This window comes from Nuphar pumila, chromosome 3 (assembly GCF_984573655.1).
Source record: "Nuphar pumila chromosome 3, dmNupPumi1.hap1.1, whole genome shotgun sequence".
Lineage (NCBI taxonomy): Eukaryota > Viridiplantae > Streptophyta > Magnoliopsida > Nymphaeales > Nymphaeaceae > Nuphar > Nuphar pumila.
Window position 1 is genome coordinate 110,040,689 of NC_143251.1, and position 72,089 is coordinate 110,112,777.

Genomic DNA, 72,089 nt, shown 5'->3' on the forward strand with positions numbered 1-72,089 from the left:
TTGATATAAATCTAGAAAATCAACAAAGATTGACAAAACTTGTATTTACAAAAGAATCCTCATAGGTAGCGTTATTGCTCCTACGAGGGGTCTCAGAATTATCCCTTATCCTGAATGGGAAAAAGAATAGAATTTGAAGAGAAATTGATATAAATTTAGAAATCAATAAAGATCGATAAAACTTGTATTTGCAAAAATAATTCTCATAGGTAGCATTGTTGCCTCTACGAGAGGTCTCGGGATTATCCCTTATCCTGAATGGGAAAAAGAATAGAATTTTAAAAAAATTTAATGAAGGGAAATTGATATAAATCTAGAAAAATAATAAAGATTGGCAAAACTTGTATTTACAAAAGAATCCTCATAGGTAGCGTTATTGCTCCTACGAGGGGTCTCAAGATTTTCCCTTATCCTGAATGGGAACATCTCGGACAATGAGGGTCAGGTTTATCCCTTAATATGAGCGGGAACACCTCTGACAACGAGGGTCAGGTTTATCCCTTAACCTGAAAGGGCAATAGAAGATTTAGAAAATACCTCATGGGAAAGAGGCATCAGGTTTATCCCTTAACCTGAAAGGGAAATAGAAGATTTGATAAAATTTAATAGAATTGAGGAGAAAACTTGATAAAATTGATGTAAACTTGATAAAAATATGAATAAAATGAATGAAACTAATAAAGATATCCAAATTAACTGAAAGTTTATAAGATTTAAGAGAAAAAGGAGTTTTCTGATCCTGCCTGCATATGGGATTTTGAAAGGAAAAAAAATGTTTATTTAAAAGATAAGTGAGAAATCATTTTTGGGAAGAAAATCTACTACAAGAAGAATAATCAGCGCGAGATCTGATCCTTTAAAAAGGAGAATCATCATGAGAGATCATCATGAGGTTTGATTTCGAGGATAGTGGTTTAAAAACCAATTTTGAAAAAGAAAACAAACACGAGGTGATGATTTTGAAGACAAATGATTTTCAAAACCTAATTTGGAAAAGGAAAATCAACATGTTAGTTTATTTAAAAGGGATTTAGATCAAAATATTTGAACTTTTGAAGACTTTTGCAGAAATTTTCGAGTTTTTATGATTTTGAAAATCCTCATAGGCAATATCATTTCTCTCATGATGGAGGAAAACAAAGTTTTTAAAAAATAGATGACAAGGATTTAAAATTTTGAAAAATAGCAGGCATGATCAAAAGATTTGAATAAATCAAGAAAGGGAAAATACCCCTGGGTTTTTTAAATCAAAGAGAAAATTTTGAATAATATATACCCAGGGTTTTGAAAAATATATAAAATATCACACATAATCACAGATATACGAACAAGGATGCGCAAACAACACTCCCTAAAGCTGACTCTAAATGCAATATTTGAAATGGTTGATAGGACCTTAATCCTAACTCTAAGATTTATATCATCTGATTCCAATCATGGTATGCCGATATACTCAAGCCGAAGCTCGAAGTATGTGGCATAAATATATCTCTCTGGTTCTAAGGTAATGGCTTCCCAACATCCTTGAGCACCTACCGATATACCTTGGACTATGACTCTTAGGTACGTGGTAGGGGGGCGCGAACCCAAATAAGTGGTTCAGTTGTAAGGCTCTCTCACGAACTATGGTTCAGTGAGACAGCCCAGCAACGTGAAGACCGGGACAATATAGGTAGGGATATTTTCAAAACATGATCAACATGCAGATAAAACCAGAAAGCTCTAATGCAAGTCCTAAAGAGATAGATTTAAATGAAAAGAAGCATACACTTGCATACATTGTTTACATTCAATCCCTAAAATTGAGGAGAGTTGTATTTAAAACCTAAGTCTAATGTGAACATGGAATAATCTCCTCAATATGGTCCTACCAAACCATACTTAGATCCTATATGCAAAATAATGCCAGCTTAGGACAGAGTCTAGGTTCCTAAGGTTTGCATGAAAAATGAAGCTGGCATAGAAGAATAATGACTTAGATAATATCAAAGCAAAGCAAAGGCATAGATTCGACCGGACGAAGACGATGTCCCATCATGGTCGCCAAAATTGTGATCATCGCAAAATTTTTCGTCTCTTGTATCTTTCTCTCTCTTCCTTCTTTTTTCCTTTTCTAACATCTATTCTCCTCCTTTTTGAAGGGAGAAGAATAAAAGACAGAAAAAGAAGAGAGAAGAGAAAAGAGGAGAAAAGAAGAGAGAGAGGAACTCTTTTGCGGGGTCTCACTTGACCTTGATTTGAAAATATTTAGTAAATAACTCGCCTCCGTTTTGAAATATATTGCGGGAAAAATGGAGAGACGGGATTCGCTCGTCGGTACGAGGTTCGACCGTTCCTGGCGCCTTTACCAGAGGTAATCGAACCAAGGATCGAATGTATGCCTTTTGCTTTGCCTAAATATTATCTAGGAATTTATCCTAAGTCTAAAATGCACAAGGAATCATGCTTGTGCAATGCAAGGATGTATGCTCTTTTTGAAAATTGATTTGGAAATTTCCAAGTATTCTTAGATGAACTTGATAATGGAGTGAAGAAATGGGTTTTGAATGGTAAAATCTAACTTAGAACATGAGATAGATTAAAGAAATTCTAAGTTTTTGAAATAATCAGAGTTGGGAAAATAAATCATTTGAATTTGAAAAGAATATTTGGAAGATGAGATAAAAAGGGAAAAGGAAGTAAATTTTCAAAGTCAGAAGATGGACTTTGAACTTAGATTTAGGAGGAGAGAAAAAATTGGAAATGGAATTGAATTTAAGATTTGAAATCAGGATGGATTTGAGAAAATCAAATGGTATTTACAAATAGAAATGGATTTTGGGAAGTTCAGATGAGATCTGAAGATGAAATTGGTTTTGATATCTAGAATTGGGAATGGAATTGGATTCTGGATCTTAAAATGGATTTAGGATCTAAAATCTGAGATCCAAAATAGAATTGGACTCTGGACCCTAAGATGGATTTTGGATCCGAAGTCTGAGATCCAAAGTGGAACTGGGTTCTGGATCCTAAAAATGGATTTGGATCTGAAGTCTGAGATCCAAAGTAGAATTGGGTTCTAGATCCTAGAATGGAATTGGATCTGAAGTCTGAGATCCAAGGTGAAATTGGATTCTGGATCCTAAAGGGAATTTTGGATCTGAAGTCTGAGATCCAAGGTGAAATTGGATTCTAGATCCTAAAGGGAATTTTGGATCTGAAGTCTGAGATTCAAGGTGAAATTGGATTCTGGATCCTAGAATGGATTTTGGATTTTGAAAGTCCAAATGGGACTTTTGAAAACGGATCTGGGTTTTGAAAACCCAGATTGAATTTAAAATTTAGGAAGGTTCAAGCTTTGAGATTCGTAATCAATCTCAAACTTTGACTTTGAATTTGAAGATAAAAGATAAACTTGGTTTTGAATTTGAAGATGAATCAGAAATTTCAAAGTTAATTTGAACTTTGAATTTGATTGGAGTTTTGAATATAAAATGAATTTGGAATTTCAAAATTAATTTGAACTTTGAAATCTGATTTGAATTGGAATTTTTATAAAATGGATTTGAAATCTCAAAGTTAAATTGGACTTTGAGAATGAAAATGAAATAGAATTGAAAATGAAAAGATGAATTTGGATTTTACAAGAATTGAAGATAGATTGAAGAAGATATTAACATCACTTGGAGTTTTGAAAAAGGGAATTTTGAAAATATGATGCAGTTCTATCCTAAATGATGAATGAATTTAAAGAATTTAAAATTGGATTTTGAAAAGCACATCTCATTCTTTAAATGAATTTGAAATAAGATTGAAAATATAATACATCCTTGACTATGGTCATTGAATGTATTATATAATAATCTATATTTAAATTCAGGTGAAGAATAAAACATATTTTGGTGCTTTTATAGAGTTTAAAATGAAATTAACTCTCAATATACCCTGACTATGGCCATTGGTATATATTTTGAGCTAATTTTAAGTTAAACTCTAATAATAAAAGGAAATATTTGAAAATATGATGATTTTAAAAGAGGATCTAATGTGGATCCAATGTTATTTTATAAAAGATAAAAATCCTAAGTTTTGTTTACATCCTGACTATGGCCATTGATGTAAATCATCAACTTAGGATCAATTACCTCTTACGAAATGGTGCACGTGCCATTCGTGTTGCCATTTGTGAGAATTTGAGAAATAAAGGCAAAAATGCATGAAAACAAGGAATTCATGATGTTTACAATGCTCATTCATTCTATCTGAAACTGGAAGTATAAACATTCTCATTTAGCATCTATCTATTATAATCTTTGAACAGAACTTGAAATTGAAATTAACACTCCTAAGTTAAGAGAATACCATTTTCCACATGTTCCCTGCAAAACACTTGATTAGTATGATCATAGAGGAAATTTGTATATATTGTATGGATATCAATGGCAAAAAAGTCAGGATGTCAAGATATAAATAGTGAAAAAGATGGAGAAATAACATTGTATACCTATATATGTACATGCCTTATATTAATGCATACAATGAAAAACCTATATAGTATATACAATACTCTGAGGTAGATGCTGACCTACATGGATTTGCCTAAGTGTGATGAAGACATATTATGAAAAGAAGTCTTATTCTTCATTGAGCTGATATGAAGGTCGTGCAGTGAGAGGAGCAAGGTGATGTTGCAGTGAGGGGTTGGTAGTGGAAGTGGAACATGTAGTTGAGCAAGGGAAGGTGTATATATGGCAGGGGATGAATAGAACTATTGTTGTAGTTACAACAGTAAAGAGGATATGTTGGATTTGTATAAATATATGAAGTTCAGCAGTGTTGCTGAGTGAGGTGGAGTATGATAGGCTAGAGGGCAGTGTCATTTTCAGTGAGAAACATAAGTGTTGAAATAGAGCATACAGGGGCAGCAGAAAATAAACAAAGACAGGTAACAAGTATAACTTAGCTAGTTCGGACTTATTGCACAAAGACTAATTATAGGTGTAGCAAACAAGTTAAAATATGCCCAAAGCAAAAACCAAATGAATCATTTTTTTTTCAGAAGAATTATGAGCAGCATATACTAGATTTTTGTTTAGATTGAATTGGTATTCAAGGTCGAAAACGAAATTTATAAGAATACACTAAACTTTGAAAAACCTAACCTCATTGAATATCTTGACTGTAATCACATTATGTAAATTACTCAGAGAAGTATAGAAACATAAACTTTTGGTAACCCAGGTGCCAACAAAGGGTCAACAGAGCTTACTCAGTCAATAAACTTGACGCCAAATGCATGAATGGATATTTCAACTAGGTGCCTGTTCTTGTCCCAGGCCAGGCTTTATTATCTGATTGTCATGATACTTACCTCGCAGCGCAAGTTTTGAGGAGTGAAGTAAACCAAAAATGAACCCAAAGTGCAGCCCCTCTAATGTACTATAGGTCACTATTGTATAGGTAGGCAATGAAGACAGTAAATCAACTTGTGTTGGTCATCAACATTTATAGGCTGAAAGATTCAGAACTGAACATCTTGATTAAGATTGTATCAAAGGAAATGAAGAGATAAGGCTTAGATGCATGAATGTCGTAACAAAAAGCCATGGAATTATAACCTGAATTGGTTGAAAAAGAAAACTTGAATAGGCTAAAACTTATTGACCTTTGGGCTGTATGAATGAATTGCTTTCGTGGTGAGCTTATAGCCTTTAGAGATAAAAACAGGATCCGAAATTGATCATAGATGTTGCATCCTGCAGGTAGCTTTTATACCTTGCTTGGTGCCCACCAAAACAATGGGAATTCTGTAACTAAGTGGCCTGAGCCGATTATAGTCTTATTGGCTTGCAGTATCCTGTGGGCTCAAGCTTACAGTTAGTCCGTCCACCACCACATTTGCACTAAAATTGTCGAAAACTGTGGGAACATAATCCTTCTAGAGATGACGCAGTGTGAGCTCCATCTGGTGGCTGGATTTCGATTTTGCAGCAGCGTCCTCCTTTGTTGCTATCTGAACTAAAGGCTTCCTGCAGCCTTATTGATGTCAGATCTGCAATACTTCATCACCCTCTCTTGAACAAGTCAAGGTTTTGCCCTGGATCCAGCAGATTCACCACTGAAATGACAGCAAAGAGCAGTAGAACTCCTGGCTCAGCTAACGATTGGAATCAGACCTTAGGCTCTTGGTTCAGCACATCATGATCTGATATGATGAAATCCATTCCCCCAACTGCTTTGTGGGAATCCAGGATTGCGGGAATGATGGTGATCGGGCTGATTTAAGCTTATAGATGTTGAAGTCATGTGAGACTTATGACCTGTATAGAACAAGATAGAAAATTATCAGCGTCATTTCCAGGCCGAGCTATACAATGGAACTAAACTCACCATAGGACGAAAAATGGGCTTCGTCGACGAAAGGGAAGATACTGTACTCCAGCTCAGGCTTCCCCATCGGAGACTTTATTTGATGATGCAGCTTGCCTCAGCCATTAGCTGCCGATATCAAATTAGCTTGGTCTGAAATTTGCTGCTGCGAATCTGAGTGAAGTTGGATTGGACTTCAACATGATAAAGACAAGTTTAAAACCAGTGTCTAGATGTACTTTTCAACGATACCAGGAATCTGGTTTTAAAATACATCATGGATATGCGCAAAGAACCTCACTCCAGCAAGAGCTTAGTAGGTACTTGCAGCAAACATTTTATGAATGTTTTGCATCTTCAGTAATGAGAATTTGGATGACCCTACTTTGGTAATTAATTCAAAATCCTAAATAGCATAAACCATATCTCACAAATGATAAAAACAGGCAACAATCCACGTAAGAAATAGTTGTGGCAAGTAGTATACAGAGGAATAATACAATCCCGAAGGTAATATATGAGTGGCTAATAATAATGAATCTTGGTAAATATACACAGATGAAAGAAAAAAAATGCATTGAAAATGAAAAATATGTATGCAGGCATAAAAAAAACTTATGGAATTACCCAATGATCCAACACTTGGCAGAAGCTGCTGTTTTTGGATTTGTAATTTAACTAAGATCAGAGGCTATCGAACAACTCCCATGAATCACAAAAATTTTGGAACTTGATATACATGTATCCATTTCAGAAAACTCTTGAGCAATGTCCTTGCCATCTATTCCTTTAATTCCTTCAGCAGCTTCTTCTATTGTGGCATATGTAACAAATCCATATTCCTTAGAGACCCAGTCGGTGATAACTCTTGCATGGACTACTTGACCAAATCTGGAGAATGCATCCCTAAGCTTCTCAGCTGTGGTACGCTTGCTAAGCCCTGAAACTTATTGCATAAGTCAGATACTAAGATGACATGTTCAACAATGCTTTACCTGGCTTATGCTGAATGTAAATGAAGCAGAATTTACAAGAAGCAACCAAAGGTGAATGCTGTTGAATCAAGATTTTAATGATTCTGAAATTCTTTGAGCCACGGTTGGTAAAACTCTGAGTCATCAAGTAGTTCAGGGTTGCAATCCATATTTGCTGGATTACACTTTGATTGAAGGCACATAATTTGCTTTTGAAAGCAGCTGCACCTGCGATACTCAAATCGTCTGGTTGTTCCTAGTCTGGAATAATCTAACATAGTCTGTGTGAGACCTGTCATGACTGCAATCAATTCCTCTGAAAAGACTTGTTACCCATCATTGGTATGCAGATTTATCAATAGAATCCAGCAATTTTGCCCCACCATCTAAATGACACCAGTTAACTGATTAAAATGACCTACTTACCAAAGCCTGAAGGGCAAGCTCAAGATACATATCCAGGTTGCAAACTTCAACCTTTGGTTTTCAAACTCACGACATGTACATGAGAATACTATAATTGGGAAAAAGTCTGCCAGGAGCCTCCTCAGAATAACGATTCCTATTAGCTCCACCCATGTAGAAGTCTTATTGCAATGCATAGCTTTGGCTTTATTCATTCATCTGTATCTTGCCTTCCGCGATTGGCTTCCCAACTCGACAGTGATCTTAATCTACAGGAGTGATACAGATTCCAGTTATGTCCAACACACAACTAACTCCAGACATCATCAAGGATTTAGTAATAAGCTAAAAAGAGGCATTCTTTTTCCAGATTAAATCCATTACAGTGATCGGCTTTCAACAGCATCAGCAAATTGATAAAACTGGGTGTATTACAGAATATTTCTAGCATTGCTAGGCTAAAACAGTGGTTGGAGTTGCAGCACTCGGGACAAGTATGAAGTAAAACAAGAGCATAAAATGATTTATAATGTATAGGATATGTTTTATAATGAAATAGAGCAGATCAAGAGCTGGCGAGAATAAAAAATATCAGAAAAAGAAAAAAAAATACAAACGATGCACATGAATGCTCGAATATAGAGTCACGTAATGCTCTTATGCTAAGTAAAAGAAAAGGAAATAAAGGGTAGAACAAGCATGAAAAACAACGACCGTGGTAGCCAGAAATCTAATCCATACAGATGATCACGATTAGCCAAAAAAAGAATCAAAGAAAACGAAGATCATAATGCAGACCGATTTATCCCAAGGAGATCAGACTTCCCATGTAAATACGGCATTGGGAGCCACCAAATAAAATCAAAATCGGATACAGATAAGAAGGTAATATAAACAACAGAATAAACAAAAGAAAGTAAAATAAAAAAAAAATGTCGGAATATGTTAATTCCTTTTGATGTAGCTATAAGGCGGATTGATCCTGCTATATGCAGGTCGATCCCCTCTTTTTGCCTTCTGATTAGGAGAAGAAATGGAAAAATGGCGCAGGTTAAAAGGAAGAGGTAAAAAATACAAAGAATCGAAGAAGAGGGCAACAATTACTTACCTGGGATTGCCTTCGGTTTTTGCTTGAAAAAGGGGAAACGTCAATAGAAAAATGCAAAGGAGAGGAAATCGTTCCAGGAGAAGGAGAAGGGATGTTGAAGATGAAGGAAGGTGCGGGGGTGAGAGGCGGTCCCGAATCCTTCCCCTTCATGCTTCTCTTAAAGAGGAGAAAGGGGGATTCAGTTGCAGATTGAGGCTTTACAGAGGAGGAGATGAACGGGAGATGGTGAGGAGGTTGCACATGGGGGCGTGCGATGAGGGTTCGGGCGATGGAGGTTGAGAAGAAGCTTCTGGAGTTCTTCTGGAGGGGAAGCAGAGGGGAGTGAGAGAGGGTTTCTGAAAACAAAGCTTGTGCGTGAAGCTTTGGTTTATAAATATTTTTCCGATTTTCCAAAAAGAGGCTCCTTCAAAAGTTTTTCATAAAAAGTGTATTTAAAATGATTTTTTTTAGCAAAATTAACTTAAAAGGTTTAAACTCATTCATTTTTCTCATAATTTTCCCAAATTTTTGGTTTTTGCGTTATTTTCCAATTTTTGCATTTTCTAGAATAAAGTCCTAAAAGTTTTACGAGAAGGCAAAGATTTTAAAACTAATTTTTGTGTTTTTGCAAAGATATTTACAAAAGGGAATTTTTCTGAGAATAAAAAGTTATTTTGAGAAAATTTCTTCAGAAGATGGGTTTGGATCCGGATTTTGAGGAAATATGGATTTAAAGTACTCGATTCGGATCCGGAATTGATTTTGAATATATCAATATGGAATTTAATTCAGAAAATCCGAAGAATGACTGAAATTTAGCTTTGAAAATTGCTTTGATTTTCTCAGAAAATGGGGTCAGGGGCCAAAAGGGTCATTTTTACAGAACTTTGAAAATTTTGGGGTGTTCACATGGGGCAGCACAGTTTTTTGTGCTATCACATTGAACCTGATCATCATTCAACGATTGATCATTATGTTCTATAATAATCAGCACTTGGACACTTGTTTATGGAGACTTCGTAAAACAACTGCATTCTAGTGAAGTCATTGAAGGAAATGGGTCAGGTGAAATGTGATTGCACACATTTTTTATGCTGCTGCACTTAAACAACCATCATCTTTGGGATACAGACCCAACATCAAATAACGGGTGTTTAGGTGCAGCAACATACTTAAAAGCATGCACTCACATTACAACTATCTCAATTCCTTTCACATACAACTGAGCAATCTTGTTGGTTAGGTAGGTTAGTGTTTAGGCTAGGTTTGTGAACATATCAGATTTGAGTTTGGCTTGAACACAAGTGTTACCAGTTCCCCACAATCGCTATATTTGGGTTTGGGCTCTATAAGCAACACCCTTGCCACATATAGATCCAATTAGCTTCCTACGGTCCATTCTATTGAATCTAAATTTACTTGGATTTGAGAAACACTAAAAATAAGGTTCAATATTTAGGGTTGAGAAACAAGTTGAGTCACTTGTGGCTTGGCTTGTGTTCAACTCATAAGGAGTTTATTTGAACTCATAAAATAAGATCAACAAACTGAATACAAAAGCATGGACTATTCTAAACCAAAACATGAGATTCATGAGTAGCTTAAAAAAAATGATGCAAATTGGATCCTCGATTCGCAAAAAAAAAAAACTCTATGGTACACAACTACTACCGAAATTATGCTACGAAAGTAGAAACAATGTAAAATCGGGAAAAGTAATGCATAAACTTAAGAAAAAATAATAATTTCATTCATAAACTCGGAACTGCCCATCTACATGGCTCCCATCTATAAATAGATGAGAGTTCTTAATTCTAATTCAAGTAAACTTCTTTGTCTGATAACCTTTTAAAAGATAAATCTTATCTTAATCTAATAAAATTTGAATATTTGATCCAAATACATAATCCAATATTTATTACAAATAAACCAAATATTAAGATTCACATGATAAAAGATCTAAAATATAAATTAGATCCAAATAAATCATTATGAATCGGAGTCTTATGCTTTGCTCATGCATAAACAAAATATGCACCAAGTTTTCATATGAAAGAGGCATATTCAATTATAGGAACCAACATGAGCTCCACAGGTCTGGTAGGCAGTTGTATAATTGGTTGGGGTCTGTCTAACCCTTTCATTCATATCAAATTAGGGTAAGTCATCTTTACTTTACTTTTTTGATATTTTAAACTAGCTAAACTTGTATAAGCATGTAAAACCCAAGTTTTTATGGAAAAAAAATCAAACCTGGGTTGGATTCGGATCTAACCAAAATCCATACTCAAGTACCCCACTTAACCTCCCCTCCCCCCCTTGACACTATCTCTCGTCTCTCCCTCCCTCAATTCGTCGAAACCCCCGCCTGAGCCTCATCTCGTCGGCAAGCTCAGTCTGGCAAGCACCTCCCTTGCTCTTGTATCCAGCTCCTCCCTCTCGGGTTCTCTCCCTCTGCTAAACACCTTCACCCTATGTGCGTCGGAAGCCAACTACCACCTGCTGACACCCCTCCATTTTTGGTGACCCGTTGCAGGTAACCACGCCTCCTCCTCCTCCTCCTTCTTCTTCTCTTCTTACCGACAGAGGCGACGCCCCTGCCTCTTGTGTTTGACGGATCGACAGGGGCTTTTGCCCTTGCCTCTAGCTTTCTGGCAGGGGGCGACGACCTCCTGTTGCCTATTTTTTATCGGTCGGCAGAGGTTTCTAGCCTCTCTCTCTTTTTCCCGGCCGTCAGAGGCTTTGTCCCTGTCGCCTGGGTATCTCCAACAGGCAGAGGCTTTGCCCCTGCCCCCACCTCCTTTCTTTTTCCTCGTTCACAAGGAAGGGACTCGGTCCCTCCCTGCTACTTCTGTTTACAGGGGAGGGGCTCAGTCCCCTCCCTATTTCCCTTTTTCGCAAGGGAGGGGCCCTATCTCCCCCTTTTCTTTCTGCGCAATGGAGGGGTCGAGCCCCTCCCTGTCGCCTTGGTTCACAGGGGAGGGAATCCCCCCCTGCTATTTTTGTTTATAGGGGAGGGGCTTGGCCCCTCCCTTTTTCGCAAAGGGAGGGGTCAAGCCCCTCCCTGCTCTTGTTGGGGCTCGGGGTTGGGCTCAACATATCAACCGAACCCACCCCTCGCCCTTGGCCACTGCAGGCAGGGATGGGCTCGACCTTACCGTCGAGCCCCACCTGCCTCCCTTGTACTTGCAGGTAGGGTTGGGTTCGGTCAGGGTTGCCAACCCTTTGCCCCACCTTCAGTATATTTTTTCTTTGAGTTTTTGCGCATTTACTTACACTTCATCTTTCGCAGCTCGCATGATGGATCCCACTAGTGCCCCACAGCCTGAGCCCTTTGTTACTTACTATCGAAGGCAAGCGCAACCCCGAGACTCCCCAATGTAGGGAAAACTTACGCAAAGAACAATGAATGAATTAAAAATTAAAGCAATTAAAATTAAAGACTAAAAATAGAAAAAAATGGACCAAGGATAATATATACATATACGTATATGTATATACGTATATGTATATACGTATATGTATATACGTATATGTATATGTATATATGTATACACTTTTAACTCAAAGATGCGATTTTGCGATTCTTATCCTTTCCATTATGTCATTTACTTTGTTGTCACACTTTAGTGCACAGGCTATTGCTTTTTGCATTTACTGCTTTATGTCATTTACTTTGCCGTTGTGCTTTAATGCACAGGCTATTAATTTATATCATTTACTTTGTCGCCACGCTTTAGTGTACAAGCTATTGCGTTTGCATCTACTACTTTTTGTCATTCACTTTGTCATCGCACTTTAGTGCACAAGCTATTTGCATTATGCATTTACCTGCGTACGCATTTATTTAGCTGAGGTACAGTTTCATACTTCGTGCACTGCCTACACATTTTTGCACTCAATGCGCAATTTCGCACAATAAGGATTGCTTGCATCTTGTAGTCGCACTGTATTGTACTCAGTTTTGCATTTTTGCTAACTTGCACTTACATAAGTGCAGCCTTGAGCATATCCCATTTCGCTCGTTGTTCTAAAAGATGCGAGTCACACTTATGCACTTCAGTTCTCTAAAAAGGGGTTTCCTAGTGCAAACCTATTTTTCAAATGTGTAGTTTTGCAAAGCAGTATATTAAAAGTCTTTCTTGTTGCGAGATCACAACCAAGTCTCCCAAATCGATGTATTTGGGAGAAGTGTTTTTACTACTTCAGTTTGCATATCTGATACGACTCAGATAACCCTGATTAGGGGGTACAAGCATGTGTTTGGGTGTAGTTCTGTTGAGAAACCCTTATCCTGTTTATCGAAACCAGTATCGTGAGATATGCACATCATATGGATACTGCAATAGATAGATGAAAGATCCATGACGATCTCATTTTGTGCGAGTTACACAATGATGTACCCACGGTTTAAAGGATAAATCATATCAAAATAAGATATTTGATAACAGCGTATTCTATTTATGCTCTTTTTTGAAAGATGCGAGTTTGCGTGCGAGCACTAAAATTCTTAAGAAAAGGATTTTTTTTTTTTTATAAATCCAGCTTTTTAAATATACAATTTTGCAAAGTAAAGTTTGAAAGCGTATAGGTGAATGATACATCACACTTACAATAGTTTTGACTTATTACGTGAAGGATATATCGCACCTGCATAGTTTCATTGCAAATGATCGCGTTATGATTGTTGGAGTGAATATATCATATCTATATAGCATGATTGATGAGTATTATGAATATCTAACTAAATTACTTAGAATGTATGTGTGTGTATTTTATGTTGGATTGGTTGAATGTGATTTGACTAATTGTATATAAGAATTATGAATACACATGAAAATGATGCAATGATCTGAATGTCTTAGATGCATATATAACTTGAATCCTATGTGCATAACTTGAACTATATAGGAGTTACGTATGTTGAGGTTTAGTCGCTTCGTATTATATATTGTGTATGTTCACATATGTATGCATAGAACTCATGCTTTATTTACGCATGCTTCAAGATTCAATTTACGAAATATAATGTTCCTTGTGGCGATATGATGCATATGATAATATACTTATGTATGATGTGACTTAAATGCCACATGATTTGAAATTATGAATGCATGTAATAAATGTTTAAGTTCAATATTAAACTATGGTTCATGAAACCTTATTGGTGAAATGTGTGGTTTTATGATTTAAGTGTCATATAAAGTGATGTATGATGCAATGCATATTGATGGTATACATGTGTGTGCCTGTGTTGGTGGCTATAGACCCTGAAAGTGGTCAATTATGTTGATGCATGTATCACAATAGTTTTCACTGAATATGGTACCTATTGAGGATTTGTCCCCAAAGGATTCTCTATGAGGGTATGTATGATCAAGATCATGTAATCCAGCTAGAGCGGTAAATCTCTTTGAGGAAGTACGATGTTCAAGAGTGGATAGCCACAAAGATGGTATAATCCTGTAAGGAAGTGTATTGTGCAAGACCAGGTAGACTATCTAGGACGGTAACTCCTTGTGAGGTTGTACATTTCCCAGACCAGGTGATCCGATGTAGATCTTGTAAATTTTTATTAAATGGAGAGTTATGGTGAGTTGTAATGATCTACTGAGATTGATTGAGATAGCTAGTCATGAATCTATAAATTTGGCTTTTCTATTGTAGCATGATTATATACTTAGCTCATATTAGAGAATCAGATCTTTATTGATTTTAGATCTTGATATAAAGATATGTTTGTGTCTAATGTGGAAAGATGGGTCATTCTAAGAAAGAATGACACCTTAAGCAAAGTCACAACAAGAGACAATTGGCCGCACAAGGCCTTGAGAAATAGAAATAAGTTAAGATTATTTAGGACAAAGAGTCTGTTAGAAATAGTGAAGGCAAAAAATAATGACTTGAGAATGATAAAATACAGAGATCCACATTCAAAAAACTTGTATCATAAACAGTATCGCAAGACATGTGCAACATGTTGATAATGCGATAAATTGGATAAGAGATCTGTGGCGATCTCGTAATGTGCAATTTGCACGATGTTGTTTAAGGGGTTTAAAAGACTTGATCTTGTCAAAACTAAATTTTTGTTGCATCACTTCTTTTACGAAACAATGGAGTTGGGGTTTCTTTTGAAAAACCAATACCCTTCTCATTGTAGCCATACTTTTAGATAGGTACGACGTGTTAGTACTACGATGATTGGATGAAAGGTTGTGGTAACCTCGAAGCATGCAAATGACACAATATTGGAATCACATAAAGATGATGTTCGCCTCCATAGGCAAGATGCTCAAGTCGGTTTGGAAGATCAGAGTATGTCAAGTCAAACTAAATATTCGTTACATAGAGCTGGGGTTTTCTTTGAGAAACTCATACCCCTCTCATCGTGGTTATACTTTTAGATAGGTACGTTGCATACTACGATGAGTAGGATGAGAAGTTTGTGGTTACCTCGAATGTGCAATGACATGTTGTTGATGTTTTGCCTTCACCAACAGGGTGCTCATGTTAGTTTAAAAGACCAGAGCATGTTAAATATAAATTAAAATGATTACATCATTTATTTCACAACGCATTTAAGCTAGAGTTTTTTTTTAGAAACACATACCTCTCTCATCGTGGTTGTACTTTTAGACAGGTACATTGCATACTACGATGAGTAGGATAAGAGGTCTGTGGTTACTTCAAACGTGTAATGGTACATTATTGATGCTTCACCTTCATAGGCAAGATGCTCGAGTGAGTAAAAAAGACCAGAGCATACAGAATGAGTCTTCAGTTAAATAAAATTTGAAGCACTCATTAGACCTGTTGTTTTCCGCCAAGAGAGAGGATGGAATGATACAAAATTTTTGATGGACAGGTTGTTAACAACCACCCCTCGGACAAATGACTCGGTGTCCCCAGTCATCGGAGTTAGGGGACGAGACTACTGAAAATTATCCTAGGAGGTAGATCTCATAGACTTCTGTAAAAGTTGGATGCATCCTTTGCTATAAATGCCTTTAGAGAATTCTCTCTCGGTCACTGGTTGTCCCCTTAGGAGCAGACTCAGCTAGCTATCCGGGGTATCTAAAATATATAACATAATAAACCCTCAGATTAGTCTCAGTTGTTTCTACGTGACGTGTCTTGTGCGTACCCACATGCCAGCTAATATCGAAACAAAGTTATTATGTTCACATTACTTGTCGAATCTGGATTTGTTCACGCTAACTTGTTGAGTTGCGTATCATGAATACATTTGATGCATATGTTAGCTTTATTCACAATACTTCTGATTGAGCCTCTAGTGTTAATTAATTGTTTATCCGTGTTAATTAACTACTTATATCTTGTGATAGTTAACTGCTTATTTGCCTGTGTAATCAATTACTCATACTGGTTATATCTTATTACTTATTAAAATTGCTTAAATAACATGCATTGCTTAATTTTGTTCTTTATTGTCTTGTTTGTACACCTACCAATTTTTCATGAAACTGACCCATTTTATGAGTACAGGTGATGTTTAGGTTCACGAGACAGGCGATGACACGATGACGTGATGGTATCAAGATGACTCTTTTCCTAACATTTCGCTTCTGAGGATATTTCTGTAAGTTTACATAAAGGTTTCACAAGTAATGCGTTCAAAGTCCGTTGACTTGTTTCAAAAATATCATTTTCCGCTAAATTACTATTTAAAACTCTCGTAAACGAATGATTTCAAGGCTTTCAAAATTTTCATAAAAGTTACAAGTCCGAGATTTTTGGGGCGTTACAAAGCATGTTAAGTAGTAATCAATATACATAACCCTATGATTGAAGTATTTGGTTTGCAAGGGATAGGTTTAGAGATAAAATATTATCACTTGGAGATTTACTATTTTATAATCTTAATTATAAATCTAAAACAATATTCTTTTTTTTTAAATAAGTTAATTGGAGATTGACTCTTTTTGCTCGGGCTTTTTTTAAGCTTGAAATAGGCTCCGCTCAAACTTGTTACAAGAATGAAATAAGCTTGAATACTTCAATATTCAGCTTGTTTGGTACTATAGGTATTGTAGCCCGAGTTAGAAAATCTGGTTAAACGGGTATCAATTGGTCGGATATCTGTCATAGATTGGATCCATTGATATCCCTAGGTTGTAGGTAGGGGTGCGAACGGGTCGGGTTTGGACAGGATCATGTCATATTCGAACCTGAATCTGAATTGTAAGCATTAGATCCAAATCTGAATCTGAATCTGAATCTAAATCCAAACCAGATCCAAGGAGGTAAGGTTGAATCAGAATCTCAAATACACGTGGTAATATTGGATTCTAAAAATATAGAACAAAAACATGTAAAAAATGCAAATTGGGTCATATTTTGATTCAAACTCTAGATCTGATTTAAAATACTGGTCCGAATTGGAAAGTAATCTGATGAACAGATCCGAATCTGATTTGAATGCACATTTAGATTTTACTTAAAGGATCCATATCTAAAAGTAATATATCGGATTCGGATCAAATATCCGACCATGTCCGATCCATTTACTGCCCGGAGGAAATAAAAGCCCAAAAGGAGTCCTAAAGCACAAAACGGGAAACGCTTCGCTTGTAGGTCAGGTGGAGGTGGAGGAGCTGCACACCCTGAACGTTGGAAACTTCTCTCTCTCTCTCTCTCTCTCTCTCTCTCTCTCTCTCTGTTGCAGATCATGGCGAACAGTGAGTCTTTTTTCTCTTTTCTCCCACGTAGTTCCTCTCTCTCTCTCTCCGTGGTGGAGACATAGAGAATCGAGAGATATTCATTCCTTACTTGGTCATACTCTGATTTTGTGGGAAATCATGTTGTTGGGTGCTGTTGGTGTCAGCTATGGTGCGGTCTTTCGTCCAAGTAGCGGCTTCGGAGGAGGTCTCCTCGCCTCTGAGAATGGTGCAGATCGAGGGTTTGGTGATTTTCGACACCCATCTCGTGATTTTTGCCATAATCATCAGTTTCGTTTGTAAAAATACATTTTCTTTTCCTTTTGAGGTTTTGGGTATTTTTAAACTGTAGTGTTTGTGGTGTCAGTGTTTTCCCTAGGGGAAAATGCCCTTAGGGTTGTGGTTCTCATGGCTATTTTAGAACAAGAACACACACACACACACACACACACACACACATGGGCATGTTGTTGCTGAATTTTACGATATCATGGATTCTTATAGCAGATAAACAACTTCAATTCGATTTCTTGTGCACATTTTGAAGTTGGTTCTTTGTGCAGATGGAAATATGTGTAAGATTCGCCATGGTTATTGGGAAACGTTTTAAAACACCTTAAGAAGATCATCCTCTTGTTAGCAATGTGTGCTTGATGGATAGTTGTTACTTGTTAGAGGATGTTGCTTAATGATGCTTTTCGTCAACTTGGGGATGGTTATCGATTTTTTATGACCATTGAGCTGTATAATCCTGTGATACAACAGCTGCAAGTACCCTAGGGCAGAAACTCATTCCTTCAGTAAAGTGGGATAGGGTGGGATATTGCATTGTATTGCACGATACATTATATTAGTTCATTCAACTTGCAGGAAAGTTAAGACATCCAAACCAAGGTTGCCAGACTAGGAAGCGGAAGCCGCAAACAATAAGGGAAGCAGAAGCGAGAAAGGAGACATTTTAAAATTTATAAGAAGCGAGAAGCAATAAATCAATTTAAGAGCCAAACAGGAATACACAAGGAAGCAATATGGGAACTGAATGGAAACCAAACAGGAAGCAAATAAAAACTAAAATAAAAATGACTATTCTTATATTTCATGATTTTTTTAGTGTAAGAATTCAATTTTTTGGTAAAATCTAACAATGATGGTTAGCAATTTAGATAAAGCACATGAGAAGTGAGTGAAATCCTGAGAGGAAGCACATGAAAAACATGAAAATAAACACAAGTGAAGCATATAGGAAGCTTGTAGGGAAGCGTGAACCAAGCATGGAAAGAATTGAGATTCCTGTAAGTAAAGTTTTGGAAGTGACGATTATCGCGCTTTCAAAGCGATTTTCTAGGAAATGTTCTTCCCACCTACCTAAGAAGCTTCCGGTAACTCTGATCCAAACACCCCATAAATGAATCAATGATTTTGATTTTCATGTCATTGAGTTGATGCCACTGCTGTTGATTTTGGGGAACATCCTTTTGTGTGGCTTGCTGTTGGTTATCCATAAAACACAAATCGAGCTGTTTTCTGGAAAAGATGGCATATTTATGCGGTTTTTTGTTAATTGATAATATCATCAAATTCTTTAGATGTATAATACTTGGGTCAACAGAATGACCTCTCTTTGGAATTTCAATGTCCAAACCGCGGGGTACCTTTCTTTCAGAAGCATTTCCAGTGCTAGCACAATGATGTTTTGTGCTTGTCTTTTTCGTGCCTTTCTTTCTCAAGAAAAGATTCTGTTTAGTGTTTTGTTTAGATTTTTCTTCTTATTGGTATTAGTTGATATTCTTCAGACTGGATGGTGCATCTGTACCGTGTTGATGTTATCTTTCATGTGCTTTTCATTGCTTTGTTGCTTCAAGCTGACAATACACTGTAGTGATGTTGTAGCTTCTTGTAATTTAACTTTTATTTATTTCAATATTGCTGGGTCTTTTTTCTAGTAAGACAGTTGTGATAGATTGTTCTTTGGTGTTCTTTTGTGGACCTATTATTCTTTTGATGTGATGCAGGTCATTTTGAAGATAATTAAGCACTGTAAGGAGTTTATGCCAGCTCTGGTTACTGGGCAACTTCTTGGTTTGGATGTTGGTAGTGTTCTTGAAGTTACCAACTGTTTCCCCTTCCCGGTATGCGATTCTGTTTTACTTGGTCTTAAAATAGCAGTGGGAAATTTCATTTTAGTAAACAGAGTCACAGACTGATGTTTACATTTAAGGTACGTTTGGATTCAATGGATTTTGAGGGAATGAGAATTCAATTTGCCTACCAAATTGGATTCTTGTGTTTGGATCCACTATGAGTTATGGTAATTAGAATTCTCATACCTTCAAATTCTCTGTTTAGAATTCCCACCTGTAGAGGTGGGAATTCTAATTTCTGTAACTCATAATTCAGCAGATCGTAGGTCCGTGCTCCTCTCCTCTCCACTCCTATTCCTCCCCCTTCTCGTCTACCTCCTCTCTTCTCCTCTCCTCTCCTCGTCCTCTCTTTCTCCTCCTTTTCCACGTCCTTTGCCTCCTCTTCCTCCTTCTCTCTTCCCCCTCATCCTCCGCTCCTCCACCTCGTCTCCTCCATCACCTCCTCCTCTGCCTCCTCCACCTCCTCTCATCTTCTCCTCCTCTCCTCTCTTCCTCCTCTTCCACCTCTCTTCCCCAACCACATCTGTGTGTGTGTGTGTGTGTGTGGATTGAGAATAGTGCATGCAAGTTTTACAAACAGTGGAAATCTTAGAGATTAAAATTTCTCTTTCTTGATATTTCCTTGGATTGAGAATTCACTTTTTCATGAGTATTCTCCTCCAAAGTATCCAAACTCACCCTGATGCTCCTTATTTTGGATTATTTTGTTTCTTAGATTCGGAAAGAAGACGAGGAAATTGAAGCAGATGGGGCTAATTATCAGCTTGAGATGATGAGATGCTTGAGAGAGGTCAATGTTGACAACAATACTGTTGGATGGTATAAATCTCTTTTACATTTACTCTCTCTCTCTCTCAGTATTGTTAAGTGTTAGCAGCTTTGATTATTAAAAAAATTTAACAGCTTTAATGCAATGAATTTTTAGTCTTTTTTTCTTTATTGGCTGTGTGTGCGCATGTGCATGCACGTGCATGTATGTGTGCACATCCGTGTGTGCATTTTCTTGTGCCTGCATGTGTGTGTGTGTGGTGCATGACTTGGAGATATCATTATTACTTTTTCTGCATGTCAGTCAAAACTGTATTTTTGCTGTTGATTCTTGCAACTTTTTCTTCCACTGATCCTTTCATGACATCATTGTTCGACCATAAATTTCTTAATATATTTACTAGTTAAAAGTTGATGCTTTGTTGTAATGGCATTGATTTTCATATGTGGTGATTTCACCTTCTGAACATTCACCAGGTACCAGTCAACCTACATGGGTTCTTATCAAACTGTAGAATTGATTGAAACTTTCATGAATTACCAGGTAAATGTGATTCATCTGTTTCACTACATGTATAGATGATTTGATTTCTCTCTGGCATCAAGTCTTTTATCTGGTTTCCATTCTTTTATTCTGGTACAAATTTTCAATTGCTGTTTATCCTTGAGCATGTGTTTGTTTCTTGCAACCATAGGTTTGTTCTCAATTGCAAGGGTGAACTGGCAACGATCAAGAGTTATTTCCTGATCCAATCATACTTGTCTGTCTAACACATAGAAAACTTGTTGAAGTGCAAGAGTTTGTTTAAGGTGCACCATGGAGAGAAGTATTATAATGTGGAACTGTTCTCCTCTCAATATGAGTTACCATAGGTCATATTCTTGAGCATTAGAGCCTTTGATTTGGTGTCCCAATGACCCAAGTACACACATTTTTATGGGCTATTATTAGACTATGAATTTAGGTTCTAGAAAGCAGAGCAACTGTTTTATCTATTTTTATAAATACGGGGATTTGCATATCTGAATCCCCATGCTGATACAATATAGAGATTGCTCATTTCATGTGATTTAAAAAATCTTCACATTTACCCGTGAAGCAAGTATATTGCAATATATGTAGGTGGCATCATGGAATCATCTTAATCTTGTTCAAACTGTTGCCATTTCTCTGAATGGTGCATGGTTCCATTTTCCCCTTTACAGGAGAACATCAGAAGATGTGTCTGCATTATTTATGACCCTTCAAGATCTAGTCAAGGTGTGCTGGCCCTCAAGGCCTTGAAGCTTACAGATTCATTTATGGATCTACACCGCAATAACAATTTTACTGGCGAGAAGTACGTTCATTTTCTTTTCTTTTTTTAATCAAACATATATGTATATGTTTAGTGAGTAATATGTAAATATGCATTCATTTACGTATTGTTTTTTCGTTTGTTACTCATCTCATGGATGTTGTTTCCATTTTTGTAGGCTAAGGGAGAAAAACTTGTCATGGGTGGATATCTTTGAAGAAATACCTGTATGTGTGTCATCCCTCTTCATTATTTTTAATAGCCGTTTCAAGTGATTTTAATATATAAATATCCTTTGTGCCTATAATTATAAAACAATATTCTTTTGCTTCTCAGAGCATTAGAACATTATCAGAGCACATAAATTTTTTTACCTAATTAAGCTTGTATATTGATTCTGCATTTGTATACAGATCAAGGTTTCAAATTCTGCACTCATAAGTGCTTTTATGTCAGATCTAGAACCTGATACACCTGTCACTCAGGTCTTAAACTTGTACTGTATCTTGAATGTTTTCTTCCCAGTCCCTGCTCTTGCGTTGGTAAAGTTAATTGTTTTGGTTTTATGGCAGTGTGATTATGATCGTCTTTCTTTGTCTACACGCCCATTCATGGAAAGGAACTTGGAATTTTTGATTGAATGCATGGATGATCTCTCCATGGAACAGCAGAAAGTAAGAATTTTTGTTTTTATTTTTATTTTTTTGGCTTTTTCTGCAATTTCTTTTACATGCAGAGGCAAGCATGCCTGACTCCTTTTTCTTTTTTTCCACTTTAGTTCCAATTTTACTATCGCAACCTTTCACGTCAACAAGCCCAGCAGCAGACATGGCTACAGAAAAGAAGGTAAACACAGACACTGTTCAGTAATTTAGTAGGATCAGTTAATGTAAAGGTTACATGTGTTTTTTTCTTTTTGGTGTTCAAAATTCAATGGCTGTTTTCAAGAGACAATGTCTAACCATGAATGTACATTGGCTGCTTGTATGTGCATGTTGTTTCCCATTGAAAGTTTGTTCTTCCAATCTGGGACTCAGCTTTCTTTTCCCCTGTTTAAAACTAGATTCTGTCCTTAAAGTCAAGTTGGCATTCCTCATGTTTGGAAGAAGTTGAGTCTGGACTCTGTTTTTTTTCCTTAACCTGTTACTTCAATGCGCCATGTTCTGGCCAATTAAACAAATGCATTTGTGGCTTATGTTTTTCTGTTACAAGAATGTGTTTTGCCATCCTTTCTCAACTTGTCAATCCTATTGCCTCATTATCTATTCTTAGATATTTAGAAGGTCACAATTTTTGTTTTCTCCCAATTAAACTTGGATTATAGTTTGGTTTCTACCTTTCGTTGTTCATTTCATTTGATTCAAGAATATTTTGCATGCAATAGCATGATCTTGTTGTGCATTTGTCCTAGTTCATTTGCATTTTGTTTATATGGTTGTATCTTCTCTTGTTTTTACAGGGCTGAGAATATGGCACGCAAAGCTGCTGGAGAGGAGCCATTGCCAGAGGAAGACCCTTCAAATCCGATCTTCAAGCCTCTTCCTGAACCTTCACGTCTTGATAGTTTTCTCATAACAAATCAAATTTCTAGCTACTGTAATCAAATAAATGGGTATGTTGAAGACTAGCTATTCTTAATTTTCTTTCTCTTATTAATGTTTTTATTCCTTTATCATTGCTTGGGTTGCTTATTTATTTTATTTCTATTTTTCTTACTTTGAAGTACATATTTGAGAGAAGGAACACTTATTCTTAAGTTCATAATTTTTTTATTATATATGTGGATATCCATAGTGTTAAAGGAATAGTATTTTTTTTTTATAAATTTTGTCCAAAAGTAAAAGAATACTGCCTATATATTGAGCAATACAGGAATACTTATGCACGAAGTTCTTTTTTGAATTTGTCGCAGTATTATAGTTGACTAGTTGAAATTCCTTTTCTGCGGGCTGGGAAACTGTGATATACCCCTATAATGTTCAGTGTACTGATGATTGATTTGCAAGAAAAAAATTGAAGAATATTGGAAGGACAATCATTGGAAGCTTGTGATTCTTGTCAATAACTTGTTTGGGATATGTCTTTATACTGTCTTGCTCTTTATATAAAAACTATAACAAAGCATGAATAGGACTTGTTTACTTTGCTACCCCCTGGCAGTGGGGAGATGTTTACTTAGTTCATCTTAGGCGATCAGTTTTTATCTCTCGTTGATGCTAATTCTTCTTTTCTTTTTTATGAAATATGCACATCAACTAGATATAAGGAATGCTATTTTTGGATTCCTCTTTTTGAGATGAGCTATGTCACAAAGATATGGACACACACGGGGACTCTATATGAGTATGAGATGCAAATTAAATGTTTTTTTCAAAGGACCTCAAGGCATATTTTTCAATTATATAATTGATTAAAATTTTTTATATTTTAATATATAAAAATCTATTCATTAATGTTATTAAAGCTATTCAAAAATATGTTTGCTCAATGTGTTACGTGTCATCTATGTCACACGGACTCGGCTAGGGGGTCGACGCACCCACGTCGACACGCCCCGACACGGGTGCGGCTTCGGACACGGTCAACGAAGAGTCGGACTCGGTCAGCGCACTGGGGCTGAGTCCGTCCACGTTTTGGACTTGGTCAACGTTGACCGAGTCTATATTCATCCATTTTTAGGGCAAAAAACTAAAAAAAATGTTATATATATATATATATATATATATAACTGTGCTGTGCCACAGACTGTGCACACAGCACAGTCTGTGAATGTGCACTGTGACTGTGCACTTTTTAAAAATATATATAGCCGAGTCCCCGTGTTCAAAATTTTTGAAATTGCGCCGCACCCGTGTCACACCCGCACCCATGTGACATAGCGTGTCATGTTGTGCCCCTTAGAGATGGGATCCTAAATGGTGTATGCTCTTGTGACATGAGTGATAAGCTTGGGAAGTAGTGATATTGCAATCCTAGTACTTAAGAAATGGCAGTGTCAGTTCATACTTCATAAGGTCAATGACTGGTCAACTTTCATTATAGCATCTCTGGTACTGTAAGATGATATACTATGTTATGAGAGAGATATGAAACCTTCATTATATTTCCTAACCCTTGACCACTTTGCTGTTGCTACATGCAGTTCATACAGATTGCAATGTCGGTAAGGACTTCTTTTAAGCTCCTGTAGTGATTTGAAGTTCCTAGATCTACTTTCGATGTATAGTATCTGTTGGTACAAGACAGTAATTGGTGCAACAAATGTAAATCTGCCTTGGACGTTGCTGTTAACAAAAGTTAGTTTAAGCATGCATCAGATATCTATAGTTCAATAATATAATATATTTGTTACTCAGAAGTTGCATGATATAATGGGATACTCCTCATTCTGCACGATGGTGGCTAGCATGTAGTAATATATATATATATATATATATATATATATATATATATATATATATATATATATATATATATATATATATATGTGTGTGTGTGTGTGTGTGTGTGTGTGTGTGTGGACTTGCTTACATATTAATGGTTTCTCTAAACATTGGCAAACCACTCTCCATGGTTCTGGCAATGAGCACGAGGCCAAGTTTGCTAGGTGTCCAAAGATCCTGGTGTTCTGTAGCCCTTGGTACGTTAGAATCTGAGAATGATAGCTAATCATTAAAAGTGTGTGTTTGGTTCATGCATTAAAGTTTGTCTATAAATTTGTTGTTGCAAACAACCATGACTCACGAGGATCTATGTTAGTGGTTGTCTATTTTCGCCCAGGGTTCTGATTACAAAGAAAATCTGTGATTAATCTTTGCAGGGTTGCAGGACAAAGTTTCAACAGACTGTATTTGATGGATGCATTGCATGAAAAGTAATCCTTGATTCAGGTAAATCTTGGTCTATACCATTTTTAATTGTTAGTGCTGACAGTTCTTAAGGCTGAAGAGAACCCAGTAGATGCTGAGAGAACTATTGTCACAAATATCACTGATTTCGAAAATATCAGGATATTGTGAAATGTGAAAGGCTGATATAATAACAAAACTCAATCTTTTCAAAATATTGCCTATTTCGAAAATTTCACATATACCAACATGATAAAAACAGCTTTTATGGTATTTTTTATATTATGTATATTTTTCTTTACACTTTTTATATGTTTTATATGCCTATGTTTTACTGAGTTTTCCCCAAGAAAAACCAAAAATTTCAAAATATCATGAGATTTTCCCTCGCTGCAATTTTCTTCAGAATGATGTTTATGACATGGTGAGATAATGGTGTAATTTGCAATGCCGGTCACAGGTGTAATTGCATTAATTAGTAAAATTATAGTTTCTGAACTTTATCAGATAATATGGCAAATAACCAGAATCATATAAAAACATGATGTGATACAAATAACCAGCATGGCCAGGATTTTGCACACTTATATTGGTCGACCTTCGTATGAGATTGAAAGTGCAGCATCTTTTGGCTTTGGTTTGCAGATGAAACCATTTTTCCAGAGTATGCCTTCTTTCTGGTAGATTAAGATGAGTTTTCCTGCTCTTGGTCACGATTAAATCAGGATCCATTTGTGCCAGGGATTCCTCTGCTGAGATGCTCTTTAACTATGGTGTCATGATCTGGTTTACTGCAACTGCTTTAGATGCTCTTTAAATTGTTTGAACGTGGCGTTTTTGCCTGGAAAATTTGTTCTCGATGATGTTATGCTCCATGGGACTCTTTAAGCATGGATGATGATCGGACATGCTCTTGTTATTTAATAAAAAATTTGTATTTCGGAGGTGATTACAAGTTGCTACATATTTGTTAATGCTAATAATGAAATTTTGGATGATGTCTGACAAGGTAGATCCTGAATGGGTTAACTGCAAATTTTTCTTCTTTGTTATCTTGACCTCTCCCCAGTGGCAATGGAACTCTGTGTGGCTTGTTGAGCGGACCTTCTCACCTTAGATCACATTTTATCTCCTACTACTTGTTGCCTCTCTCTCTCTGGAAAACTGCCGAGTTTTTGGGATGTGCTAGGAAATTGCTGGCCTAAGAGATGCGTATTTACCGTGTCCTGTTCTTGTTCTCTCTTAGTCCCCATCACCCACCTGCGCACCAGGAAAGTCTCCCCATTGCTTCGGCCCTTAAAGCAATGAAGGTGCAGCCTTGAAAGTCCTTTAACTTGACGCCTTAAGCTGACCCACTTTGCCAGGTGTATGGAGCCTTTATGGGCTACTTGGTGAAAACAATGTCAAGACTTCTGCAAGCTCTCTCTCTCTCTCTCTCTCTCTCTCTCTCTCTCTCTCTCTCTCTCTTTTGCTGCCCGTGGGTGTATTTGATTGCTTGTCCATGATTAAACAGAGTACTAGAATAGATCAGATAGGACACATTCTGCTCTGTAAAAATTGTTTTTCTAGGAAATCATATTTTTATTTGAAAATAATTAAACTACAAAAAATAAAACATCAATAAACCCTAAACTGTAATATAATAAATTGCAAATAAACTATAAGTAAACTATAAATAAACAAAAAACACTTAAGCTACAAGAAAAATAAGCTATAAAATCAAAGAAATTATAAATAAATCATAAAAATAAATATAAAAACTCCTAATAAAAAAAAGACCTAATCAAATTAAATATAAAAAAGCTTTAATTAAAATATTTTGATTCAAAACCCTAATAAAAGAAATTTTTTATTTTTTATATTTAATTAAAACCATAATTTTAAAAAGTCCTTATTCAAAAAGTCTTAATTCGAAACCCTAAATTGAAAAACCCTAATTCTAAAGAGAGAGAAAGGACGAAGAAAATGAGGGTGATTTTTTTCTGCGCAACGCATAATCAAAAGCACCTTTAGGGTAAGTTTGATGTGTCGCTCCCAGCGTGATTCAGGCGAAAATCATGTTGGGAACAACGATTTTTAACAAACGATGGACGCGGTGGACAACATTCTGCCTGTCTGCCACGTCCATTTTGATGTGTAATTTTTGCTCCACCCCTCCCCTGTTACAAAAAGAACAAAATTGAAAGAACGTAAAAAAAGTGCATCGATAGCCGTGCCCGTCGATGCTTCTCTCCATCGATTGAGCAAGGCAGAGGGGCACTCTCTCTCTCAACACCACCACCCAACCAATCTCGCCGGTGCAAAGCCCCTCCCGCAACTCCCACGATGGCGAGAAGACATCGCTCGTCGATCCGTCTCTCTCTCTCTCTCTCTGTGTGTGTGTGTGTGTGCAAGGGCTCCACTGGAGCGGCGGGCGGCGGTACCACCACCTCCGTCCCCAAAAGGGAGGAGGTCAAACGAAAAAAATTGTGGCCTCCTTTCTTTCCCATTTCCACCTTCACCACCATCGGCCTCCTTGCTACCCTTTCCCCGACCTCCACCACCATGCTACCATGCTCTTGTAGTCGAACTCTCTCTCTCTCTCTCTCTCTCTCTCTCTACCCCATCCCACGCTGCCTCACCCTCCTCCACAACACTCATGTTCGTTTTTTCGACAAGCAACCACCTACAACCATCATTGCCCACCACCCGTCGCCTCCAAACCACCCACGACATGCCTGATGGACACAATCTCTCTCTCTTTCTGCCACCACCGAAAGAGCGGCAGAGATGTTCTGTTGCTGGAGAGCAGCAGTGACCTCGATTGTGATGAGGCTGAACCCTCCAGAGATCCAATGACCTCAATTGTCGATCGCCACAAGCTCTCATCGCCAGACAACCTCCTCGACACCCAGTTGCTCTTTGAGGCCTCCCCCCTCTCTATGCCTTCTATCTCACACCACCACCATCGTCAACCACCTCAATCACAAGCTCCCGATTTCCCCTCTCTCTCTCTCTCTCTCTCGAGCCATCTCTGTGCCCTCTATCTGTGGCCACCACCATCACCGACCACCACCTATCGCCGACCACCATCGACCCTTTTCTTTCTAAGCCCCTCCCAAAAAACAAACCACCATTGACCCATTATTCTTGACTGTCCAAGTTGTTTGCACATTGTCATCAAACAACGGACAATTGGAACATAGCATTTGAGTACGGTTCAAACAAATGTTGGACTTAAAACAATTGTTATAGAACGAATAGAACCAATGCTCTGTTCCGTTCTTTTTGTTCATTTCGTCCAACCCTGGACAAGCCATCAAACATACCCTTAGGGTGCACTGCATAAATAAATTTTAGGGAAATTCATTTATAGGCGAACCTTTTACCCTTAATTCCAAATATGAGCTAGACATTTCTGAAATTTCAAATATGGGCCAAACTTTTGGAGTTTGTATTTATTGTTGTCCTTTAACTCAAGTTAACATTGATAAGTCAAATTACAATAGTAGCCTTCACCATTAAGGTTTAAACTGTTTACTTCTTGTATTGAGGATAGGGATGGCAGTGGGGCGGGGCGGGGGACAAGGTCTCCACCCCCGCCCCGCCTCAAGATTTTATCCTCCACCCCCGCCTCCATCCCCGGCGGGGATGGATTTTATCCTCTACCCCCGCCTTCATCCCCGTTTCATGTCCTCCATCCCCGGTTCAAACGGGGATGAGGCGGGGCGGGGCGGGGCGGGGATATTGCGGGGAAAAGTGGTCGGGGTGGGGTTGGGGCGGGGCGGGGAAAAGTGCACGTCCATCCCCACCTCCACCCCTGGACGGGGATGGATTTTAACCTTCGTCCCCGCCTCCATCCATGTTTCATACCCTTCATCCCCAGTCCAAACGGGGCGAGGCGGGGCGGGGCCCCGCTTTCCCCCGGTCCACTGCCATCCCTAATTGAGGATGAGTGAACACTTTTCAATTTTCAAGAAACAAAAAAGGACTCACGTTTATTTGACATAAGGTCCTTGTTTGACGGTTTCAGCAAAAGTTTGGACCATATTTGAAACTTTAGAAACGTGTGGCCCATATTTGAAATTAGTAACAAAAGGTTGGCCCTTAAATAGTATTTTTTCAAAATTTTAGATTTAAAAAAGTCACTCGAGGAAAAGAGCAATTCCTAATAAACGAGTTTATTAACACTCTGTTTGGGAACTTTGAATCTGATGTGTGTTGTGGTTTCCACCAGTTCTCTCATGCTCTTTGCTGTTTGGGAGCAATGGTAGTGCCAAAATACTGCATTGGGAATGGAGTTGGCAGCCCTAGAACCAAGTTTCCAAACTATTAATCAGGGGATATTTTGGGCAACTCCATCCTCAACACCACATATTGTCAACACATGGAAATGGTATTTCCATCTCAATACAAGACTTCCAAACATAGCCTAAATGCATCAAGGGAGAACAGACCTATGAGTTTCTGTTCAGGGATCCCTTGTGTAGGGCTGATAAACGAGCCAAACGAACTCAACATGAGGTGTTCAAGCTCAACTTGTTTTTGCCATGAGCCGAGCTGAGCTCGGGCTAAACGGGCCGAACTCAAGTTGGATCATTTAAAAAACTATGTTCTTTAAAGCTGGAAGTAATGCTATTTGAACTCTAGACCTATTTGGCCATGCTCAAGTGGAATGTACAAGAAAATACATTGTTTGTTTCAAGCCATTTGAACTCTAGACAAGCCAAATTGTGCTGGAGACTTGGGGCGTGTTTGTTTCAACCCAAGTCATGAGAAAAAGCCCATTTTCGTATGAAAATGAACCTCTTTCCCACAGGCGCTGAAACAGATGCCCCTGTAGGAAAGACATGGTGGCGCCCACATTTTTTATATGAAACCCACATATTTGCAAAGTCTAGCCTAGTCCTATTGACTTTGACTCACCTATGGCGAGTCAGGTAGGAGTGGGCTGAGTCTCTGCAGTCAAACTTCGATGCGTGGAGAAGATTGGGTCAGATTTAGCCATTACTGGGTCTGACCTAATTAGATCTAGGCATCTAGCACAATTGGATTCAAATTTGGACACAATGTTGGATGGGATCAGCTAAAACCAAATCCAGATCTGGTTTACTTAAGATCTGATATTTATATGTATTCGGAATTCAGATTTTAGTCAGATTCAGAAAGTTTCCAAGATTCAGATTTAGATTCAAATGCAATACTTGATACCGAATCCAACTAAGTGGATTTGGATTCAGTCAATATCTGATCTGAATCCAAACTGTTTACAACCTTATTTGCAACCACACAACTCTATTTGGGATCTGGATAGGGATGTCAATGGGTCAGATTCGGATGGAAAAAGATAAAACAGAATTTGACATGACCTAATCGGATTAGGATGGAAAAAGTTAAAACTGAATCCAGATCCGAGTAGCTTAAAACCTGAAATTAATAGGTTTCAGGTTTTAGTCTGATTCAGATTTTAATCGGATTTGGGTCGGGTTTTAATATAAAACTCGATACCGAACCCCAGTCCAATTTTTAATCAGATCCAGATTTGGCTACCGAGAACGACTAATTGTATTTGGATTTGGGTCGGATGTCGGGTTACATTGGACCCATTGACATCCCTAGATCTGGAGATGGGGATTGATGAATCCCACCTACCCCACTTAGCACCTTTAAGCCCACTGTTTCATTCTCATGAGGTGATAATGAAAAAAAGGCACTCACAGTTTTTTTCATGTTGTGATAATTGAGGGTTGAAAACGGGTTGGATTCAGGATGTTTTTTTTTGCAAATTTTGGTTGTCTTGGATCCTATCAGATCGACTCTCCAATGTATTTTCTGATCTGAAATCCGAACAGTTTGCCTCCCTAGATGATTCTGTTGCCAGAATTGGGTTAGAATCGGATTGTTCTAGGTCCAGAGCCAATTATAGAGCTCTTTAACCTGAACAAGATTTAATAGGATTCTATATGTAGAAACTGGACCAGGTGTGGGTTTGAACAGCACATTATTTTGGAGAGGTTCTTTAGTCCCGGAACATGGTTACGAGGTCAAGCATGAACCTACCTCAGATCTAACCCTTATAAAAGGAGTGTTTTTATGCACCAACTAATTCAGATACATGGGATAAAGTGGGAAATTGCATTATACTCTGTGATAGAACATCCCAACTTATCTCAATAGGATATAGATCGGCACAGGCTGTTTTGCCAGCTTTTGCTAATTAAGATTTTTTTTTTTTTGAGAAGAATGACAAAAAAAAAAAGTGAAAGAAAAGAAAACTAAAGAAAGGAGTTCAATTAAAAAAAGAGTGCATAAGGTCACCCATCCCAGTATTATTCTCGTCCAAGCATGGTGAATTGAATTCTGATGGGTTCCTGTGCATTAGTGCTGGTATGATCACACCTGACTCCTAAAAACTTAAATCTTCTCGCTTCATGATTCGGCAATTGAAGCAAGTAATGAGCTACCTGACTCTAAAAACTTAAATCTTCTCACTTCATGATTCTACAATATTTTCCCAATTGAAGCAAGTAATGAGCTGGGAAAGTGGACTCAAGGAGAAATTGAATTGGAAGTGTTCCAAGCCAGAAAGACTAGGGGTCTCCCAATAATGAAGTTTGCAGGATGAAGCACCAAAAGAGTTTCATTAATAAACTAATATACACTTCCAACAGAGTACATCACCTTAAGCACATGAGATAGCAAAAAAAAAAAAAACACCCCCACAGAATATAAAACAGTGTAGCACTTCACTTGATGTAGTAGGGAAGGTCAAGGACATAGAGAAGAAAGTAGGCCCAGATGACACCAGAGATTCCCCCAAAGAAGAACCCACCAGAGAAGGCAGCCCAGCCATCTGCAGTCTGTAGTTTATCAGCTTCCTTCTTCCTTCCCGTCAGCGTAAGGGCCGGGGCAGTCGACGGCTCACCTTCTTTGAATGATGCTACGCCATAGATGGTCAAGCAGATGCTGAGAATTGCAACCAGCCCACCAGCAGCTAAGGACCCTGCAGCTCCATGATAGGGAGTGTTCCTCAATGGACCAGTCATGACAAAGGGTCCGACTAGTAGGTAGCCATGGGCTAAGCCCACCTCGATGCCCCGGAGAAGTGGGCTCACCGAGGTCCGGTACGCGGGCAGGTTGGAGAGGTACCAGGCTATCAGTGGGCTGGAAGTAATGGGGGTCTCTAGGCTTCCAATGAAGGGATCACCATTGAGTGGCTCTATCACTTGGTATGGCTGCAACCAATGGAACAGTATGAACCTGTTAAAGGGAAAGCCCCAACTGGGTCTACATGTTTTTGGTTAATTTCGAAGATTTTAAGGGGTTGTTTAGATGCAGTCACTTAGAAAATGAGATAATCCGGGATCTTCATGACAGAATATCCCAACTTATCACATTTACCCGGAGAACAAGGTGTGTCAACGGGTTGGATTTGCTTTTGGATCCAGATAAAACCAGACCCAAACCTAATTTGAGATGATGGTACCGGGTTTAGACTCAGGTCTAATAGGACTCACCATAAGAGAAACCATACCTGAATCCTATAAGGATTAAAAGAACCAGACCCGGACAATACCCAGTAAAATAATATTTCTTTTATCATTTTTACATTGAAAAATTATTTTAAGGGGTTTTAGCTTTTACATGTGTTCCATTAAATGGCTTTGTTATTTATCACCAAACCCAACGGGGGCTCGCAGGAGCAGTTAGTGACGTTGCAAGTTCGAATCCCAATGGTATGGTTGTATAACTGGTAGGGGTCGGACTAATCCCCAGCTTTCTCTCGGGCGTTCTATCCACAAATTTGTTGGATCTGGATATAGATTCGTATAGAGATGTAAAACTGTAAAACAGAATCAAATGGGTTTAGGTTAATAGGATCTAGAATGCTTTGCCAAATTGGTCGGTCAGTCGGTTAGTATCTGAACCAAACCCGATAAGTTGGCTTGAATCCACAAATGATTGAATTTGACTGGGCCAACTTTTTTGATAAACCTATTCTAGTCCTATTGACTTCGACCCACCTTGGTCAAGTCAGGTGGGACCAGGCCGTCTCATCTGCAGTCAATTTTGATACTTGGAGAAGGCTGGATCCGGGTCAAACGAGTAGCAACCTTTTGGAGGGACCATGTTTGACTCGGACCTAGCGAGCTGGAGACAACTCTCATTGCTTTGCTTAGCTCGAGTCAGCCCACATACAGTCTACTAATTCCCTTCACATATAACAAAAATTCTTACTGTATCGTTTTAAAATTTGCATTTGTTTTCCTAGTCAAGTTTTACTAGTTTAATTGCCTTTCGCTAGAAAAAAAAGATAGTTAACGTTTCAATATATCGCCAAAAACACGGGGATATTTTCGATATTTTCTGCGGAAAATTCACGGTTTGTAAAGAATTGCAGACTTGCGTTAACCACCACCACCACCACCACCACCAAAGCGGATCAGGGGAATTTCAGAAACCCAGGTGGCTTTTCGTCATTTTATGAAGAAAGAGTTAAAGGAGGAAGGCTTGTTTCCGCCTTACCTTGTCCGTCTGGATGGCTCTGATGGTGAAGGACGACGTCCTCTTGGAGGGCAAGACTCTGAGTGGAATTCCAGAAATGCCCCTGAGAGGAAGGATCCCCCTGGTGGTGATTGGGCTCCTCCTCCCCTTGAGTTGGCCGACGATGGCCGGAGCTGATGCTACCGACGACGCCATTATTCACTTCTCCCTCTCTCTCTCGATAATGTGGAGGAGAAGAGAAATGGGAAGAATAAAAGAAAATTTGGGATAAAATTTTTGAAGGAGAAAATGAATGACAATGGATGAGGTGTCAAGATGGCACCTTCCCATTGGATGGATGGCTAGCCAAAGAACTCTTATCTTATCTTTACTACTAAATTACAGAATTATCCTTTGACTTTGAGTCTAGGACCATAAGCTATCTCGGGTTTGCAACGTGGGGGTCTTAGGATTAACGATCTTGGATCTTCGGAAATCGATCGCTACCATGTCGCGCGGCCAGCTGTACACTGCAAGGGTAGTTTTGGAATTATGATTTTAGCATCTGGGATGGATCATGAACGAGATCGCGGGGGCAGATCTTTCATGACTTTTACTGGTGGGAACGAACAGGGCTTATTTTACAAACTCAACAACGATGTATCTCCTTTTTTTATAAGGCCGTAGATGACTACACCTACAGTGCATAGGGATAGGAAACAAGTCAAGCCGCTCGTGGCTTGGCTCATGTTCGGCTCGTAAAGAGCTCTCTCAAACTTGTAAAATAACCTCAGTGAGCTGAATATAAATGATAGGTACTCGGCTTGGCTTGACTCGTACGTTAAGTAGTAAGATATATGTTTTAGATATACTTGTATTTTTTTTTGTAATCTTATTTCTTTTAGCTCTAAAACAATGTAATTTTTTTTTTTTTATAAACAATCCAGATGAACTAGGCTTGGCTGGCTACAATAATGAGCCAAGCTTGAACACTTGAAGCTCGTTTACCAGCCCTACCTGCAAATGGGGTTGGTCCAAGATCAAACTTGGCTCGAGTCTACTTAGCTCAAGTCCAAAAATGACTCGTTGAAACTTCTTGTGACCGTTAAGGGTACCTCCCAAAAAAGAATAAACTGTTGCCTGACTTATGGGCAAGCACTCCAACTAGTTAATGAAGGCAAAAGTAAAATGGATACAATTGGTTCATATATGAACAAATCCAAATTATTTGATGTTTGTGACAGGAGTTAGACTTTGCTTTTCATTCGGATATAGAATCAATTGGTACATAATTTCACACGCGATCTCCGATCCCATTCAATCAACATGTTTGGTTTTGGAAATTTCCTGCATCCCATCCAAGCCCCAGCCTGTTTGAAAATAGATCCGTATGGCTTAAGATTGAAGATAATAAGAGATGGTTTGGTTGCATCTTGGTTGCATCTCATGTGATTTGGAATCATATGAGATTAATATAGTGAATTTTATATCAACATTACCTTAAACATGTTAGAAATAGAACCGTGATGTGCATAGTGAAGGTTATAGAAGAAGTGAGAAGAGTTGAGATTAACATCCTACTTTAGGAGGGATTTTTGATGTGATTATCGAGAGCTCTGAGTGTATCCTGAAGAAGTAGAGGCTGAGATATTTATTCTTCCTTGGGTAGCCGTTACCCAGCCATAACCGTCTTATTAGATTCTCAAACATGCTAAAAATCCAATGTAAAAAGGGCTCACCACTATCCTTGTGGTGCATATCTCAATGACCCACTACTTAAGTGGGTCATTGAATTACATGTGAGACCCATTGACCACACTAAATTCATACCAAGATCCAACATCTCTCACTTGGCCAAATGGGGCAAACACCCGCATTGTATCATAACTGCACTAATGACATTATAAGATTTTACATACGCTAGTTAGATTTTTTTTTCATGATATATTTCTATCATGAGGCTATTCACAAACTGAGTTGAGGCTATTTACAAACTGAGTTGTTTTTCTATCATGTCATAGATTTTATCATAACCTTTATTTTGTGCATCAGTTTATTTAAAGTATTCACCATATTGCATACTAAGTCATGCAATTCATAGATAAAAAATGAATACATCATAATGTGGGTCATACATAGTCATGGGGTTCTTGTGGCTCTTGCATGACTATATTATAGGCATGCACACTAGTAGAGTACTATATAATTTATTAATTCATAGATCCATGATTTGCCAACATAGCAAATACTTATACTTTTCAAATTTTTATAACAGTTTATACTCACTTTCCATTTGCATTATCACATATTAATTACCTTCTGATCATTTCAAATCAGTATAACCATATCCAAATAGTCATAAATGTGACTGACTAATACCATTTAGCATTTCATGCATGAAAACAAAATATCATTTTATGCATTTATACAAGCATACTATAAGAAACATTATTTATAATGATTTATTTATCATCATATAAATATCCTTACATGCATGTGCAAAATTATAATTCAGCTCTCACTTTTCTAATGCATTGCATTTAAGCAATATTTGCATTAAGCCATAACATCATGAAGTTTTGTATATACTAGCTGGACTTTTCATTCATGATATATCATCATCATGAGGATACTCACAGATTGGGTAAATTTTTCATCATGAAGTAAATCATAAATATCTAAATCTAATTTAGATATGCACCAGATCCATATCCAATTGAGAGTTATCATTTGGATATGTCACATGATAAGTCAATTCCAAGGCTTTAATCAAACTACAAGTTTGAACTTTTAAGTTCAAATCCTTTACTGGATCCACTAATATATATATATATATATCCAAATTTATTGAATTTATAAGAGTGCATATCCAAAACTGACTTGAGATGTTATCTATCAAGTCCAACACAATCTATATTAAAATGCATCTCCATACAAGCTTAAATAAAACCATAGATCACTCAGGATTTGACCATAATCCAAATTCGTATCCAAAACCATATATTTCAAATGCAAATGGATCTATATTACACATCCAATATTCTACTTATCTGGATTTAACCAATCAATCCCGCACCCATACAAAATATATGTCATTATTAAGTCCAAATATCTAGGCTAATACTATCTAGATTCAACATAAAACTTAGATCAAATATAGATCCATACAATATATCTGATAATATATATATATATATATATATATATATTTGTCTATGGATCAAATCTAGATCCATATCTTATATCCGGACATAACACTCATTCGGATCCAATCATAAATCTTGAATCAAATATATATCCATATTCCATATGGTAATTAGACTTATATGGATTAATCACAAACTTGGATCAAATCTAGATCTAGATTCCATATGGTAATTAGACTTATATGGATCAATTACAAACTTGGATCTAGATCCATACAAGTTCAACAAAACCCAATAACATTGTCTGGATCCAAAACTAATTCAACTGGATCTATACTCAATCAAATTGATCTATTCAGATCCGTATATGTTCAACCAGATCTAATATGTTTTATTGGATCAAACTAGATCTATGACACTTAACTAGATCCAAACATCTGATCTAATACTGATAAGATCCAATCTTGACCCAAACATTATATTTAATAGATCTTACAAATATACTTTATCTAAATAAAATTAGATCAATACAAACCATATAGGATCCAGATATGATATGATTTAAAACATAAACATAACATCAAGCATAAAAAAAATGCAATCACAAAAAAGAATTTCAGGTTCCAAACCGTTTTCCTAGATCCAATCAGGTCTTTATGAAACTACTTGTACCGACTAGATTCAAACCTGTTTAGATAACACTCTATGAGGTATTCCGCTAACCAAAAGCATTTTTCTGCAAAATCAAAAAAGTCAAACTAGTTCTGGGTAAAATCCATAAACCAGAGCATTTTTTTAGTTAAATAGAAGAACTCAGGAGGCTTTCTAAAATTTTCAAAAAGTCCAACAACTATTATAAACACAACAAAAATAAAAGTTCTGTTTCTGATAATATTCACGAAGAGGGCCTTTTCTTGAATTTTTAGAAATAGTAGCCCTTGTTATGTAAAATATAGGGTTCAAAAAAGAGAATTATGCAGAAAAGAAAAGATTGAAACAAAAAAAAATTGATAAGGGGTTCACGATTTTTTGAGAAACCCTAAAGTCCTTTCTTTTCCCTTTTTTTTATTACTCTTTTTGTAAAAAGGCTCTTAGGGTTCCCCCTTTTAAGAAAAGGGGAAACCAGAGAGGAACGAAAAAAAGGGGTGGGGGACAGAGGCGACGGCCGTCGCCTTCGCCATGAGTTCCGACAACCGCCATCATGGGTTCTGGTACAACCACTGTCATGGTTTTCAATAACCGCCACTGTGGTTCTGGCACCATCGATGGGCTCAACCGACAACAAAGCCTCCTTCTGCCTTGTCGACAATCGCCCCATGCCGCCATGACTCATCGACCCTACCCACATCGATCTACAGTGGAATTCAAGGAGAGAGATCAGCTTGGGAAACCACAAAAATGCTCCTCTACACATCTCAAGGTGCTGAGTCGATGTCTTGATCTACGAGAACCCTCATGCAGGCAGAAGCCCCTTCTGCACTGGCGGTCTTCTGATTTTCCAGGGTTTCTTCAATGAGATTAATGTCTGATCGATGCAGATCTTCTCGATTGCGAGCTGGTTCAACAGGATCGCATTCTGCCAGAGTTCCTTCGACATGATCCACCACCTCTCAGCGGTCAACCGGCCGAAGCCCCACTGCGGTCATCGATAATGTCGAAAACCTCTTCGATTTCGTCATTTATTGCATCCTCTCTAGAGTTCCCTATGCTTTTTAGGTCGCATTCACCCTCCAACTCTTTCCTCTGGCTCACGAACCCATTCCCTCACTCTACCGACGAGCCAGAGTCATTCACCATGCATCTTGTGTCACCATCGGCCCTGCTACACGCAGAATTCCCATTGAGCATTTGCTTTTTTCAGCATCTCCCCTACATCTGGCAGGGCTAGCCTGAGGCTGAGGTTGGCAACAGAGCATCCCTCTTCAGATTCTGATACCGAAGCCCTCACCTCTGAGGCCTTCGACGGCCTCAGCTCCTCAAATTTCATGCTCTCCAGCTCCCCTGTTTCCTCTGGGGCCGAATTCGATGATCGAGCCATGGGACGTTCTGGAACCTTCTTCAAATGATGTAGGATCATCGCGGTGATCTTTTTGAGACACAATTAGGATTTTGAACGTCCTCTAATGAAGGAGTCAGAGTTCCTACAGGGAGCCCTTAGAGGAGGAAGCAAGAAAGACGAAGAAGACAATATAGCCAAAGCGAAGCTCACCGGGTTTGAAGAAAGGTACCACCAACATACGCTCATGGCGTTGGGTGAGCAGGTTGACCAAGTGAATGTCATTGTTGCAAGCAACACAGAGCACAACCGCGTCAGCCTAGCAGGTGACATTGGTGAGGGATTTCTCGCAGACCTCACACATCTAAACTCGCTCATGGCGGGATGCCAGTCGGTTTGCCTTATGGACCTTGTCATCGTAGTCGAGGCAGTGGAAGGTCGAGTCTGCCGTGCAAAAGGGCAACCCTAACGAGGCCTTGCACAAATCGTACGCCCTCACTGTCATGCGCCACCCCGCCCTGCCTCCCTCCTCGACAAACCCTCTACGTCTACTCTTGTCCTTGTTCATCTCTCTCTCTCTCTCTGTCTTTCGTTCTGCATTTTTGTGGGTGGTTTTAGGAGGCTACCGCAATTGCCATTTTTCAGCAGCAAGGGCCTGGTCGTAGGACCCATCCAATAGAGAAGAAACATTCAAACGTTGGGATCATGCACACTAAAAAATCATGGCTAAGATACTACTGTTAGAAATAGAATCATGGTGTACGTAGTGAAGGCTAGAGAAGAAGTGAGAAGGGTTGAGATTAACGATCTGCTTTAGGGGGCATCCTTGATGTGATTATCGAGAGCTCTGAGTGTATTCTGCATAAGCAAGGGCTGGGATATTTATCCTTCCCTGGGTAGCCGTTACCCAGCCATAACCGTCTCATTGGATTTCTAAACATGTTGAGAATTCAATGTAAAGAGGGCCTACCACTATCATGGTGGTGCATATCTCAATGACCCACTACTCAAGTGGGTTATTGGATTCCATGTGAGACCCATTGGCCACACTAGATCTGTAACAAGATCAAACAAAACATAATTTTTTTTAACACACGTAACCTCAAACATGAGATTTAGAAAGTTGAGATTCACTCAAAAAGTCTCATGAGATTTGGGAACAGAAGCACACACATGCTTTTCTGTTTCATTTTTTTTATTCATTTTGTCCAACCCTGGACAAATAATCAAACATACCCTTAGGGGACACCAACCATGCAGGCGCACACACATGCTTTAGCATAGGCAATGCAGATTTGGGGATAGGAACAAATCCAAATTATTTGAACAAATCCAAATTATTTGATGTTTGTGACAGGAGTTAGACTTTGCTTTTCATTCGGATATAGAATCAATTGGTACATAATTTCACACGCAATCTCCGATCCCATTCAATCAACATGTTTGGTTTTGGAAATTTCCTGCATCCCATCCAAGCCCCAGCCTGTTTGAAAATAGATCCGTATGGCTTAAGATTGAAGATAATAAGAGATGGTTTGGTTGCATCTTGGTTGCATCTCATGTGATTTGGAATCATATGAGATTTATATAGTGAATTTTATTTCAACATTACCTTAAACATGTTAGAAATAGAACCGTGATGTGCATAGTGAAGGTTATAGAAGAAGTGAGAAGAGTTGAGATTAACATCCTACTTTAGGAGGGATTTTTGATGTGATTATCGAGAGCTCTGAGTGTATCCTGAAGAAGTAGAGGCTGAGATATTTATTCTTCCTTGGGTAGCCGTTACCCAGCCATAACCGTCTTATTAGATTCTCAAACATGCTAAAAATCCAATGTAAAAAGGGCTCACCACTATCCTTGTGGTGCATATCTCAATGACCCACTACTTAAGTGGGTCATTGAATTACATGTGAGACCCATTGACCACACTAAATTCATACCAAGATCCAACATCTCTCACTTGGCCAAATGGGGCAAACACCCGCATTGTATCATAACTGCACTAATGACATTATAAGATTTTACATACGCTAGTTAGATTTTTTTTTCATGATATATTTCTATCATGAGGCTATTCACAAACTGAGTTGTTTTTCTATCATGTCATAGATTTTATCATAACCTTTATTTTGTGCATCAGTTTATTTAAAGTATTCACCATATTGCATACTAAGTCATGCAATTCATAGATAAAAAATGAATACATCATAATGTGGGTCATACATAGTCATGGGGTTCTTGTGGCTCTTGCATGACTATATTATAGGCATGCACACTAGTAGAGTACTATATAATTTATTAATTCATAGATCCATGATTTGCCAACATAGCAAATACTTATACTTTTCAAATTTTTATAACAGTTTATACTCACTTTCCATTTGCATTATCACATATTAATTACCTTCTGATCATTTCAAATCAGTATAACCATATCCAAATAGTCATAAATGTGACTGACTAATACCATTTAGCATTTCATGCATGAAAACAAAATATCATTTTATGCATTTATACAAGCATACTATAAGAAACATTATTTATAATGATTTATTTATCATCATATAAATATCCTTACATGCATGTGCAAAATTATAATTCAGCTCTCACTTTTCTAATGCATTGCATTTAAGCAATATTTGCATTAAGCCATAACATCATGAAGTTTTGTATATACTAGCTGGACTTTTCATTCATGATATATCATCATCATGAGGATACTCACAGATTGGGTAAATTTTTCATCATGAAGTAAATCATAAATATCTAAATCTAATTTAGATATGCACCAGATCCATATCCAATTGAGAGTTATCATTTGGATATGTCACATGATAAGTCAATTCCAAGGCTTTAATCAAACTACAAGTTTGAACTTTTAAGTTCAAATCCTTTACTGGATCCACTAATATATATATATATATCCAAATTTATTGAATTTATAAGAGTGCATATCCAAAACTGACTTGAGATGTTATCTATCAAGTCCAACACAATCTATATTAAAATGCATCTCCATACAAGCTTAAATAAAACCATAGATCACTCAGGATTTGACCATAATCCAAATTCGTATCCAAAACCATATATTTCAAATGCAAATGGATCTATATTACACATCCAATATTCTACTTATCTGGATTTAACCAATCAATCCCGCACCCATACAAAATATATGTCATTATTAAGTCCAAATATCTAGGCTAATACTATCTAGATTCAACATAAAACTTAGATCAAATATAGATCCATACAATATATCTGATAATATATATATATATATATATATATATATATATATATATATATATATATATATATATATATATATATATATATATATATATATATATATATATATATATATTTGTCTATGGATCAAATCTAGATCCATATCTTATATCCGGACATAACACTCATTCGGATCCAATCATAAATCTTGAATCAAATATATATTCATATTCCATATGGTAATTAGACTTATATGGATTAATCACAAACTTGGATCAAATCTAGATCTAGATTCCATATGGTAATTAGACTTATATGGATCAATTACAAACTTGGATCTAGATCCATACAAGTTCAACAAAACCCAATAACATTGTCTGGATCCAAAACTAATTCAACTGGATCTATACTCAATCAAATTGATCTATTCAGATCCGTATATGTTCAACCAGATCTAATATGTTTTATTGGATCAAACTAGATCTATGACACTTAACTAGATCCAAACATCTGATCTAATACTGATAAGATCCAATCTTGACCCAAACATTATATTTAATAGATCTTACAAATATACTTTATCTAAATAAAATTAGATCAATACAAACCATATAGGATCCAGATATGATATGATTTAAAACATAAACATAACATCAAGCATAAAAAAAATGCAATCACAAAAAAGAATTTCAGGTTCCAAACCGTTTTCCTAGATCCAATCAGGTCTTTATGAAACTACTTGTACCGACTAGATTCAAACCTGTTTAGATAACACTCTATGAGGTATTCCGCTAACCAAAAGCATTTTTCTGCAAAATCAAAAAAGTCAAACTAGTTCTGGGTAAAATCCATAAACCAGAGCATTTTTTTAGTTAAATAGAAGAACTCAGGAGGCTTTCTAAAATTTTCAAAAAGTCCAACAACTATTATAAACACAACAAAAATAAAAGTTCTGTTTCTGATAATATTCACGAAGAGGGCCTTTTCTTGAATTTTTAGAAATAGTAGCCCTTGTTATGTAAAATATAGGGTTCAAAAAAGAGAATTATGCAGAAAAGAAAAGATTGAAACAAAAAAAAATTGATAAGGGGTTCACGATTTTTTGAGAAACCCTAAAGTCCTTTCTTTTCCCTTTTTTTTATTACTCTTTTTGTAAAAAGGCTCTTAGGGTTCCCCCTTTTAAGAAAAGGGGAAACCAGAGAGGAACGAAAAAAAGGGGTGGGGGACAGAGGCGACGGCCGTCGCCTTCGCCATGAGTTCCGACAACCGCCATCATGGGTTCTGGTACAACCACTGTCATGGTTTTCAATAACCGCCACTGTGGTTCTGGCACCATCGATGGGCTCAACCGACAACAAAGCCTCCTTCTGCCTTGTCGACAATCGCCCCATGCCGCCATGACTCATCGACCCTACCCACATCGATCTACAGTGGAATTCAAGGAGAGAGATCAGCTTGGGAAACCACAAAAATGCTCCTCTACACATCTCAAGGTGCTGAGTCGATGTCTTGATCTACGAGAACCCTCATGCAGGCAGAAGCCCCTTCTGCACTGGCGGTCTTCTGATTTTCCAGGGTTTCTTCAATGAGATTAATGTCTGATCGATGCAGATCTTCTCGATTGCGAGCTGGTTCAACAGGATCGCATTCTGCCAGAGTTCCTTCGACATGATCCACCACCTCTCAGCGGTCAACCGGCCGAAGCCCCACTGCGGTCATCGATAACGTCGAAAACCTCTTCGATTTCGTCATTTATTGCATCCTCTCTAGAGTTCCCTATGCTTTTTAGGTCGCATTCACCCTCCAACTCTTTCCTCTGGCTCACGAACCCATTCCCTCACTCTACCGACGAGCCAGAGTCATTCACCATGCATCTTGTGTCACCATCGGCCCTGCTACACGCAGAATTCCCATTGAGCATTTGCTTTTTTCAGCATCTCCCCTACATCTGGCAGGGCTAGCCTGAGGCTGAGGTTGGCAACAGAGCATCCCTCTTCAGATTCTGATACCGAAGCCCTCACCTCTGAGGCCTTCGACGGCCTCAGCTCCTCAAATTTCATGCTCTCCAGCTCCCCTGTTTCCTCTGGGGCCGAATTCGATGATCGAGCCATGGGACGTTCTGGAACCTTCTTCAAATGATGTAGGATCATCGCGGTGATCTTTTTGAGACACAATTAGGATTTTGAACGTCCTCTAATGAAGGAGTCAGAGTTCCTACAGGGAGCCCTTAGAGGAGGAAGCAAGAAAGACGAAGAAGACAATATAGCCAAAGCGAAGCTCACCGGGTTTGAAGAAAGGTACCACCAACATACGCTCATGGCGTTGGGTGAGCAGGTTGACCAAGTGAATGTCATTGTTGCAAGCAACACAGAGCACAACCGCGTCAGCCTAGCAGGTGACATTGGTGAGGGATTTCTCGCAGACCTCACACATCTAAACTCGCTCATGGCGGGATGCCAGTCGGTTTGCCTTATGGACCTTGTCATCGTAGTCGAGGCAGTGGAAGGTCGAGTCTGCCGTGCAAAAGGGCAACCCTAACGAGGCCTTGCACAAATCGTACGCCCTCACTGTCATGCGCCACCCCGCCCTGCCTCCCTCCTCGACAAACCCTCTACGTCTACTCTTGTCCTTGTTCATCTCTCTCTCTCTCTCTGTCTTTCGTTCTGCATTTTTGTGGGTGGTTTTAGGAGGCTACCGCAATTGCCATTTTTCAGCAGCAAGGGCCTGGTCGTAGGACCCATCCAATAGAGAAGAAACATTCAAACGTTGGGATCATGCACACTAAAAAATCATGGCTAAGATACTACTGTTAGAAATAGAATCATGGTGTACGTAGTGAAGGCTAGAGAAGAAGTGAGAAGGGTTGAGATTAACGATCTGCTTTAGGGGGCATCCTTGATGTGATTATCGAGAGCTCTGAGTGTATTCTGCATAAGCAAGGGCTGGGATATTTATCCTTCCCTGGGTAGCCGTTACCCAGCCATAACCGTCTCATTGGATTTCTAAACATGTTGAGAATTCAATGTAAAGAGGGCCTACCACTATCATGGTGGTGCATATCTCAATGACCCACTACTCAAGTGGGTCATTGGATTCCATGTGAGACCCATTGGCCACACTAGATCTGTAACAAGATCAAACAAAACATAATTTTTTTTAACACACGTAACCTCAAACATGAGATTTAGAAAGTTGAGATTCACTCAAAAAGTCTCATGAGATTTGGGAACAGAAGCACACACATGCTTTTCTGTTTCATTTTTTTTATTCATTTTGTCCAACCCTGGACAAATAATCAAACATATCCTTAGGGGACACCAACCATGCAGGCGCACACACATGCTTTAGCATAGGCAATGCAGATTTGGGGATAGGAGCATGCATGTGTTCCTGCACCATTTGAAAAGTAAAAGAAAAAGAAGTCAGTGACACATGCACACACATTTTGAATAGGCAATGCCAATTTGGGATAGGAACATGCATATGTGTGTACCACTTGAAAAGAAAAAGAAAACAAAAGTCACATACATAACATATGTAAACTTGCGCAACCAGGCTCTCTCTCTCTCTCTTTGGATAGGCCATGATGATTTGAAGACAGGAACATGGATACATATGCACACCAGTTGAAAAGAAAGGTAAAACAGAAGTGAGACATAGAATAAATGGTGCTAGGTTTGCAGATTTTGGGTTTTGTAGAAGTGGCTTTATCCTCTCCCCTGAGTCGCACCCCACCTCCCCCCCCTCTTTTATGTTTTATTTATAGATTGTGGCTTTATTCTTGTGTCTACTATGGGACATAGCATCCTGTTTATCATGTTGTAATGTCTACTTATATAAATTGGTTGAACATTTTGGTTTGTGTTATGCATGTTTTACCATGGGATACATTCTCATTGTGCATTTTACCTTGCATAGCATACCGCTACCATGCTTAAAACTAGTAGTGATTTTGCATTAGTTATTCTGCTCTTCGATAGTCATGTTGATTCTTACCTTTCATTGTGGTTGTTTCTTTTATATTGTTATTGTTGAATTATATTATTGCTTGTTTTTCTTTTCTGTTTCTTGTGTTCTATATTGTTATCATGGGCATCCATATAATACTTGTGCTAGTAAATAGAGATTTGGTGTTTTTGTTTTGCATGGCTTGTTGGTTTGTTAAGTAATGTTCTATGTTATATTTTTATGGTTGTCATTTTGCTTTACCTCATCTATTTTGTTTTGTGCTTCAGAAAAGTTGAAAAAGACCTCAGATATGGATGCAAGTCAAAATTTTACAAATTTAAATGTTGGAAGATTGTTGGATATGTTTAGAAATACACAAATGCAAACTTATGACAATATGCAAATATGAAGGTACATGGATAACAATGAGTATGAAAATGCAAATGTGCAATGTGAGTTGAATATAAATGACAAGGGCATTACACTATTAGATGGACAACATGAAGGAGTTTTGGATAATGTGATTGAGAATGAACATGCTACAGTAATTTTTACAACTTATATGATAGAATGGGTGGCATTGATACGATCATGGGTGCTTCTAAAAAAATAAAGAAATAATCTATGGGAAGATAATCACCTGCAATAAAGAAGTATAGAAGCATCCAAATAAAAAAACAAAAAAGTGAATATATTATTGAAAGATGTGGGTGCAAAGCTAGAATGAATAATCCAATTATGTCCAAAGACAAATAAATGGATTGTTCATGGTATTCATTTTTGACATAATCATGAATTGCATCTCCTTCATAAATTGCACTTGCAAAATCTTTGGTAATCATCTCCAAAGAAAGCAATAACCTCCAATTTGCCTGCTCAGTGCTCAAATTCGTGTCTCTCATCTGCTCCTTTCCAACTCAACAACAAACCAACCATCTGAAATGCTTGCAGAAGTGGAAACATTTGTTCATGATATGTCTTTATTGATCCACCAAACCAAATAGCTTCGCTATGACACTGCAACCACAATCATGAAGTTGAAAGCTAAGATCAAAGACTACATAGAAATCCAAACAACTATGACAGTTCAAAGCTCGTGTTTAATTTAAATGTGCAGCTCAATGACTGAACTTTGCTCTATACTGATATGTATATTTAATTCAAATTCAAGGCTAAAATCTTGGTTGATTCAAAACATGGGCTTTGATCAACATATGTATAGAGCAAAAAAGATTACAATTGAACGTTACACTCAGACATTAACATCTCAATCTCTGGTTTAGAAACTAGATCGAACTTTCACTATTCCATAACTTTGTTAATAGCAGCAGGCTGGTGTCAACAGACAATATAACTCTAACGACAACTATGTTATTATTTAAGGCTTTATGAACGCAGGAGAACCCCTGATCAAGAGACCGCCTACCTTCAATTGCTCCTTCGAGCCATACCTTTCAACTTTCTTAATAGCTACAGAAGAACTATTAATCCTAGCTTTCTCCAAACTGAACTCTTGAGACTCTGGTTTGCCTCAAATTTATTTGCATTGCCTGCTCCAAATTTATTTGCTTTGCTCTTCATGCAAAGACAGACCAAACTTCCTGCACAATCTTTTTAGTAGAAAGATTCAAATTTTCATGACACAGTCGGTTCTGAATCTGCCACAACGTCCAAATTAACAATATGGAATATTTGTTGCCAACAACTTAACAGCTAACCAATAGAAAAAGATCCAGTAAACCACCAGATTAATTCCTATTTTGAGCATCCACATGGTTATCTCCTTTTGCCAAACCTCATGATGATAAACCTCCAAACATTAGCATATCAGAGCTATTCTTTTTCATCTTTATCAAGGTACCAAACCCAAATTTGGGTCTAGGCTTGGCCTATAGCTGACCCTGATAACACTGCCGAATCAAGTGATATGATAATGCTGACCAACTTTTTTTTTCATCAACCCACATATTGGTAGGCCTCCGGTTGGTAAGCCTAGCAGGGGGGAAATCAACTTCATTCAACCTTGCAAAGCCCTCGAGAGTAAAGACCCATAAGAATTCATTTGGATTTAGTTTAGATTTTATTTTATTTTTGGATATTTTTGTGTTTGGATATTGAATCGTTATGCTTGATCCATATCTTTAAGATAAGTGTTATCTTTTTAGCAGGTTATTAGATAATTTACTTTATTTAGAATTATGTAAAATCTCATCTATTTATAGATGAGGGGTAGAAGAGGGATCTATGTAGATGGACAGTTGAATGAAATGAATCATTTTTTTAATTTCCTATTTTCCTCTTTATTTCCTGCATCTTCCTTCTACTTCATGTTTTTCTTAGATAATTAGTAGAGATAATTGTAGTTAGGTAGTTTTTTTTTGTAAATTTGATGATAAATTTACATAAATTTAGTATAAGAGTAAGAGATCATTGCCTTAATTCCATTTGAGGGGTGATCCTGTCAGTTTCATTGGTCCATCAGTTCATTGTCTCGATTCGTTCGCACGAACGACTCAAGAAACGATCCTATTGGTATTGATCCCTAATTTTCAACTCATGGAGCAGACATTGATTGAAGTATGGTTTATTGCTCACTGATGGATTCTTCACATTGCCGACACTAATGGTCTTCTACTAATCAGTTTCCTAGCATCATCGATGAATCAATGTATTTTTCGGTGATCAACACTGCTTTGTTGGCGTATTCGCAAATACAGAGCCAAAATGTAAATGTGTACCAGTAGATGCCATGAAGTGATGTGCGGGTGCTTGACGTTCTCCTCAACCTATCAGCATCCACAATGACCCCAAGTGTGATCATCGCAAAAATTTTCCTCTCTTGATATTTCTCTTTCTTCCTTCTCTTTTCTTTTCTATCCTTTATTTCCTCCTTTTTGAAGTGAGAAGATAAAAGACAGAAAAGAAGAGAGAAGAGAAAAGAAAAGAAAGAAGAGAAAGAAGAATTCTTTTGCGGGGTCTCACTTGACCTTAATTTGAAAATATTTGAGAAAATAACTCACGTCCGTTTTGAAATATTTGCGGGAAAATTGAGAGACGGGATTCGCTCGTCGGTACGAGGTTCGATCGTTCCTTACGCCTTTACCAGAGGTAATCGAACCAAGGGTCGAATTCATGCCTTTTGCTTTGCTTTAATATTACCTAAGAATTTATCCTAAGTCTAAATGCACAAAGAATCATGCTTGTGTAATGCAAAGATGTATGATCTTTTTTTAAAATGATTTGGAAATCTCCAAGTATTTCTGAGATCAATCTGATAATAGAGTGAAGAAATGGTTTCTAACTTAGAATTTTAAGATTTAAAGTTCTAAGTTTTTGAAATAATCAGAGCTTGGCAAAATAAATTCGGATCTTGAGAGAAATGATCTTGAAGCTGAGATAAAAGGAGAAGAAAGGAAATTTCAAAGTCATAAATGGACTTTAAACTAGAATTTTGAACCTAGATGAATATTTGGAATGGAATTGAATTCTAACTTTGAAGTTTAAAATCAGAATGAAATTTGGGAAATCTAAATGGAATTGAGAAATAAAATTGGTTTTTGGAATCTTAAGAATCAAGATAAACTTGATCTTCTGAAATCTGGAATGAAAATGGAATTAGATTTGAAAAATTGGAATTGGGAATGGAGTTTGATTTGAAATCTGGAATTCAATATGAAATTTGAATCCAAAGTCTGGATTCTAAATAGAGTTGCGATTCAAAATTGAATTCTAGATTTAGAATCCGAAATGGGAATTGGATCTGAAATCTGAGATCAAATGATGGAGTGGAATTCTGGATTTTAAATGGAATAGGATCCAAGATTTGGAATCCAAGATGGAATTTTGGATCTAAAACCTGAGATCCAATGATGATGTTGAATTCTGGATCCTAAATGGAATTTGATCCAAGATCTGGAATGAAATTTGGATCTGAAATCTGAGATCCAAGATGGAATTGGATTCTGTATCCTAAATGGATTTTGGATCTGAAATCTGAGATTCAAGGTGGAATTGGGTTCTGGATCCTAAAACAGAACTGGATCTGAAGTCTGAGATCCAAAGTGAAATTTGGGTTCTGGATCCTAAAATGGATTTTGATCTGAAATCCAAAAGTAGTGTTTACACTCGGAAATCTGGATCCAAGTGGGGATTAGGATCTAATTTTGGTTTTGGATTTTGAAAGTCCAAATGGGACTTTCGAAGATGGATCTGGGTTTTGAAAACCCAAATTGAATTTAAAATTTAGGAAGAGTTGAGATTCAGAATCAATCTCAAACTTTGATTTTGAATTTGGAGATGAGAGAAATAAACTTGATTTTGAAACAGAAGATAACTTCAGAGTTAAATTGAACTTTAAAGTTTGGATGTTGATTTGGAAATTGAAATTTGAATACAAAATGATTTGGAAGTTTCAAAGTCAAATTGGACTTTGAAATTGAATTTTTGAATTTTGAAATGAGATAGAATTGAATTTGATTTTATAAATAAGATTTGATCTGAGAAATAAAGAAAAAAAATCACTTGGAATTTTTGAAAAGGGAATTTTGAAAATATGATGCAATTCTACCCTAAATGATGAATGAATTTAAATAATTTTGAAACTGGATTTGAAGATCATATTTCATTCTTTAAATGAATATAAATAAGATTAATATAATACACTATTGACTATGGTCATTGAACGTATTATATAATAATCATATCTAAATTCAAATGAAGAATCAAACATATTTTGGTGCTTTTATAGAGTTTAGAAAGAAATTAACTCTCAGTATACACTGACTATGGCCATTGGTATACGTATTGAATTAATTTTAGACTAAACTCTAATAAAAGAAAAAAATATTTAAAGAAAACATGATGAATTTTGAAAAGGGATCCAGTGTGAATCCAGTGTTATTTTATAAAAGATAAAAATACTAAGTTTTGTTTACATCCTGACTATGGCCATTCATGTAAATCATCAACTTAGTATTAATTATCTCTTACGAAATGGTGCACGTGCCATTCATGTTTCTCCATTGTGAGATTTTGAGAAATAAAGGCAAAAAGCATGGAAACAAGCAATTTATGGCATTCACAATGCTCATTCATTCTATCTAAAACGGGAAATGTAAATTTCTCATTTTATAAACTAGCTATTACAATTTTGAGATTGAAAGAGAAACTACAACTTCAAAGCTAAGGAAGGAAATAACACTTTTTACAAATTTCCCTACAAGACAGAATTACCACAAGGCATAAGATGAATATAGAAAGGAATATTATATTTGAAATTCAAGATGCCAATGAGGAAATGCTCACATCTATGTTTTGGGCTAAATGAAACTTCAATGCATCGTGGATGAGAAAAATGTACACTTTGGAGAGGAAATGAATGTCTAAAATGTATATATATGATATGTAAAAGATAATGTGTATATGATATGATGGTGAGGATAGATACAAATATAGGTATATTTTGAAGACTCCATCCAACATACTGATTTCAACAATATTGGATGGTGAATTATCAGCACATGAACATATCCAATACAATGAGACCATGGATAAATCATTATAACAGTACTTTGAACAATATGTGGATTTCATATATCACAATGATACATCAAATTTAACAAGATGAGGTTAACATAGCAACCTGTTTATTCTCAACCAGGTGATATAGTGATCATTATAGCAATATTGTGATTTCGGCAAAGATGAAAGCAGTGAGTGCAGTGGGATGATATGATGAAGGTAGGTTGTGGTGCATTGGGTAGTGATGACACTGTGCACATGTTGTATACAGTGGATGTGAAGGAGTGCTTGTAAATGGAGGATGAAGGTGTAGGGGTGATATGCAGTGGTGATGTGCTGTGTGCAGAAGGTAGTGATGACACTATGCAAATGTTGTATACGGTGGATGTGAAGGAGTGCTTGTAAATGGAGGACTAAGGTGATGAAGTGGATGATGAATATCTGGGAGTGTGAAGAAGGTAAAGGGTGAAAGAAAGGGATATGCAAATGACATATAACATTGTGAAAAAAAAAACAAATTGTAATAGTGAGAATGTCCAACAGAAAATCCAAAATTTTCTACGTTATCAAAATCGATCCCCAGTCAAATTATTGCCTCTCATGTCACTGCACAACAATAATGGGAATGGTCATAAAAAGAGAACGATGGATGACAATGAAAATATCTTGCAGAAAATCCAAAGCATTTCAAGGGTTGTCCATAGATTGATAACAATATACATAATACCACAGTCCGGTCAATGGATATATGCCAAGAGATAACATCCCAGCCAAAGCATTGCCCCTTAACCATCGATACTGCAACATTTCCTTCTAATGTTTTAGTCTTGGCATTTCACGAGTGAAGTAATCCTAGATAAGATCTCAGGATAGTCTCACTGATCGAGAGCATTCGTGTTTTTAAAGTTTTTGGGAGTGATCATTAGAGCCTAAGGTACCCTAATCAAGCCATGTTGGTCCTAAGATTTTAATACTCAAATGCCAATGAGCTGTAAGCTGACAACAGAGAATCAATTCCTTAAAAGATATCTGTATAATTCCCTGATTCCTGCAACTAAGAACAAGAGTTTATCAGAACAACAAACATAAACCTGAAGAGAATTGAATCTTGTGACAATCAAAATCGCACAGCTGGCTGGTGCACAGTGGAAGAACTAGAGGTGAAAGTGGGTAACGGGTGGATGACGAATGTGAATGAATACTTTGATTTTCGAGATTTCTCACCAACCAATTGGTTCATACCTTTCAATTGATCTTTCAAGCAGGGTTCGGTCTAAAATTCTCTATGTGAAACACACTGTAAATTATATTCACGGAAAAAAACTTCACAACAATGAGATCTAACTTTATGAACATTGTCCCCCATGATGTCAGATATGCAGTGTAAAATAGAAAAGGATATTCAAAGAGGCGAAAACTAACGGAAGGAAACCACTCCTAATTGAACCTGAATTGACATTAAAACTGATTCCAAGCATGTCCTAATTTTGATAAGTTTCAGTGAAAGCATCCTGACAGAATAGACGATGGTTTCAGGTGAGATTTTAAAACTTATTTTACTTGATTTTGAATTCCAATAAACAAGTCACCACGAACAGTTTTAGCAGAGGATCAATCCTCAGTCCTGATCCTGAACCCACTTTTCAAAGAAAAGGAAAACAATAATCACGCGCCGAACCAAACTAGTATGGCTGAAGGTGACATTTTAACCCAGATTCAAGAATGAACAATCCTGGAAATAATGGGACATCACCAGATCGTTCATCCAGATAAGCGATTGATCTTAGGAACATGACATTCTTTATATTAAGATGGTAATTAGATTAATGCAACTCCAGACTCCAACTCAAAGCTTTAGAAGGACCGTATTCAAGAATCTAACAATCATCAAATTTATAATCAACATTCTTAAACCTCGAAACAAAAGATCTGAAATGGCTTGAAATCAAGCAAACATATGCAGGTTGAATATGATGGAGTTGGATTAAAACCTCAGATTAACGAAAAATCGATGCTATAGTCACAAAACTGAAGAAATGATCAGATAAACTAAGTGCGAAGAGTATAATAATCAGAGAAAAATAGAAATAAGAATAGAAAGCCAGATAGAGAGAAATGTGGATGAGGTGGTACTGAATCGAGGGACTCAGTGCTTATGAATGTAGACGGTGGGCGAGGGAAATAGTCTAAATGGGGATCACAAAATGCCCGTCGATAGGTAGCAGTTGCAGTGAACTCAAGTATGCTAATACCATGGAAATCTGACTTTTAACACAGACCTGAAACTAAGAAGCTTGCAGATCTGCAATTGGATGATAATGCTAATGACAGATAATGTAAACGTCCACAATCACGATGCCCACAACATAAAAAAAAGCAACAACAGGTCAAATGTTAAGGGAAGAGATTGTAACACCACAAAAAATCAAAAACTCGCGTGGAGAATAGAGGCAAAAATTGAGAATCAACATCACTGAATCCAATACCCCGAGCCAAAATAAATTACTGAGCCAAAGAAAGAAATAAAGTAAAAACCAAGAGAGAAAAAAAGTGTTGGAATTATAAAATTCCATTCTACCATTGCAAAGGGTGAGGCGATCCTGCTATATGCAGATCGACCTCAACATTTTGCTTTTGTAAAAAAAAAATAGAAAAATAGTATAGGAGGATGAAACTCAGAAAAAAGAACGGAAGAAGAAAGTCTATGGAGAACCAAAGAGGTCGGTTACTTACTTGTAACTCTGCAGGGGATTGGAGTTTTTTTTTAGATGACTACAGAGGAAATGCTCTTTGTAAGGAGACCCTTCTTCTGCTCTTGCAGGGGAAGCCTCAGAGGAGGAAGGGTGAATTTCATTCATCCCCGACCCCTTCTCCTGCACCTAGGATTGCTGGAATTCTGAAGGAGGGAGTCAATCCGATTCCTCGTTTGCAGAAGTTTCTGAAGGAAGGAGGAAGTTGATTCTCCTTCAGGGGGAACTAGAGAGAAGTCTGGTAGCTCCTCTTTGCTTGCAGGGATTCCAGAAGAGGGGAGCAGAAGGGGAAGTAATGGATGAAAATCAATGCGAGAGAGTGGATGGTTGTTAGCAAGGGATGTTTTGCTCAAAGAAGATGGTCTGTTGTATGAAATGTTGAGAAAAATGGATGGATTTCAGAAGCTCGGAGACTTCTTCTTAAAGGGGAAGTAGAGGGTTCGAGAGAAGGTTTGTTGCGGATGGATGGAGGAGAGTGAAGAGGCTGTTTGAGATCAGCGATGGAGAGAGGAGAAGAAAACGCGCGGGAGGAGTCCGTTGGAATTTTTTTCTCTTTTCCAAAAAGAGGATTCCCCTTTTAAGAAAATTTTTGTAAAATGGTTAAAAAGTGAGTTTTTTAGAAAAATCAAATTAAAAAGTTTCAAAACCATTTGTTTTCCTTGTAATTTTTTCATTTTTTTTTGTTTTTGTGTTATTTTTCCATTTTTTTGTATTTTTAGAATAAAATCCTAAGATTTGCGAGGAAATAAAGATTTAAAACTCATTTTTTTTGTATTTTTGCAAAATATTTACAAAAGCGAGTTTTTTTGATAATTCAAAGCTATTTTGGGAAAATTTCTTCAAAAAATGGGTTTGTGTCTGGTTTTTTAGGAAATATCCAAGGTTTAAGACCTCGAATTGAGAAATACAAAGTTATGGATCCAACAGAGTGCCGGATGAACTGCCTAAGCCATTCAAAACCATTTTTGGGTATTTTTGTAATTTTACTTTTGAAATCGGACAACGAGGCCCAGATTTGGATTTAAAACACTGGGTTCAGGCCCATACTTGAATTTGAATATATCAATATGGGATTCGATCCAGAAAATCGGAAGAACGATTGAAACTTAGCTTTGGTTTTCTCAGAAGATAGAATTAGGGGCAAAAGGTCATTTTTACCAATCTTTGAAAAATTTGGGGTGTTCACAGATGCCCCTCTTTTCTAATAAGCCGGTTGAAAGCCAAGCTTAGTGGCAAAGATAACACTCCAAATTTTGAAAATGCCCCAGTCAGCAGATCTGAACTGGGTGTGGAAGAATTTATTTGAAAGATGACTTCTCAGGCTTAAAACCTTATCCTAAATGGTTTTTGGGGAGACAAAATCCTCGAAAAAATTGATATGACTGGATAATTAGAAATGAGGAAATCGTGATGGGATTTTGGGTGAAGATCCCAAAAAATGGTGAAAATGAGAATTTTGATCGAGTCTCATGGGTGAGACAAGATACACTTTTTGGAATGATTCAGGTTTAACCCTTAACCTGGATGGGACGAAGATATATCAAGATCAATAGAATGAGGAAAGGAATACATGAGAACTTTGATGGGACATTTTGGAAAATGCCTCGTGAAATGAAGCTCAAGTAAAATCCTTTCCTGAATGGATATGTAAAGCATGGGTCCCTTGATAGGGAAGAGCCATGATGGGACTGAAAGAAAACATCTTGTTGAAACAAGGGATCTCTTTGGAACGAGACTCAGGTTTAACCCAAACCTGAAAAATGAAAATACCTCATGGCACGAGGTTCAGGCTTAACCCTTAACCTGAAGGGGAAATCTACCATACGAATTTCTCAAATGGAGAAACCATGATGGGACTTTCAGAGTTTGGACGAACAAATCCGAAAGAGATTTTGCGAAAGGAGGAAAAAATAGGATTCCCTAAAGCTTTGAAAAGGGGACGAAATTGGGCGTCTCATTGCTGAGACTGAAATAACTTTTGAAATCAATGACCTTTCGTAGAAGGTTCAGGTTTTGACCCTTAACCTGAGTGGGTAACGACCATGTGAAATCTTTGGATGAAGAAACCGTGATGGGACAGGAAGAGATACTTCTTATGAAGGAGGCAACTCTTCTGGAAGATATAAACAACTTTAGGTCGCATCAAAAATGGATATTGAATATTCATCTCATTCTTGGAATAGCTAGAAAATTTTGCCAATAAGATAAAATTATAGTTGATTCAAACGTTTGAAAGATGTGCACGTATGCGCAAAGATATTCCGTCTTTTACCTAGAGTATTTCCTCCAATGAGGTTAACTCTTTAGTTTTAAGAGTTAAATTCAAAATTTTAGCGCTGATGATTTTCTTCAAGGAAGCTATCCATTTCCTTGATATGAGAAAAGAAGAAAATATTCTTAATTTCATAAAAGCAAATAGTGAAAAGATATTGATAAAAGAAATTTGCATAAGAAAAGAGGACTTCTGGCAATTTTGGCAGTTTGATATCTGGGTGTTTTCCCACGATAGTCTTTTTGCACTCTTTTCGAGTCATTGCACTTTTCTCGGGGTTTTAACATCATCCTTCATTTGGATGTGTCATGACTTTTCTCTCTTTTTCAGGGAAGGGTACGCCACAAACTCCTTCATCTTGGAGATGTTTCGATCCTTCTTCTTGTCTCAGGTATTATATTGATGGTATTGGCTCAAAAGGGTCTTTAGATGATAGCAGAAATCAAATATCTTTTAAGGTTTGTCGGTAGGTTCATAACACTCGCCTTCATCTCGACGATAATCTAAAATTTCCCTGGAAGGATCCTTCACAAACTCCATCTCGGAGATGATCCAAATCTTCTTTGGCCCCGGGGGTCTAACTCATCTATTTGTCTTCATCTTGACGACAGTTGAGAGATCCCTTTTGCAGATATTTGATTGTTGCTTAAATGATTGAGACGACAAGGATTGAGTGGATTCTTTTATGGCTCAAGAGATTTCCACTGCCTGATTGCCAAAAAGTCGTTTTTAAAACATGCGTCATAGCCATGATCAATATCAATTCGCTTCTGACTTTTCAACATCATTGAAGATTTCTTTCACTGATCATATCGAGGACATTTCTTACATCCTTTTGGTTGATCAACAGGAAAAGATTTGAATTTTACCTCTTTTCGCAAAAAGTTTCACCCTTTTTGGAAAGAATACTAGAGGTAATCTGAGAAAATTCTCTCGTGTAGTCAGATTATTGGAATAAACAAATGTTTTTAGCAAATTGGCATAATGTTCTAGCATTCTTTCGTGAAATAATCACTCAATATAAATTTTGAGGAGACCTTTAGCTGTAATTTAAATAAATGGTGTAAGAATCAGACTTTAGAAAAACTTGACTGATGAAATACATTAGGTTTTGAAAATCCCGACCAGTTATGAGAAACTGGATTTTGATAATCCCGACCAGTGAAAACACTGGATTTCAAATCCCGACCAGTTATGAAAACTGGATTTAAATAATCCCGACCAGTGAAAAATACTGGATTTCAAATCCCAACCAATTATAAAAAAAAACTGGATTTCAAATCCCGACCAGTGAAAAATACTGGATTTTAAATATCGACCAGTTATGAAAACTGGATTTCAAAATTCCGACCAGTTATAAGAAACCGGATTTGAAAATCTTGACCAGTTATAAGAAACTGGATTTGAAAATCCCAACCAGTGAAAAACACTAGATTTGAAAATCCCGACCAGTTATAAGAAACTGGATTTGAAAATCTCGATCAATGAAAAACACTGGATTTGAAAATCCCGACCAGTTATAAGAAACTGGATTTGAAAATTCAGACCAGTTATAAGAAACTGGATTTTGAATTTTGAAAAGGTTTTTTTTTTAGAATGATTGAATTTGAGAAGATTGAAAACCCGAAGGTTTGGAAATGAGAGAATGGAGAATAATACCTTGGAGGTTTGATTTGTGGAATAGATTGACTTGAGGAGCTCGACACTTGTGAGCTGAGACTTTTTGAAATACATGACCAGCAAGATGCTCAGTCCTTTTGGAATACATGACCAATGGGAGCTGGGTCTTTTGGAAGACATGACCAACGAGTGTTGGATCTTTTTGGGAATACATGACCAACGAGGGTTGGATCCTTTTGGAAAATACATTACCAGCGGGATGCTGGATCTTTTAGAAATATATCAAATTTTGGGAGGTTCAAGTCAGAACTTGAATTTTGCAGAAAAAAGGTCTTTGATCAGAAGACTGAATTTAGAAAGTTACCTGGTGTGAGAACCGAATTTTCCAAATGAGCTCAATACGTGATTGAAAAGTTTGAGAAATAACCAGTGCGAGAACTGGGTTTTGAAGATGAGCTAGATTTTCAAAATGAATTTGGAAGGTAAAGATTCTTGGTGAGAATTAATAGACCATCATAGCTTAATTGCATGTGGTCGGCTTTCAGAATTTATCCCCTTATCCTGAACGGGGGGAATAACAAAAATAATACCTCATTGAAAGAGGCATTAGATTTATCCCTTAACCTGAAAGGGTATTTTTAAAGATAAAGGTAGATAGAAAATAAGATTGACGAAAAATTGTTAACACTTGACAAATATTGACAATAATTTGATAAAAACTTGATTTAAGCGAGAAAATAAACCATATGAATGAAATTTATTAAAGATTACAAGATCACTTGAAAATTAGTAGAATTTGAGGAAAGAATTTTATCTAATTCTGCCTGCATATGATGAAGAAAGATGATTATAGATCACAAATAAAAATGCCCCAGTATCATGGAGAAGAATGTAAGAATTGATAGAAGATCATTGTTTTATTGAAATGACTCTTTAAATAGTACATAAGTCTTTAGAATGAAAATTCTAAGTATAAAATTTCTTCAGATGCAGAACATTGATAAGATCTGACATTTCTACCCTATATGCGTTGATCAGACGATAAGAATTGCGAGGTAATTCTTCCTTAACCACATAGGGGCCTTCCCAATTGGGTGACCACTTGCCCCGTGGCCGATGCTTGAGATGAGCCGTTGATCTGAGTACCAAATCGTTAACTCGAAATCTTCTCTCAATGACAGACTTGGCATAGTGTCGAGCTATTCTTTGTCGATAAGCTTGAGCATGCTCTGCTGCCTTGAGTCTCTTTTCATCTAGTAAATCCAGCTGCACCAATCTCTGCTGTTGATACTGATCAAGCGGCAATTCTATAAGGGAAGCAAATTTGAGAGCGGGTTTTTGGACGTGGAGAGGCAACACTACTTTAGTTCCGTAAACAAGTTCTGAAGGAGTGGCGTTGGTCAAAGTTCGAATGGTGGTTCGGTAAGCCCAAAGTGCATCATGAATTTTCTCATGCCAATCTCGACCTGTTTTCACAGTCATTTCCAAAATACGGATCAAAATCTTATTGATAGCCTCTGCTTGGCCGTTCCCTTGAGGATAATAGGGAGCTGAGAAATGATGACAAATCTTGAATTTAGAACAAAATGTTTTCATCCTCTCATTTTTGAAATGGCTTCTATTGTCTGACATGATGTCGTGTGGTATGCCAAAGCGGCAAAGAATGTTCTTGTGAATGAAAGAAACCACATGACGGCCTTCTACTGTGCGTAGAGTAACAACTTCAACCCATTTTGTGAAATACTCTGTCGCAGCTAGGAAGTATTTGTGGCCGTTGAAAGCAGAAAGGGTAATCGGGCCGACGACGTCGAAAGCCCACATAGAAAACGGCCAAGGAGAAACAACTGATTACAGATATGTGGCCAGTGCATGAATGGAAGGTGTGTGCATCTGGCACTTGACGCACTTCTTCACAAATCTATGACAGTCCTGCTTCATGGTATTCCAGTAGTACCCTGCTCGGACGATCTGCTTGACGAGAGTCTGATAGCCGACATGGCCACCACAAATCCCTTCATGTGTTTCTTGGATAACTTCCATAGCCTCTTCTTTATCTAAGCATCTTGCATACTCAGAACTGAATCCACGGTGGTAGAGGACATTGGCAAGAATGAAATATCGGGTAGACATACGTTGAATTGCACGTTGCTCTCTTTTTGGCATCTCTAGTGGAAATTCACCAGTCTCAATGAAATTCTTGATATTTTGATACCAAGGTTTCTCCTTCTGATCGACCTGGTTTACTTGCATGGTTGAAATAAAAGCAGGTTGCTCAACTCTGGCAACTTCAAAAGAACGACATGATTCACTGCCTTTGAAGGATAAAATGGAGCCCAAGCTGGCTAAGCCATCAGCTATCTGATTGTGCTCTCTTCTAATGTGATTGAGCTGAAATTCTTCGAAGTTGTCCACAAGAGCTAGGACGATCTTCTGATAGGGAATTAATTTAGAATCTTTCACTTGCCATTCAGTGTTAACTTGACTGACAACAAGTAGTGAATCTCCAAAAGCATGCATTCTCTTGACATTGAAATTTTGCAGAATTTTGAGGCCTTGTATTAGAGCTTCATATTCGGCCATATTATGAGTGCATTGGAAACCAAGCTTGAGAGAATAAGGGATCATTTCTTTTTCTGGAGTGATTAACAAGATTCCAATCCCTATGCCAGACATATTTTTAGAGCCATCGAAAAATAGATTCTAAACTGGAGGTTGTTGGACATTGCAGATGTGCTCATCAGAAAAATCATCCTCTGCTTTAATTTCTTCCGTTAAAGGAAAATACGCCAACTGATCTGCGATCGCTTAGCCTTTAATCGACTTTTGAGAAACATACTCTAAGTCATATTGCATTAGGAGGACCTGCCACTTCGCAATCCGTCCAGTGAGAAATGGTTGTTCCAAAATGTATCTGAGAGGATTAAGCTTTGATAGAAATTTGATTTCAGAAGCCAATAAGTAATGTCTTAATTTTTGGCACATCCAAACCAAAGCTCGACAAGTTTTCTCCATTTGAGAATACTTCTTTTCATAATCAATGAAAGTTTTGCTCACGTAGTAGATGGCATGCTCTATCAGGCTGCCTTCTTCATACTGTGCGAGGAATCCACCATAGGCATTCTGATTGACGAAAATGTACAATAAGAGAGGCTTCCCCAATTTTGGCAGCTTCAAAACTGGTGGATTAAAGAGATACTGCTTGATGTGCTCAAACGAGAGTTGACATTCCGATCCCCATTCAAATTTAACTCATTTTCTTAGCAAATAATTGAAAGGTTCACATCTCATAGCCAAATTGGAAATGAATCTGCGAATAGACTGAATACGCCCTTGAAGGCTTCACAGTTCTCTGAGATTAGTTGAAGGCGACATATCAATAATGGATTTTTCCTTGGCTGGATCTACCTCTATTCCTTTCTTACTGATAATGAAGCCGAGCAATTTGCCGGACTCAACTCCGAAAACACATTTCTGAGGATTAAGTCTCAACTTGTAGAATAAGTCTTTCAAAAACTTGACTAAGAGCATCAAGGTGATCCTCTTCTTCTTTAGACTTAACCAGAATGTCATCCACATATGCATCCATATTTTTATGCATTTAATCATGGAAAATAACGGCCATTGCCCTTTGGTAAGTTGCCCCGGCATTTTTGAGCCCAAATGGCATGACTGTATAGCAGAAGGTTCCCCATAGTGTAGTAAACAAAGTTTTTGACTGATCCCGAACGACCAGCTTGATTTGATTGTAGCATGAATATCCGTCCATGAAAGAAAACATGGCATGACCTGCTGTGCTATCGATCAACAGATCAATGTTGAGAAGTGGATAATCATCTTTCGGGGTAGCCTTATTGAGATCCCAGAAATCAATGCAGATCCGAACTTTTCTATTCTTTTTAGGAACTGCTACGATATTTGCTAACCAATCTGGGTAATCAATGGCTCGGATGAAGCCTGCTTTTAATAAATCTTCAAGTCCTTCTTTGACTTGCTGCTCAATTCGAGGGTCTAATTTCCTCAGTTTCTGCTTGATTGGCCTGAAATCTGGTTTCAATTTGAGGTGATGCTCAACCAGCTTGGGATCTAATCCTGACATATCTTCATAAGTCCAGGCAAATACTTCTTGATGTTGCTTAAGGAATTGAATGAGTCTTGCTTTTTCGACTTTGCTTAGACCCAAACCGATTTTGAGAATTTTCGGATCATCTTCCGAACCAATGTTGATATCCTCAGTTGGATCTTGAACCAAAGATGAGGGTTCATCATGTTTCTGAATGTGAGCAAATTCTGGCAATTCTTGGATGGTTGAATCAAACTCCGCTAGTTCTTTGGTCTGCTATGCTGCCTGGCTGACCTCTGCTCTGTCTTTCATCTCACGAAACCTTGCCAATTTTAAATACTTGGGATTGATAATGAATTTCTTCATTGATTCAGGAGTTAAGGGTCCTGAAAATATAAGAAAGGTTTTTAAGAGAAAGTATAAGTCATAAACAAGCTTTTTGTACAAAGCAAAGAATAATGACATAGACAAAATATAAGAAAAGAATGATAGATGCCCGAATATGAAGAGAAAAATTGATCTTTTCATTAATTGGAAGTATAATATTTACAAGACTTGACAAAAGATGAGACTGTGTCGTCCCTACAAGAGTAAAACAGAAAATGAGAACAGAAAAAGCAGGAAAACTAAGGCATCATCTTTTCATTGGCTTCCTTTAACAAAAATGGTCTTTTTGCTGGAATCCTGGCCGGTAAACCCCAACCCTGAGTTGTCCGCATGCTGAATGGGAATGATAGGCTCCACCATGCCATCTTTATTTTTCCCTATGCCCCGGAACGACTGGTATTCATGTTTTATCAGAAGATTGAATCTCTTTCTGGCTTTGGAAAATTGAGGAAATAAGGGATGATCTTTGAAGGAGGTGTAATTGATGCATCCTCCTAATTTGAAGAAACAAGGTCCCTGCCATTGGACTGTGGCTGCCATATTTTCTTTATCCATGGTATCTTTTAGCTTTAGCATCTCTAGGCTTTCACTGAGATTGATTTCATCCGCCTCCTGGATGCTTGGAATATCTGCCGTAAATGTTGGGCGGAGAATCATAGGCTGTGGCAGCCTCTCTTCAGGATCTTCGCCCAAGATGGTAGTAATCATTCCTCCCTTGGACCACTTTATGCACTGGTGGAGGGTTGATGGAATGACATTGGCATTATGGATCCATGTTTGCCCCAACAAAAGATTGTAAGTGGGCGGTACATTGACGACATGGAATAGGACGGTGTGCACTGAATAGTTGATGAAAATTTCTAAAAAGATCTTGCCCCTTGCGGTTTGCCCGTGATTGTCGAAGCCGTAGATGTGATAGGATCAGGCACATATTCTTCTTCTTTCAATCCCAAAGCCTTCGCTGTCATTTCTGGGCAAATGTTTAAACTGCTGCCTTCATCAACCAATACGTGCGGGACAGTCATGCCCCTAGTCCTTACCACAATATATAAGGCATTGTTGTGAAAAGAATGAGGCTTTGGCAGGTCCTCGTCTGAAAAGGTGATAGGCGCATTAGTCATCGCCTGATTCACAATATGTGCCATATCTTTGAGAGTAGTGCCCGACTTTACTTTGATCTTTCTCAGTAGATCATCTAGCTTTTCCCGATGCTTGGGAGAATCGTGAGTCAATTTGAAAATAAAATGTTAGAGAGCACTGTAATAGGTTTCTGAAGGCTTTTGGTCCGCTCTTCTGCTGCCTTGGAGGTTTCTGCTTCCTCTACGCAGACTTCTTTCTTAAGAAATCTTTTTCGGAAAAACTTGAGTTTTTCCGTTCTCAACTGACATATCCTTTAAGTTCAAAAATGAGAGAAGGTTCATCCTCTGAGATGCAGGTTGATCCTGATGTAGAACCATCACCTGATGCTGAAGAACTATGTCTTCACTAGAGCATGGATGTATACGACTCTGCGAAAGAAAAGAATGTTCTGAAATGGTTGATGCTGAATGTTTCGGGAATGGGGCAGACAAGATTTCCATTTTGCCTTCCTCTTCATCTTCGATAAGGATGCTCTTATCAATGCAATCCTTGATCAAATGCTTCAGGATAAAGCAATATTCTGTATCATGGCCTGTCATCCTGTGGAACTTGTAGTATTGTTCCTTGAATCTTCCCATGATCACTGGCGGGTCTGCGACTTTGGGAAGCTTCACCATTCCGTAAGATAGTAAATATTCCAGAACTTTCTCCAAAGGCTGGTCGAGGGGAGTAAATTTCTGATCCCTACTCCAGTTTATGTGCTTGGGTTTTTCTTGAAGGCCCCCTTTTTATTGAGAACCGACCGGGAGAGGCTTGTCATTGTTCTTGAAGAACTTTCCCTTTCTCCCTCTGCTCTGTTCAGGCTTCGTGCCACTACCGCTGCCATGCTTTCTGCTACTGCCCTGGTCATCCCCTGGAACCTCGGTTGAGTAAGTGAAATGTGCCTTCTTTTTTGGATCCTGGACATTCTTGGCCAGAGTGACACCTTCGTACATTCCATTCTCTACTCCCATCTCGAGCCATTTTGCTCGCTCCGTCAGTACAATAAATGATTTGGATGAATATGGGAAAATGAGGCTTTTTAGGGGCTGAGAAAAGTTGTTGAGAATGACTTGGAGGGCATGCTCCTCAGAAATGAGATTCCTCGTCTTATTACAAATGCTCCTCCATTTGTAGATGAAATCCCTAGCCTTTTCATGGGGCTCCTGTTTGAGGTTGCATAAATGGTTTAGCGTAGGCAGAGCTTCCGTATTGAACAGAAAACGCTTAACAAACATATTGACCACTTAGTCAAAATCCCTTAGTTCAATGGAATTGACATGCTCGGCGTACCATTTAGCAGCTATCCCCTCCAGACTGTGGGGGAAACAGAGGAAGAGGGCACGATTGTCCTCACTGAACCGGGCACATTCGGCGAAAAACATGGCAAGGTGGGCCTTAGGATCTCTGGATCCATCAAACTTAATGAATTTTCGGGGGAGGTTCTCTAGATTGTTGTCCCCTTCCAAGCCGAGGTAGATGTTCTGCCTGGTGTACGACCTTTTTCCTTTGTCCCGGATTTGCAGGTCTTTGACTATTTTGGTCAGTGCCTGGATTAAATCCTCTACGGGGGCCCCATACTTGGGTTTGTTCACTGACAATGGCTCTTCCACTGGCCTTTTGGATGATCGCAGATGCTTCAGAATGTAAATCAACTGCTCTTCCTCTTTAGAGACTTCTTCTGCTGACTCAGAATATTCAGAAGTACTGTCACGTTGTACTTCATGTTTGCTGATCTTGACGGGCTTTTTCATGGGCTTCTTCTTAACTTTGCTCTTAGAAGCCTGCTCGGCCATCATTTTGGACATCATTTTTTGAAAGACCCGGTACATGGCCGGATCAACATCACTCTCATCCCCTGATTCGTGCTTTTTGGACAATCTGGGAGAATTCATCTCTTCTTGTTCGCTGTCACTGTGTCGTTGAGCAGTCTGCTTAGCAACCCTTGTCTGAACCATCTTTGGATGCCAAAGTTTTCTTGTAGAATACGAGAATGGTTAGAGTATGAAGAAGCTTTTGAAAATCATAATTTTTTGAGAAAAAAGAATGAAGGATTTTGGTAGACAATTTCAAGAGATTATCCCATTACCCGGGATTGGGTCATCATAAGATTTGTGACAATTATGTTACCATTTTGATGATAACGAAGAAATATGCCTTGTTACCTAGGCGAGGTCGTCAACCATGATAAAAGATATTTGAAGAGAGGCAGAAATAATGTCCTATTTACCCGGGATGAGGTTGTCACCAAAATTGTGACCATTTGTGCTATAAAACAAAAATAAAATTTTGGCCCAAAAAGTAATTTTTTATTGATAGTAATATTTATAGACAAAGAGAGGGTGGGCAAACAGTTTGCCACCACTCTTGATATTCAGAAGATACATTTGGCCTAGGAAATACAGATAGAGAAACAAAGGAGTCCTAGGTATATTTGATGACATGGTATGCCCCAGACCACTGATCCGACTGTAGGTTGAACTCTGGCATGTTGCCTGTCAAGAAGCGGGTGTTGGCACGAACCTGCCGCTGAGAAAATTGTCTTAGACATCGTTTTGGCTGATAATCAACACAAAAGAAGGGGCCAAGCAATCTGTAACGCTTGTTGCGAGCATAGGTATACCGAGGAACAGTCTCTCTTCTGTCGAAGAAGTCCCAAACAATCTCCTCCTGATGCAACTTCTCGATCAAGGCTCGATACTGAATGGTAGATTTGGGTTGCTTGCTGCTAAATCTGAAGGAACTGGCTTTTGAGGGAACATGTCATAGGAACCACGACTGCAGGGCGTAAGTGCATCCTTCTACCAGAATAGTTTCTCTAAGAGCAAATCGAGCCAAACCTTGATAAAGAAAAGCTAAAGCGGCCATAGAAACTGAAAGCTGACGGGTCTGCTTGCTTCCCCATCTTCGAAAGAGTTGGGCGACTCTGATATTTATGAAATTCTGACCATTTTGGAAGAAAGCTAGTCCCACTGTGCATAGGATCATTGCATGCTGAATTCTGTCTTTTGCTGCTCGAGACAAAGTGTCAACCTCCTCGTAAGCTCCGTACTTGCGATAGAGTCTGAACAGGTCAATGAACTAATTCCCATCGATCTTAGTGAGAGGCCAGGATTTGCTCATCGTAGCTCGGACCAAAGCTTCTCGAACATCTACCCCTTTGATGTTGATAAAAAACTGTTGCTCGACAGGTTCATCTGGCTGACCAGCTGGTTCGGGCAATCCCATGATATCATTGAATTTGTCCATCAGCAGGGTCATTTCTCCCCATGGAAACCAAAATGTGCAGGTACATGGATTCCACCGTTCTGTCATAGCCTAAATCAGTGCTCCATTAATGGTTCGCTTGCCTGCCGCTGATGCCATCTCCAACCCACAGTCATCCAAGTGATCTTGGAACATAGGCGAGAAGGTGGTGAACCAAGAATAATACCACCGGGGAAAGAAAGGACGAGACTGGATAACCCGATGATCCGGGGATCCATCCTGAATTTGATAGAAGATATGATCTCTGGGAAAGACAACATCGAGAGAATTGGACGCCATCAAAATGATACTGGGGTAAGAGAAAAAATGAGAAGAATCAGATATAATGCATGACTTACGGATAGACTCTTGAAGAATCAAACCTGGAAATTTTTGAAAAGATCGAGAAAATTTTAAAGGAATTTTCCAGGGTTTTGAAAAAAATTTGATCTAAAAGGAAAAAAGAAATATAGGTAGAGAAAAATAAACACCTGGGGTTTTCGAAAATAAGGGGAAGTTTTGAATAATACACCCAGGTTTTTTTTTTTCAAAAAGGGTTTGATACATATATATGAGAGAATAAGCGAAACATCACAAAAAAAAGCTGCACAAACAAGAATGCGCACACAACACTCCCTAAAGGCTGACTCTAAATGCAATATTTGAAATGGCTTGTAGGACCTTAATCATAACTCTAAGGTTCAGATCATCCGATTCCAATCAAGATATGCCGATATACCCAAGTCGAAGCTCGAAGTACGTGGCATAGAAATATTTCTCTGGTTCTAAGGTAATGACTTTCCAACATCCTTGAGCACCTACCGATATACCTCAGACTATGGCCCTTAGGTACGTGGTAGGGGGGCGCGAACCCAAATAAGTGGTCCAGTTGTGAGGCTCTTTCCCGAACTATGGTTCAGTGAGACAACCCAGCAACGTGAAGACTGGGACAATATAGGTAAGGATGTTTTCAAAAACATGTTCAGCATGCAATAAAATCAAATGGCTCTAATGCAAGTTCTAAAGAGAAATATTTAAATGAAAAGAAGCATACACTTGCATACATTGTTTTGCATTCAATCCTTATAACTGAGGAGAGTTGCATTTCAGACCTAAGTCTAATGTGAGCATGGAATAATCTCCTCAATATGGTCCTACCAAACCATACTTAAATCCTATATGCAATGATGTCAGCTTAGGACAGAGTCTAGGCTCCTAAGGTTTGCATGGGAATGAAGCTGACATTTTGAAGAATAAAGACTTAGATAATATCAAAGCAAAAGAAAAAGACATTAAATTCAATCGGACAAAGACGGGTCTCATCACGGTCGCCAAAACTGTGATCATCGCAAAAAAATTTCTCTCTTGATATTTCTCTTTCTTCCTTCTATTTTCCTTTCTATCTTTTATTTCCTCCTTTTTGAAGTGAGAAGATAAAAGACAGAAAATATGAGAGAAGAAAAAAGAAAAGAAAAAAGAGAAAGAGGAATTCTTTTACGGGGTCTCACTTGACCTTAATTTGAAAATATTTGAGAAAATAACTCGCCTCCGTTTTGAAATATTTGCGGAAAAACTGGGAGATGGGATTCACTCGTCGGTACGAGGTTCGACCGTTCCTGGCGCCTTTACCAAGGGTAATCGAACCAAGGGTCGAATTCATGCCTTTTGCTTTGCTTTAATATTACCTAAGAATTTATCTTACGTCTAAATGCACAAAGAATCATGCTTGTATAATGCAAAGATGTATGCTCTTTTTTTAAAATGATTTGAAAATCTCCAAGTATTTCTGAGATGAATATGATAATAGAGTGAATAAATGGTTTCTAACTTAGAATTTTAAGATTTAAAGTTCTAAGTTTTTTAAATAATCAGAGCTTGGCAAAATAAATCCGGATCTTGAGATAAATGATCTTGAAGTTAAGATAAAAGGAGAAGAAAGGAAATTTCAAAGTCATAAATGGACTTTGAACTAGAATTTTGAACCTGGATGAATATTTGGAATGGAATTGAATTCTAACTTTAAAGTTTGAAATCAGAATGAAATTTGGAAAATCTAAATGGAATTGAGAAATAGAATTGGTTTTTGAAATCTTAAGAATCAAAATAAACTTGATCTTCTGAAATCTGGAATGAAAATAGAATTAGATTTGAAAAATTGGAATTGGGAATGGAGTTTGATTTAAAATCTGGAATTCAATATGGAATTTGAATCCAAAGTCTGGATTCTAAATAGAGTTGAGATTCAAAATTGAATTCTGGATTTAGAATCTGAAATGGGAATTGGATCTGAAATCTGAGATCAAATGATGCAGTGGAATTCTTGATTTTAATTAGAATAGGATCCAAGATTTGGAATCCAAGATGGAATTTTGGATCTAAAACCTGAGATCCAATGATGATGTTGAATTCTGGATCCTAAATGGAATTTGATCCAAGATCTGGAATGGAATTTGGATCTGAAATCTGAGATCCAAGATGAAATTGGATTCTGGATCCTAAATGGATTTTGGATCTGAAATCTGAGATCCAAGGTGGAATTGGGTTCTGGATCCTAAAACAGATATGGATCTGAAGTCTGAGATCCAAAGTGAAATTTGGGTTCTGGATCCTAAAATGGATTTTGATCTGAAATCCAAAAGTAGAGTTTACACTCGAAAATCTGGATCCAAGTGGGGATTAGGATCTAATTTTGGTTTTGGATTTTAAAAGTCCAAATGGGACTTTCGAAGATGGATCTGGGTTTTGAAAACCCAAATTGAATTTAAAATTTAGGAAGAGTTGAGATTCAGAATCAATCTCAAACTTTGATTTTGAATTTGGAGATGAGAGAAATAAACTTGATTTTGAAACAGAAGATAACTTCGGAGTTAAATTGAACTTTGAAGTTTGGATGTTGATTTGGAAATTGAAATTTGAATACAAAATGTTTTGGAAGTTTCAAAGTCAAATTGGACTTTGAAATTGAATTTTTGACTTTTGAAATGAGATAGAATTGAATTTGATTTTATAAATAAGATTTTATCTGAGAAATGAAGAAAAAGAATCACTTGGAATTTTTGAAAAGGGAATTTTGAAAATATGATGCAATTCTACCCTAAATGATGAATGAATTTAAATAATTTTGAAATTGGATTTGAAGATCATATTTCATTCTTTGAATGAATATAAATAAGATTAATGATATAATACACTCCTGACTATGGTCATTGAACGTATTATATAATAATAATTTCTAAATTCAAATGAAGAATCAAACATATTTTGGTGCTTTTATAGAGTTTAGAAAAAAATTAACTCTCAGTATACCCTGACTATGGCCATTGGTATACGTATTGAATTAATTTTAGACTAAACTCTGATAAAAGGAAAAAATATTTAAAGAAAACATGATGAATTTTGAAAAGGGATCCAGTGTTCTTTTTTAAAAGATAAAAATACTAAGTTTTGTTTACATCCTGACTATGGCCATTGATGTAAATCATCAACTTAGGATTAATTATCTCTTACGAAATGGTGCATGTGTCATTCGTGTTTCTCCATTGTGAGATTTTGAGAAATAAAGGCAAAAAGCATGGAAACAAGCAATTTATAGCATTCACAATGCCCATTCATTCTATCTAAAACGGGAAATGTAAATTTCTCATTTTATAAACTAGCTATTACAATTTTGAGATTGAAAGGGAAATTACAACTTCAAAGCTAAGGAAGGAAATAACACTTTTTACAAATTTCCCTACAAGACAGAATTACCACAAGGCGTAAGATGAATATAGAAAGGAATATTATATTTGAAATTCAAGATGCCAATGAAGAAATGCTCACATCTATGTTTTGAGCTAAATGAAAATTCAATGCATCGTGGATGATTAAAATGTACACTTAAGAGAGGAAATGAATGTCTAAAATGTATATATATGATATGTAAAAGATAATGTGTATATGATATGATGGTGAGGATAGATACAAATATAGGTATATTTTGAATACTCCATCCAGCATACTGATTTCAGCAATATTGGATGGTGAATCATCAACACATGAACATATCCAATGGAATGAGACCATAGATAAATCATTATAACAGTACTTTGAACAATATGTGGATTTCACATATCACAATGATACATCGAATTTAACAAGATGAGGTTAACATAGCAACATGTTTATTCTCAAACAGGTGAAACAGTGATCATTATATCAATATCGTGATTTCGGCAAAGATGAAAGCAGTGAGTGCAGTGGGATGATGTGATGAAGGTAGGTTGTGGTGCATTGGGTAGTGATGACACTGTGCACATGTTGTATACAGTGGATGTGAAGGAGTGCTTGTAAATGGAGGATGAAGGTGTAGGGGTGATATGCAGTGGTGATGTGCTGTGTGCAGGAGGTAGTGATGACACTGTGCACATGTTGTATACAGTGGATGTGAAGGAGTGCTTGTAAATGGAGGACTATGGTGATGAAGTGGATGATGAATATCTGGGAGTGTGAAGAAGGTAAAGGGTGAAAGAAAGGAATATACAGATGACAGATAACATTGTAAAAAAAAAACAATTTGTAATAGTGAGAATGTCCAGCAGAAAATCCAAAATTTCCTACGTTATCAGAATCGATCCCCAGTCAAATTATTGCCTCTCATGTCACTGCACAACAATAATGGGAATGGTCATAAAAAGAGAACGATGGATGACAATGAAAATATCTTGCAGAAAATCCAAAGCATTTCAAGGGTTGTCCATAGATTGATAACAATATACAAAATACCACAGTCCGGTCAA

General features: G+C 37.6%; 2 protein-coding genes across 4 annotated transcripts; one reads left to right on the top strand and one right to left on the bottom strand.

Annotated features, from left to right (window-relative positions):
- The first annotated feature begins 17,398 nt into the window (after window positions 1–17,398).
- LOC149843270 (eukaryotic translation initiation factor 3 subunit H-like) lies at window positions 17,399–26,545 on the top strand. Of its 3 annotated transcripts, XR_016430858.1 has the most exons (14): window positions 17,402–17,516; window positions 17,663–17,742; window positions 19,508–19,624; window positions 20,352–20,455; window positions 20,882–20,948; window positions 21,611–21,744; window positions 21,881–21,929; window positions 22,116–22,187; window positions 22,275–22,376; window positions 22,481–22,548; window positions 23,162–23,314; window positions 25,523–25,592; window positions 26,196–26,251; window positions 26,292–26,372. XR_016430858.1 is itself a non-coding variant. In XM_089999689.1 (13 exons), exons 1-12 carry the CDS (start codon window positions 17,507–17,509, stop codon window positions 25,578–25,580), a joined length of 1,014 nt encoding a protein of 337 aa, XP_089855815.1. In that variant the 5' UTR covers window positions 17,399–17,506; the 3' UTR covers window positions 25,581–25,592; window positions 26,196–26,545. The 3 variants fall into 3 exon arrangements, 2 of the variants coding, with proteins under 2 accessions (XP_089855815.1, XP_089855816.1); XM_089999689.1 differs by having other exon boundaries at window positions 17,399–17,516; window positions 26,196–26,545; XM_089999690.1 differs by lacking the exon at window positions 26,196–26,251 and having other exon boundaries at window positions 26,292–26,502.
- Window positions 26,546–32,151: 5,606 nt separating this feature from the next.
- Window positions 32,152–34,298, bottom strand: LOC149843271 (photosystem I reaction center subunit XI, chloroplastic-like). Its single transcript, XM_089999691.1, has 2 exons — window positions 34,056–34,298; window positions 32,152–32,764 (listed from the first exon to the last, which is right to left on the bottom strand). The coding sequence occupies exons 1-2, from the start codon at window positions 34,227–34,229 to the stop codon at window positions 32,276–32,278; spliced, it is 663 nt and encodes a 220-aa protein (XP_089855817.1). The 5' UTR covers window positions 34,230–34,298; the 3' UTR covers window positions 32,152–32,275.
- Between the last annotated feature and the right edge of the window lie 37,791 nt (window positions 34,299–72,089).

Coding starts and splice junctions, on each gene's coding strand:
- LOC149843271 (XM_089999691.1), bottom strand. CDS start 34,229: ATGGCGTCGTCGGTAGCATCAGCTCCGGCCATCGTCGGCCAACTCAAG. Junction 32,765..34,055: donor GAGCCATCCAGACGGACAAG/GTAAGGCGGAAA, acceptor CATTGGTTGCAG/CCATACCAAGTGATAGAGCC.
- LOC149843270 (XM_089999689.1), top strand. Junction 22,188..22,274: donor CTGATACACCTGTCACTCAG/GTCTTAAACTTG, acceptor GTTTTATGGCAG/TGTGATTATGATCGTCTTTC. Junction 22,549..23,161: donor ACATGGCTACAGAAAAGAAG/GTAAACACAGAC, acceptor TTGTTTTTACAG/GGCTGAGAATATGGCACGCA.